The 72,089-nt window shown below is 35.9% G+C and overlaps 5 protein-coding genes across 7 annotated transcripts; all 5 read right to left on the minus strand.

The window, feature by feature from the left end:
- Positions 1-9,126: 9,126 nt before the first annotated feature.
- On the minus strand, positions 9,127-12,759 carry LOC147537193 (uncharacterized). The gene is made up of 3 exons (XM_086642667.1): positions 11,851-12,759; positions 10,853-11,040; positions 9,127-9,942 (listed from the first exon to the last, which is right to left on the minus strand). Exons 1-3 carry the CDS (start codon positions 12,413-12,415, stop codon positions 9,391-9,393), a joined length of 1,305 nt encoding a protein of 434 aa, XP_086498793.1. The 5' UTR covers positions 12,416-12,759; the 3' UTR covers positions 9,127-9,390.
- Positions 12,760-18,807: 6,048 nt separating this feature from the next.
- LOC147537194 (putative clathrin assembly protein At5g35200) lies at positions 18,808-24,096 on the minus strand. The gene is made up of 16 exons (XM_086641817.1): positions 23,897-24,096; positions 22,992-23,112; positions 22,840-22,909; positions 22,559-22,656; positions 22,268-22,409; positions 22,097-22,197; positions 21,893-21,976; positions 21,651-21,701; positions 21,492-21,557; positions 21,341-21,406; positions 20,846-20,926; positions 20,665-20,742; positions 20,293-20,448; positions 20,116-20,191; positions 19,521-19,636; positions 18,808-19,418 (listed from the first exon to the last, which is right to left on the minus strand). The coding sequence occupies exons 2-16, from the start codon at positions 23,088-23,090 to the stop codon at positions 19,068-19,070; spliced, it is 1,635 nt and encodes a 544-aa protein (XP_086497943.1). The 5' UTR covers positions 23,091-23,112; positions 23,897-24,096; the 3' UTR covers positions 18,808-19,067.
- A 4,049-nt stretch (positions 24,097-28,145) lies between these two features.
- On the minus strand, positions 28,146-34,384 carry MMH-1 (MUTM homolog-1). 3 transcript variants are annotated; one of them, XR_015225036.1, is made up of 11 exons: positions 34,060-34,384; positions 33,899-33,950; positions 32,481-32,538; positions 32,225-32,293; positions 32,012-32,137; positions 30,541-30,591; positions 29,857-29,934; positions 29,489-29,740; positions 28,923-28,957; positions 28,482-28,831; positions 28,146-28,372 (listed from the first exon to the last, which is right to left on the minus strand). XR_015225036.1 is itself a non-coding variant. In XM_086639785.1 (11 exons), coding segments are annotated over exons 1-11 (1,152 nt in total). In that variant the 5' UTR covers positions 34,289-34,384; the 3' UTR covers positions 28,146-28,371. The 3 variants fall into 3 exon arrangements, 2 of the variants coding, with proteins under 2 accessions (XP_086495911.1, XP_086495912.1); XM_086639785.1 differs by having other exon boundaries at positions 29,489-29,591; XM_086639786.1 differs by having other exon boundaries at positions 29,641-29,740.
- A 2,272-nt stretch (positions 34,385-36,656) lies between these two features.
- LOC147537196 (putative sucrose-phosphate synthase 1) lies at positions 36,657-44,502 on the minus strand. The gene is made up of 13 exons (XM_086643803.1): positions 43,796-44,502; positions 43,543-43,632; positions 42,155-42,396; positions 41,897-41,960; positions 41,082-41,780; positions 40,842-40,958; positions 40,549-40,680; positions 40,289-40,465; positions 39,476-39,529; positions 39,324-39,386; positions 38,255-39,205; positions 37,964-38,091; positions 36,657-37,125 (listed from the first exon to the last, which is right to left on the minus strand). The coding sequence occupies exons 1-13, from the start codon at positions 43,994-43,996 to the stop codon at positions 36,846-36,848; spliced, it is 3,198 nt and encodes a 1,065-aa protein (XP_086499929.1). The 5' UTR covers positions 43,997-44,502; the 3' UTR covers positions 36,657-36,845.
- A 22,061-nt stretch (positions 44,503-66,563) lies between these two features.
- Positions 66,564-67,555, minus strand: LOC147537197 (VQ motif-containing protein 11-like). The gene has a single exon (XM_086643806.1). The coding sequence runs from the start codon at positions 67,431-67,433 to the stop codon at positions 66,834-66,836; it is 600 nt and encodes a 199-aa protein (XP_086499932.1). The 5' UTR covers positions 67,434-67,555; the 3' UTR covers positions 66,564-66,833.
- Positions 67,556-72,089: the final 4,534 nt, after the last annotated feature.

Below are 72,089 nucleotides of genomic sequence, written 5' to 3' on the forward strand. Positions count from 1 at the left end.
ATCGAACATTGATGGACATGGTTCGATCGATGATGAACTTAGCCGATCTTCCTAACACTTTCTGGGGGTATGCTCTAGAAACGGCTGCTTTCACACTTAACCGAGCTCCGTCAAAAGCTGTAGAAAAGACGCCACATGAGATGTGGACTGGAAAGGTTCCAAAGTTGTCTTTTCTCAAAGTCTGGGGTTGCGATGTTTATGTAAAGCGTTTACAAGGAGATAAACTAGCACCAAGATCAGACAAGTGTCTCTTCGTCGGTTATCCGAAAGAGACAAAGGGGTATTACTTCTACAACCCGTCAGAGAACAAAGTGTTTGTTGCTCGTGATGGTGTCTTCCTTGAAAAGGAGTTCCTTTCCAAGAAGACAAGTGGGAGAAATATAGAGATCGAAGAGGTTCGATCTGAGCAACAAACTGACACCGTTGCACCGATGTCAGAAGTCGCGATTCCTAACTATTATGAGCCGATAGAAGAGGAAAGAGGGGATGAGATGGTAGATCTCGGAGATCCTCCCGCGCAGAGCGAATGTGATTCGCAGGAGAACCCTCAAGGAGTTGAGAGTGTCTCACCTGTTGTTCAAGCCCCGCGTAGGTCCGCAAGGCTGATTGAGTTGTCTCAACGACAAGAGTTGTTGTTGGTAGAGGATAACGAACCCAGCACCTACGAAGAAGCTATGACGAGCCCAGACTCCGAAAAATGGCTGGGAGCCATGAAATCCGAAATGGAATCCATGTCTGAGAATCAAGTTTGGAACTTGGTTGATTTGCCCGATGGAGTAAAACCCATAGGATGCAAATGGATTTTCAAGATGAAAACAGACAAGGATGGAAACGTGAGCGTTTTCAAAGCTAGACTGGTGGCAAAAGGTTACAGACAAGTCCAGGGTATAGACTACGAAGAAACCTTTTCCCCTGTCGCGATGCTTAAGTCCATTAGGATTATTCTAGCAATTGCAGCTCATTATGATTATGAGATTTGGCAAATGGATGTCAAAACCGCCTTCCTGAACGGTAAACTGGAAGAGGATGTGTACATGACACAGCCTGAGGGTTTTGAGGATTCCGGGAATGCTGGAAAGGTTTGCAAGCTTCAAAGGTCCATCTACGGGTTGAAGCAAGCAAGTCGGAGCTGGAATCTTCGATTCGACGAGAAAATCAAAGAGTTTGGTTTTCTGAAGAATGAAGAGGAATCTTGTGTATACAAGAAGGTTAGTGGGAGCAACCTAGTTTTCTTGGTCCTGTATGTGGATGACATACTGATCGTTGGAAATAACATTCCTATGCTTGACTCCGTGAAAGAGTGGCTTAGGAAGTGTTTTTCAATGAAAGACCTAGGAGATGCAGAATATATATTGGGCATCAAGATCTATAGAGATAGATCGAGGAGGATGATTGGACTTAGTCAAGAGACTTATATAGATAAGGTTCTTGGGAGGTTCAAGATGGAAGACTCTAAGAGAGGATTCCTACCCATGACACATGGTACGACGCTTAGCAAGACTCAGTGTCCCCGAGATCCTGATGAGCTAGCACACATGAAAAAGGTGCCTTATGCTTCGGCAATAGGATCTATCATGTACGCCATGGTCTGCACTCGCCCAGACGTCTCATATGCTTTGAGTATGTGTAGTCGTTACCAATCTAATCCAGGGGAGAAACACTGGACCGCAGCCAAAAATATCCTGAAGTACTTGAGAAGGACTAAGGATCACTTTTTGGTGTATGGCGGGAAAGAGGAACTAATCGTGGAAGGCCATGTGGATGCGAGCTTCCAAACAGACAGAGATGATTTCCGATCGCAGTCGGGATATGTCTTTTGTCTAAACGGAGGAGCAGTAAGCTGGAAGAGCTCAAAGCAGACTACTGTAGCAGACTCTACTACGGAAGCAGAATACCTTGCCGCTTCGGAAGCAGCGAAGGAAGGAGTTTGGATAAAGAAGTTTATCTCCGAACTTGGTGTAGTTCCTAGCATAGAGAATGGGGTTACTCTATATTGTGACAACAATGGAGCTATCGCCCAGGCTAAGGAACCAAGGGCACACCAGAAATCCAAACATATCCTAAGGAAGTACCACGTGATTAGGGAAATCACTGAGCGAAAGGATGTGGTCATTTGCAAAGTCGATACGGACGACAACGTTGCCGATCCGTTAACTAAACCACTGCCTCAGCCCAAGTATGAGAGTCATAGAAGGGGCATAGGTATAAAGCGCATCGATGAATGGCTTTAGGTTGTAATTGGATTAATGAAAAAGGGTTTTTCATGTAATCAATTAGCTACATTCAATAAAAAGAAATAAAGAGTTTATTTCTGTCGTTAAATAATGGTTTAGTGTTTAATGACGGTCCAAAATAATGAGGAATTCCAGGTGGGTTTATCAGATACGTGATCTGGTGAATGGAACCCCACTAAGTGAACGTGGAATAGATTCATTATTAAGTCCCTAGTCCAGGTCATTGCATGGACAACAATGACTTAAGAAGGCTAGCATGGGAATTGACTGATAGCGCAGTTCCATGGGCTATAGGAATATAGTATTTAAGTCAATTACATGGATGTAGATTGGGGAATCTACATTGGATTAACCCAAAGATGAGAGTTTTTCCAAGGAGTTGGAAAAGGCGTCACAAACTCTCATAGGCAAGATTGGAGAGATTCCGTAAACATGAGTGCTCCACTCATCTTATGTAAGGAATGTCGAGCTTTGGTACTGTCAAACGCCGCGCCGTAAAAGGAGGTTATAAAGGCAGCATACTGGGGGAGACAGGATAGACATGAAGTTAAGTGGGAGTACAAGACTGGATGATGTCCTCCTATTAAGTTAGGGATAAGTATCTCCGGGCCACTTGAGGAGAAGCAACTGGAAATGTGTGGCCACACTCAAATGGATTAAGAGTTAATCATTTGGTTTGACAGTTGTTCTCTGGATCAAGAAAGTCTGAAACGTGTGACGTATCAGATGGGATACTAAGCGACATGGGAATCGAGCATTGCACTTGTTCTAAGTACAAGTGGGAGACTGAAGGATTTATTCGTTCGGTCTGAAGGAGATGTCCTTCCGAAGGAGTGTCCTTCGACCAAGGTGGCAATGCGATCAATTTGTCAGTTAGGATAACGATGACCGCACGTAAAGATCATCCAGTCCGGTCCAATTAGGGGTCGTAATGCTTTGCTAGAAGCCAACTACGATCATCGGATCAAGGAGTTGATTCGAGGCTAACATAGACCGGATCCTACAACGGGTTACACATAAGAGTGGTAACTTGATCGGAGAGTATTGACTAGATGGGAACTGGCTTAAGTTGGATGGGATTCAACCGGGAAGGCCAAAAGGGTCCGAATGGAGATTCGGGACAAGATAGAAAGGAGGCTCTTTGGGCCGGCCATGAGATGGCCGACCAGAGTAAGTGGGCCGGCCATATAAGGCCCATAGTGGGCTGCCCTGGCCGGCCACACTTAAGGGGATTATCAAAATACCCCAAAAAGGGTATTTTGGTAATTATCTTTTCTGTGACCCAGAAAATAGAAAACCTAATCTGAATGAGATTCTAATTAGGGTTTGTCTATATATAGGGTCAGTTGAGAACAGAAAAGGGGTGGATTTTTCTCTAAGGAAAATTATACAGCTCTCTCTCTCTCTGAATATACAGCTATTGGAGAGAGAGGAATATAGAGAAAAAGTTCCCATTCTATCAATCTAGTCAAGAAGAAGAGTTCTTCTCAACCTTCTATTAAGTCCTAGCAGTCTGAAAGGAAGGGAGATCAAGTCTATTCACTCGGTGTCTCAAGTAGAGGAGCTACAGTTGGAGCTCTCGATCTTTGCATGCGATTGGAATGGTTCGAGGGAAAAACGCGTTAAGGTATTTATCCCTCTCTAGTTCATTGATTAGTTTATGCATATAGGTCCTGGGCAATCTAGTGTTAAACATGAGATGTTTGAGATTCCGCTTACAACACTAGGTAGTGTATGAGATACACAAAACCCTACACTTTGTATCTAGGGCAATTTTCAAACAACCTTAAGCTTAATTGCCCAAACTTTCTAAGTTCAGAGAAAAACGAGTGAAAGTGGGAGCTAGCCGAATTTTGTATTTAGGATTTCTATTGATTTTTGTCTATCAAATTAGTTTAGGTTTAGCTTTTTGAATCTCTTTATTTGGTGTTTGAAGTTGATTTTTATGGTTTTCAATTATTTTGGAAAAAATTCTAAAGAGAGAAAGTATAAATTGATCAATTATGGGACAATTTTGCTAGCGTTTATACATTGTTTTCTTCATAATTGGACTCATAGACAATAATGGAAAGAGAATCTGCTATTATTTAGATGTGTAATCATACTTCTTAGTTACTTATTTTGCTAGGGTTTATGTCGAGTTTGTGAAGCTTTGCAAACTGGTTTGCATTGCTTTCTATTCTTGTTTGCAATAAGGTTTGCAGAGGTTTGCAATCCCGTTTGCAGAGCTTTGTAGTCCCGTTTGCACTGCTTTGCAATCTGGTTTGCCTTGCAATGACTTTTTTTTAGCTTTGCAAATTGGAAACCTGGTTTGCCTTACAAAGCTTTGCTATCTGGTTTGCATAACTTTGCAACGCTTTGCAATCTGGTTTGCACTCCTTTGTAATGACTTTGCAATCTGGTTTGCACTGCTTTGGAATAAGGTCAGTTTTGTCTTTTCCTTATATTGCATAATATACATAAATGCCACAGGGAGCTGAAGCATATAAAAAGTTGATAAATCTTTTTTAACCAAAGACCAAATTTTTTAAGAAGTTTTGGCCAAAATTCCAGTGATGTAATGCAACCAAGAAAAACTAATAAAACTACAAAATAAGATAAAAACTTATTTTTATTAAAATAACATAAAATCTAAAAACTAATTAACTTACAAAAAATCTGAAACAAAAGAATCTAAAATAGCACAAAAATATATAAAACAACTTAAAGAAAATGAAAATACTTTGGAATTCAGTTAACTCACGGACGATGTTCATTAGTTTATTAGATATTAACCTTAACTAACACTCAGAGTTATCCCATGCTCCCATTTGCAAAATGATATTAAGTCGTGCTTCCAAACGAACACTTGATATACATTTGTGCCGCTAAGAAAGTAACCCTAAACGAAAACTATATTTTGGGAAATGAAGGTAAATATGTCAATACGTATATGGAACTAATGTTATAGCTAGGAATTATACTAAACAATAGATTTGTACTTGTGGCTTGTAGGTAGCTGTATTTTAGCTGATAAATTGACAATTCAAAATCAAGAGCACGAAAGTCCAGTCTTAAAATCACATATCTTGAACTCAAAAATGATACTGAGCTCCGCTTAATGTAGAGACCAATTTTCACTTTAAGAAGGTCTCAAGATATGCGAGATATGTGAAAAGGTAAAACCTCGATGAATAGAACAACACAAACTAAAATAAAGAACACAATGGTTTACGTGGTTCGGTCGGAGGATCACGACCTACATCCACGGAGAAAGTCATTCGTGGCTGATTTATATTATCTCCACAATCGTGGGATTGATTGGTTACAGACTCGAAGACTCAATGCAACTCAACTCAATATAAAATACATAGAGGTCACTTCTATTTATAGAGTGATTCGGGTATCTTCCTAGGACTCTATCTAGGATAAGTATAAATAATATCTTCGTATATCTTGGACGGTTGATACGGATATCTACGGATCTCAATTCATCTCGATTCATTTCGATCTTTATACTCTAACAAGATACGTACGTAACAATTCAAAATATTAAGCGTTCTTCGCCCGCTATTTGAGTTTGGACTCAATCATACATTTTGTAGTGTGGTTGAATGTGAATTGTTAACAATATAGAACTCGTGTTCTCTTATTCTTTATTCTTTAGCTCATTTGACGCCCCACCTACTTGATGTATACAAGCTTCTTTTTTCATCAAGGACCCAAGTTAGGTGAAGTTTCAATTTGAAAGAACTAGGACAAGACTAGAAGGGAAAAATACATACGTAAATTGATTGTATTGAGTAGCAAAGGGACCGTTTGAGAGACCCGCAATTGTAGTTCAATTGGTATTTACAACGAGGAAAATCCTATCTAGTTAATATTAATGAAATTAAGAATCCGATTAACGAACGCAATTAGAAAGAACGTTTAGGTACATTATGACTAATCCGTGATGCTTAAAAGTCAAACAACGCGTAAAATTTCAGTAATCATGAAAGATTAGAACTAGTGACCAGTAAACAATATCCTACATTAATTGAACTATTCATCAAAGTTAACTTAGGCAGTACTACTTGTAACAAAAATAGAAGATATGACTATTTGCTTTGTTGCTTTTCTCCATATGGGCTTTGACATGACTTGGATGATATTGTGACATTCTTGTCACCACTCACCACATGATTGGTTATAGGATTCTTTCTATATATCACATCAACTATTGGTCCTGTTTTTTCACTAATTCCTCTCACTGTTTTTATGTTGTTATGTTTTTATTCATGTTAAAATCCTCATAGAATTTTATTGAGATTCAGAAGGAACAACCAAGATATATCTTGTAATAGTTAGAGAGTTTTATCTTGTAAATAGTTTATTTCATGAGGGAGTAAGAATTCCATTTTGAATGAGACAAGATATTCGGTGGAAATCGACCGATATCTATATAATGTTTCATCTAGTTGGGACTTGGGAGTGTTACGTAAGTTATAATTTCCCCGAGTCTGTCTCAGTCTGAAAGAAGAAGATTTGAAAATAAAAACTAGGTGTTTATGTGAAAATGACGAAGCCGTTAGCAACAATCATTTATTGTTTCGTACTGCCAGAGCTCTTTAATTTCAAATTTAGTGTTTAGTTGCACATCAAATATAAAGATTAGGAAGATTCGATATCTGACTTGCACAGTTACAACCCATATATAGATGAAAATAGAAGGAAATATGTTACACTCGGGTGACCAGAAAAGTTCAGGTAGAGCTAGTCTGAGTGATACAGGGATCAAACATCCCATAACAAGATTGCAAGAGTAGTCTCTATAAGCTTTTCATAAATTACACGTTTTGAAGGTAGTTTTTCTCAGATTTTATATAGTGCGATAAATTTGTTAAGTTGTCATTGACGAATAATCAATGAAATGAGTGGTCCGTGTTATGACGAAGAACAAGCAATCAATAAAAGTAATAGAGAAAGTAAACAATCACACAAAATACAAAATATTTACGCGATTCGGTTTTTTAAACCTACTCCACGATGAACAACGGCACAACGACTATGAATGAAGAACAAGTTATAAAGATATCTCTACGGTTTCAGATCATATAGTTAACTGGAAACCCTAATTCTACTGCCTCTTCTTCTAATTCCGAAAGATACATGGATGCCCTTTATAAACACAAGTCTTGCCTTGCAGCCCTGTTTCGTCCGCCCTGAAGATCAGCCCCCGACCTATCTAAACGGTCTAAAACATTTCGTTTTCGTGGGTCGTAAATCTAGTTAGATATTGACCCATATTCAAGACACTTTATAGTTGAGAATCCACTCCTAATTAATCTGAAGATGGAGTTCTATGGTGGTGGTGAGGTGGTCTGTGATACGTGGTGTCTTGCCCATCATAGCAAGAAAAACCTAATTTAGTTTCGAGGTCATTCAATTGTTTCCAAGAAGGGAACATATAGAGACTACTGTGCTAGTAGGTTATATCCTGCATTTTAGCAAACAGCAGTAGAAAGTTGTATCTGGTACTGGATACAAATGCAAAATCAATGTGGTTTAAATTATCATAGAGATGACCGATTCTCGAATAGTTTTATAACCCATAAAGTTACGAAAGTAAACATGTACTAACATCAGACAATCAATCCGCTTTGTTACCCATAGAACTATCTTTGTATCTAATTTATTCTAGTATATAGTAACAGAAGATGTCGTTCTACTAAGGAAATCAGGTGTTGAATTTGAATTGCTCAAATTAGAGGCCATAAACGCATCTCTGCTACTGAGGATGTAAGAAAGATGGTCGATCGTCAAGTTTCTTCCGTAGGCTATTGGTTACTTCTATAGGTCTGGCAGATATGTAGTACGTTTTATTATCCGACCTAGTAGGAAGCCAATATTGGAGATGTCATACATTTTTATACAGGTAAAATGGTTGATTTTGATAGTTGTAGTAAGGACTAAGGACCAGATTGTTTGTTAAAGATATTGTCCGTGGAAAGAATTTTTTTTTTCTTAAAGATATACTTCGGTCTGAAAAACGTCAAACGCTCTCAACGTTCTCACAGGGTATCCCTTCTTGTTTTGTATAATTGTGGCTTGCTGTACTTGGCCTGTGAAATTCCGAATAAATCCAGTTTGGTCTTCTATAATAAGCCCCTTCTATGGGTACAACTTGCAGAATGTTAGCACTAGAGAAGGGGCTCCTGAATGTGAATTTGTCAATGGATCTTGATACTAAGTTGGAATCCATGTTATTGGTATGGGAAAATGGAGGCACATTGTCTCGGAATAGAACCTCAAGAAGTTGGCGCCTACAGGCTTCTAGATTAAGGCAATGGATCATTTGTAGGTAATGAGCGGAGCAATCTTTCGGTACCCTTTTCTCCTCACTGCCGCATCAATGCTCTTCATCTATTGAATGGTTAAAAACAAAGTCGCTGATAACGGGTTCTCTTCTGCTTTGGAATTAGACAAGTCAAAAGAATCATCGAATGCTAACTTGACAATGGGACCCTTCACAAACTACTGCTAATGAAGATGCAAAAGATATCAATGGAGTAAGTCTTAACATTATTTTACAGAGCTCTGTTTCTTCATTCAAAATGTGTCTACATAATCTAGAACAATATGGTTGAGCAGGCAGTTATAGCCGACTTTACGTATGTAGAGTCGAAACCAATTGAGTATGAGCATTAGTGGCTGCAAATTCTCTTCTGAGGATTCTGGAATGTTCTAGAGTATATGTCTTTGTAGCTCAGGTATATGCAGCTGCTAGTTGAAGGCTCTTTGCCACCTAAATCGACCAAAGGAAGCTTCCAAGCATTTATCTGTTGATATATCTGAAGAGCCGTTCTTGATGGTAAGGCCTCGTTGGCTCTTAGGTTCTATGTAAAAAGCACTTACAAGTGGAGGAAAATTATGCATAAAATAAAAATACTTTCCAGCAGACAATCATAAACATAGTTGATGAAGCATTTTCACCACCGTGGGCACAAACGATTATGACTTATGAGAGTTAATACGAAAATATATACAAGAAGATCTAGTCATATATATATATATAATCGAAGCATGAATGACGAGGTTGACTGGTCATGTAAACTCATCTGGATTTTTTTAACACAGATTTGGAACCCAAGGAGGAAGGCAGGAAAAAAGAAGTGTCATCAGAAATTGGAAAATATCAAGCATCAAAATCATCGATTTTAAGCCAGTCGTTAGATTCCTCACCTTCTGAATCTTTTTCCTTGGAAGTTGGCCGAACAGCAGTTTTACCGCTAGCTCCATTATCAGAATTTTCACTTAATTGAACCCATTCATTAGATTCGCTTCGTGAAGAAGAATCATCCCGTGTTTTCTGCAATTGACTTGACCTTGTTGCTGTAGTTGAGACATCTTTATCGTCGTCATCATCATCATCTTCAAGATCACTGAATGAAACATCCTCATCGTTTTCAAGCTGTTTCTGGGGTTGAAAAGAGGTTTTTGTTTCAACTTCTTCTTCCTCTAACCACTGATCAATATTCTCTTGTTCATCAACATTTTCTTGATTTGCTGAATCATTCCTATTCTCGGGCAAAAGTTCCTCGTGTTGAATATCCTTGTTCTCTTCTTCTCTGTTACTCAGATTCCGGCTTGATTCGGGCTCATCATCAACATTAGAGGTAGAGTTCTGCAATGTTGTATTATTCTTGTTTTGTAGGTTTTGCAATAGAACATTCCTTGCTTCGACAACCTGCAAATAATAAACTTCGTTTAGATTCACATTCTTTAGTTCATTACCCGTGAAACACTAAATGAGACAATAGTGTGTGCTTCAAAACTTAGAATATCAGAATATTCTCACTCTAAATATTGACATGCCTAAAACACTGACCTCCCAACGACCCAACCTCAAAGATACCCTGTAATTTTTGTGGAAAATAACTCCCCATACCAGTAAAATAACAATTATGTGTAAAAACAGCTTGACACTGGAGAACTCTTTTCTCGAATGCGAGTAGAAAACCCTCTCTTATCTCACCAAGAACACTTCAAGATTTTGGAGAAATTCCAAAAGCTCGAGTGCTCAACCAACTGCTGATAGAAGTGATATGTCCAACAAAACTCTCACAAACTTGGAACAGTAAAGGATACCCAAACCCTCGCCATCCAGAAACTACTAGGTGATGCATATGATATGGTTGATATTGAGTAAAAATCACGTATCTTAATGTTTCCGACGACTCGAACTGTCAGAGAAAACTATTAACTAAACATGTACGAGGATCTGTTGGCTTAAGAAGATTTAAGCTCACATATCTAACAACATTATACGTATATCGTACACCACAGTATAAATTTAGATGAAGTTGACAACTTTGTTTTGATGAATCAGAAAATCCCAAGAGCCTATGTAAATCATAGAGACATTATTTAGATGAAACTGGTTGCTATACTAGTATTCTTAACTAACTCACTCGATTCACAAATCTATGCACAGAAAGAAGGAAAAACATCGGCCACAATATAAATGAATAGAAGACCATCTTCATCTATTGACCTAGATAAACTCATATAAGCGGTATATGTTTTGGGTGAACATTGCCAGTGAACAAACTATGGAAACAGCAAAAGAGAATATCTAAATAATATAGGTTCCTTACTTCAGGAGTTGATAAAAGCTTTGCGTCATCCTCATTTAACCTTGGATGTAGCAGAATGAAATATATCATCCAATATCGACCTTCAGTCATGTGACTCGGACAAAGTTTAAATCGAAGATCAGCTAAACTTGGAATAAATTGTTCTATAGCTGAAGAATGCTCCTGTTGTGCATCGGACATATCAAAATCTGCAAAACCAAGTTCCAAAACTCACAACAGATATTGCGCATATGTTTCGACATGCTTAATAGTTCAAATCTGATGAAAAATCAAAACAACTTCGTGAACACCCTCCTATAGTCCTATTGGAAAATAAGATATGGAAATGGTGAAACATGTATGAGAAGTTTATTAGAGCAATTACAATGAATTTGCCGCATATTAACTGAAACAGTGAAACTAATATAGTATTTAACTGATGATTAGGCAATATTACTCATATGCTACAGGAATTAGACAATTAGTCTAAGAAATACAAATCTATATAGGATTTCTGAGGAAGAGTTTCAGAAACCTAACAATAGCCAACAGTTAATATAAAACCCTAATAACTAATAACCCCAATTTACTGTGAAATTCAGAATGTACATTCTGCACCAAGGAAGCTTCCAAGGTGCTGCACTTCCACTTCTTTGGGGCCGGCCAGGGACTTGCACGTACTGAGCTTCCCCAGCAGCTCGCACACCTTCGGGGATGCTTCCCCAAGTGCCGGGCATAGGCGGGGGAATTTTCGATTTTTTGGTCTGGGTCCCTCTTCGGGTTTCCCAGGTCGGGGGTGAGTTCGGCAACTCTTGGAAGCTTCCCATTCACCCCGGTGTCAAGCTTTGCCCTTGGGATGTCATATGTCTGTCTTATGTGCTTCAATTCACAGCTATGAAGATTTATAGTCATAACCCTAAACCTAAAAAAGTACCCAAATCATGAAATCAATAAAGGAATAGCAAAAAGTACTAATTGATTTTAATAGAGGGAAAGTTAAAAAAGAGAAATTGGATCACCATTAATATCCAGTGACAATGGGAAATTAAGCCAATATTCAGGTCGATTGGACATCTCAAGTACGAAATCAAGTATCTCTTCATTAACTCCAGCAATTCCTTCTGGAAATTCATCATCATCATCATATTCTTGTTCTTCTTCGTCTTCTTCAGGAAACTGAAGTAAATTGGTAGCTAACCTAGAGATCTTATCAACAGCTTTAGTGGTAGAAAGAATAGAAAGACCAGATTTAAAACTACCACTAATTTCAGCAAAATCTTTTCGAATACCAACTAGGGTTTGTGAAGATGAATCGGTGGAATCAACATCAATAGAATCAGTTGTAGATGAAGATGATGAAACATCAGGTGGTGGAGCTAAGAATGAAGCAACTCCCCATAGTTGACGACCAAATGATTTTCCAATCATTGATAAATTATCTTTTACACCGCCATGGGAGGAGGGACTAGTATCTTCTTGTTGATTTTGAAGATGATGTTTTTTTTCTTCTTCTTCTGAGAGATCTTCTTCTTCGTTATCTGATTCAGGTATGAAGGTTTTAGAGAGAGAAGAAAGCCAAGACATTTTTCTAGGGTTTTCTATGTGTTTAGAGAGAGAGTGACAAAGAGAGATCTTAACAAGAAGAAGAAAGAAGAAGATGGAGATTATGACGACTGATTTTAAGTGATGAGTTTGTTTCTGAGGAATACAGAATTGAAGGTATAGATATTTCCACCCAACTGAAAATAAACGATTGTTTTTTCCTGGGGGAAGTTCTAAAAACACTTCTATAAGTATCAAAAGCGCCTCCTTTAAAGCAAATCTGGGAGGAATTTGTGCTGGAAAGAGGCGCGTTTAATACTTATTAGGTGATTGATTGATGGGGAAAATCTTTCACTAAAAGAAAAAAAAGAAGCATTATTAGTGACAAGAGAATCTTCTTTAGGAACATCTTCACCCAGTTAAAGCAACTCCAATGTAGGGGGGGGAGTACAAGTAGCTACGGGGTTTGCTATGACTTTTTACTACCGTCCGACCGTTACCGAGGCTTTTGCCCCAGCCCCAACCCACATGCTCCAACCCGGGAGCCCCGGGGCTGGGAGCCCGGGCTGGGTGCTCCCTGGCTCCCAAATGGGAGCCCGGGCTGGGTGCTCCCTGGCTCCCAAATGGGAGCCCGGGCTGGGGGCTCCAGCCCCAATAATATTCCCGTTGGGAGCTCCCAACGGGAATATTGGGGTGGATCCCCTTTAAAAGGGGATCCACCCCAATTTAAGAAAAAGGGGATCCACCCCAATTTTTTTTTTAAATCTCATTCTCTCTCTTTCTCTCTCTCTCTCTCTTTTATCTCTCTCTCTCTATTTCATCTCCTCTCTCTATCAATTTCTCCTCCATCAATTTTTTTTTTCAATGGATCCAAATGCCAATTTGCATAATTTAGGCTATATGGAAATGTTGAACTCCGATTTCAATTATGTCGATGAAGTTAATTTATCCAATGATGGGATCGAAGAAAGGGTCGAAGAAAGTCTTGATTGTAATGAAACGCCAATGTCGTCGGTTTCTAGTAAGCGTTATACTAATGATGATGATATTGTGCTCGTTCATGCTTATTTGCATATTGCCACCGATGCGATTATTGGTAATGATCAAAGAGCGGGTACTTTTTGGAGCAAAATTGCCGAACACTTCAACGAACGTACAAATCAAAATCGTGTACCAAAAGGTCTTAAATGTCGTTGGGGCGAAATTAACAAGCAATGCGCAAAGTTTTGTGGGTATTTGGCATTGTTGCAAAGGAACCCAGAAAGCGGAGAAAATGATAATGATCGGGTAATTACTCTTATTACATTTTGACAACATTATGATTTATTTTTGACACATATTTGAAATTTTAAAATTTTATTTTTGTAGATAAAATCCGCAATGGCGATGTTTAAACAAAACGACAACAAAGAATTTAAGTTCGAACATTGTTATAAAATTTTGAAAGACCATCCCAAATGGTCATTAAATTTATCTCAATCTTCGTCACACAAAAGAAAAATTCTTTTGACCAAGACGAAGGATCTCCCTCAATAACCCAACAAAGACCACTTGGAAGAAAAGCAAGCAAGGAGGCTAGAGATAAATCCAAAGGTAGTGAAATTTCCGCGGTGCTTGAATTTTGGAAAGAGAAAATGGAGAAACAAGATAGTAGAGATAAACTTATCAATGGAAGTATGCTCCTTCAAGAGAAACAAATAGACTACAAACATAAAGAATTAGAGGTGGAAGCAAAAAAATTAGACGTGCAATTAGATAACAACAAGGTTGAACGGATGAAAATGGGGATAGACTTGGCGGGCAAAGATACTTCAAAAATGGATCCCGAACAACTTGCTATTCATAGGATATTGCTCTCAAATTGGCAAAAGGAAAATCTATGAATTTTAGTTGATTTGATTATGTATGACTTTTAGTTGTTTTGATTATGTATGAATTTTAGTTGTTTTGGTTATGTATGAATTTTAGTTGTTTTGATTATGTATGAATTTTAGTTGTTTTTGATTAAACCCGGAATTTATGTATTTTTTTTAAATAACACTTCATTGATTGAAAACCAAATACATAATAACTTCCTACAAACACATAATCGAAATACATAATAACTCCCTACAAACACATAATCGAAATACATAAAAACAAGTAAAATAACGGAAATAGTTCCGTTTAGTCGTTGCGATCTTTAGTATTCCACAAGTGTTGTACAAGATCTGCCCTTAATCGTGTATGCAAATCTTTGCTTGTAACTCGACCAAGACGATTGAACATTTCTTCATTTCCCCCAACAACCACTTCTTCTGGAATTCTTCCATCAAAATCATTAGTCGCATTAGGTCCTTCATCTTCGATTATCATGTTATGCAATATAATACATGCCTTCATGATATCACCTAGTGTTTCTACATCCCAAAGACGTACCGGTTCTCGGATGATAGCAAAACGAGCTTGCAATACACCAAAGGCTCGTTCAACATCTTTTCTTACCGATTCTTGACGTCTCGTAAAATATTGTTCTTGCGGAGTTAACGGATTTTTTATGCTTTTAACAAAACAACCCCATTGTGGATATATCCTATCAGCGGGATAATAACCCGTATCATGTTGGTTACCATTAATCTCAAAATTAACAGTTGGAGCCTTACCTGTGGCAATTGCATCGAACACCGGAGAACGCTCCAACACATTGATGTCATTCAATGATCCAGGCAACCCAAAAAATGCATGCCAAATCCAAAGATCCGACGATGCAACAACTTCTAGTATGACTGTTGGATTATGGCAATGGCCAGTATACTGTCCGTGCCATGAGGTCGGACAATTTTTTCACGCCCAATGCATACAATCTATACTACCGAGCATTCCAGGAAATCCTTGTTTTTCACCAAGTGTTAAAAGCCTACAAATATCAGATTCATTAGGAGACCTTAAGTAACGAGGGCCAAACACATTGACGATCGTTGATACAAATTCTCATAGTGAATCGATTGTAGTCGTCTTTCCAAGTCGAAGGTATTCGTCAATTGCATCTGCTGGTGTCGCATAAGCAAGCATTCTCAAAGCCGCAGTTATCTTTTGATGTGGCGATAAACCCATTCTGCCGAAGGCGTCTGGCTCTTGTGCAAAATAGTGATTATGAGCAACCAACGTATTTAGGATATGAAGAAATAAATCACGACTCATGCGATATCGATTTCGGAATGTAGCAGCATCATAAAGTGGATTCTCAACAAAATAGTCACGCATCAGTCGTTCATGACCCTCTTTTCTGTTACGATTTATCGTACGATGACCCGGAATAGAACCAACATGACGAGAACGTGGTCGTTGATCCCTTTCTTGTAACTCTTCTAGATAAAATCCAAATAAAAGTTCATCATCCTCCCTGTCTTCTAACTAATGTTGAATGATCAAATTTGCTAACTCATAACTATCATCCATTGAAGGGAGAGAGAAGATGGAAAGAATGTAGAAAGAAAATGTAGAGAATATAGAAACAAGATGTAGAAAACTTAATGGGTAAGTGGTTGTATTTATAGGTGAACAAAAAGTAAAAAAATTCGAAATTCAAATTCCCCCCAAAATTTTTGTAAAATTTGAAATTCAAATTCCCCCTAAATTTTGGTAAATTTTGAAATTCAAATTTCCCCCAAAATTTTGGTAAAATTTGAAATTTCAAATATTAGAGCCAAAATTTAATGGGTGAAAATTAAAACACAAACCTCACACACTTACACCACACATGTACAAAATTTAGATTTGGGAGCCCAACATTAGAGTTGCTCTAAGCCCCGTGGCTCCCAAAATTGGGAGCCCGAGCCCCACATTGGAGTTGCCCTTACTGGGTGGATTTCTTTTATGTGGTAATCATTTTTATTTGATTTTGGTTTGATTTGATCTGACCCAATTTTCACCCTCATGTTCTACTTGAAAACCAGTGGGTTTAATCTTTTGTTAAGTTTGCTTCACCAGTTCTATTTTTTTTTTTTGAAATACCGAAATCATATTTCATTCATATATAAGTGGTACAATCACAAATTTACATGGATAAAATGTTATTCCTCTCGGCCAGATACTTGAGAGTTACATAAGTAAGTTTGCAGAACTTCAACTAGTTACTATGATTTCTTCTTCTCCTTAGCTATCTTCCTATTTTTCTAGCATATGAATTTTAAATTCCATATGAAATGTGTATGAAATTATGAATTGTTTATCGATGTTAACTAATACTAATATCATTTCATCAAAAAAAAAAAACTAATACTAATATGTACACGAGAACAGTAGGATAGTTACAGAAAGGTAGGTACTCCAGCCTTATCGTGAGGTGTTAGCCTAGGCGAGGAGACAGGTCGGCGTCTCACCTCACCTCACGCCTTAAAAAACACAGACGAGAGAGTTCATTGTGTGATTTGGTTGATAAGTTAAAAGCAAGGACAATCCATTGGAAATCTATGGAAAAGATGGAGAATGAGTGGGATTATACTATTTTTATCAGATAACGAAAGCATTTTGTCTGAGTTTTTTGATTGACAATAATTTGTGTACTTGAGATTCGAAATCAATGAACTGGAATAATAAAAATAATGGTTGTGGTGTTACATTTTGGGTTATTTTTCAAATAGTCCACAACTTTGTGACCAGCTGCCTACCTAGCCCTTAACTTTATGAAAAATTTTCAGATGGCCTTTTTTTTCGGTTACCGTTAACCAGTCATCATTCTCTCTCCTACATCTCATCACCTCTCTCTGTCACCGTCGTCTTATCACCACACTCATCATCTTCACCGGCGAAGGTCCCCGGCCGACCTTCAAACACACAAAAAAAAATAAAATCTTTCTCTCTCTATAAATTCTTTTTTCCTCTCTCTCTAGAACAGATCTAGAGAGAGGAATCACGAACAGACCTTGTTCTGTTCGTGATTCCTCTATCTAGATCTGTTCTAGAGAGAGGAAAAAAAATTTAGAGAGAGAAAGAGGAGAGAGAGTTTTTTTTTTATGAAGGTTGCCGGTCGGGAAAATTGGCCGGTCGGCGACCTTCGCCGGTGAAGATGATGAGGTGCCAGAGAGAAGTGATGAGATGTAGGAGAGAGAATGATGACTGGTTAACGGTGTTTTAACGATAACTGAAAAAAATGACCATTTGTGAATTTTTCATAAAGTTAGGGGTAAAGCAGGAAGCTGGTCACAAAGTTAGGAGCGATAACCGTTACATTTTTCTTATGGAGTAATTGAGTTTTGTGTAAAGTTACACTAGTTAAATCTTCCTTTTACAACTAAGACATGAACCTAAAGTACATTTATGAAGGGAAGGTTCTCGAAGGTCTGACCACCAGGACCACCAATTTTAGGGGGGGAGATGCTAGAGAGCCCAAATTTTTTGGGCATTTTAATGCCCAGCTGATGTGGAATCACTAAAAGACAAGGTTTTTTCAAAGTTTGACTACGGTGGGGACCGCTTTTATTTCTAAATAAGGAAATATGTCACCCTCTAAGTACCAATTTCTAAGTCACTCTATCATTTCCCTTTTAGGGGCCTCCCATATGAAGAATTTCAATAAACAGAACTAGTTGGACGCCCACAAATATTTAAAGAATTGGGCCACGTAAATCAATGAACTGATTTCTTTATTCACTCTTTAGGTGCCCAAATTTTTTTTTTTTTTTTGAAGTTAGGTGACCAAATCTTATAATAAAAATTGGACCCCATATAAATGTCTCACAAGTCAACATTTCCATTCTCCTCTCGTCTTACACTCTCTCTCTTCCTTTTCCTATCTTCCCCCGTCTCTCTCATCCCTCTCTTTGTTCTAGCGAAAGGAAGATCCCTTCGCCAAATAGTTTAAGGATTTCCCTTAAACAAGCAGAAGAGAGAGGTAGAAAAGAGAGAACTAATTGTGGGGAGGGGTGATAGTGGTCGGAGGTCTGAGAAGGCGAGAAGAATATCTAAATTTCTTTTGAAGGGTCGCAGACGATGACAGTATGCCGACAACTCCTTGCAGATGTGACGATGAGAAATGGTGGTGGGAATTTGGAAAAACAAAAATTTTTCCAATCAAAATTTTGTACTCAAAGAAAACATCCTTTTCTCCAAAGTGGTAGACAAAATCAATTACACATTTCAAATTGAACCATTATTGTAGATACAAGCAATACACACCTCAAATACATATATGGTATATTTCTCATAAAAAGAAATACATATATGGTATATGGACCCATTTTCTTTATTCGCTTAGGACCACCAAAAAACCAGGACCGACCTGCTGACCACTCCGTTTGCAAGTGAAACAGTACAAACTATCCCGTCCCTCCGTGAGAATGACTCCAGAATGTGCAAACTCAAGGTTTTTGGTGACGTACAAGAGAGAGAGAGTGAGAGAGTGAGAGAGAGAGAGAGAGAGAGAGAGAGAGAGAGAGAGAGAGAGAGAGTGTGTGTGTGTGTAAATCTTTTGAACATTTATTAGGAAATATTGTTCACAAATAATCAAATAATACAGGAAATCTCTCTCTCTCAAATTTTTTGTTCACACATCAACCTAATCAACACTCTTTACAGTAAAAGCACACATAAGATATTATACACATTTTTCATGACCCAGACTTCCTTCAAAAATTCAAATTCCTACCTTAACTTGCTAAATTATAAACCATTTTCATGTCAAGTGATTCTTTTCTTTTTTCTTCCACCCTTATTGTCAAATGAGACCTGCATGTGGGTTGAAACCTGATCCATATGAATGAAGTCCTGGTCCGTTCGGTGATCCAAAAGGGTTTAGAGACTGGTGCTGTTGTTGTTGGCCCATCATCACCATCATTTGCTGTTGCTGGAACATGAAAGCTTGTTGCTGTTGAGCCATTGCTGTCATCTGTACAGAAGTAGCGCCAGCCATCATGTTTGATCCAGCAAATGGGTCTTGGGAAACCGGTTGGATTGCCCAACTAGCAACATGAACTGGCTCCCACGGGTTGTAGCTCACTTGTTGGGTAGTCTGTCGGAATGCATCTTCGTATAAGCTGTCCAATGTAAGCTTGTCTAGCCCACCCGCCTTTTTTCCCCAAAGGATTAAATAATTCAACAAAAAAGTTCAGCAAAAATATGTATGAAGTTTCATATATGATCAAAAATAATACAAGAAATAATAAATTACCAGCTTGCTTGTGGTTGTTGCCCTCTCGTTTGAGCTCGGGGTGGTCACGAGTGCCAACTCCCATCCTGTAGTTCCGTTTGCAAAGTTTGTAGCAGAAGGTTCGTTTGATGCATCAGCTGTAATCATCAACCAAATAACGATTATTTGCTTATTTATTTCTGAGAAAATTCATAATTTTCTCATTTCTACTTATGGTCACGAGTGAATTTCCCCTCGTTTCTGCTAAATGTCAAAATTATAGTCAACTAGATCAATGGAATAGTCAAGATCACTCTAGCCTCTTTTGCTTTACTTGAGAATTATAAGATTTGACATTCATATATGGACCTTCCCTTTTTCATATATACAATACCTTCTTAACATGATGTTTCCGTTACAATTATCCCACATCGATATTGGAAGGGGTAAAAGTGCGCAGTTCATAAATACGAGGAAAAGCCTCATTTTCAGGCTTTAGCTAATTTTTGGAGAAGAGAGGCCTACGCTCACCCAACACTGGTACCAGAGCCCCATGATAAAACTACTCTGAGCTCAATAGTGTACGAGTTAAGAACTGATGTGTTCTTAACCATATCGACAGTGAAGAACAACTTACCGGCAGGGACAATAGCCAGGGCAAGAGCAAATTCGTCCTCTAATTTTGATGCATCTGGAACAGTATCATCGAAATCCTGAACAACATTAACGAGGGGTATAATAAGCTTCATATATCAGCTAGAATGAAATTTTCAGTTCCAAATCAGTTACGTCTGATCGGTAATTGAGAAATTACCAACAAATCCGGTGGTTCAGAAATAGGAGCTTCCACTTTAACCGGTTCTGGTGAAGGAGTCGATTCCAAACGTTCCACCTCGACTTCGTTTTCTGGGATTTTCTTGTACTCAATGGCCAATGTTTCTTTAGGAGCAGCAATTTTCTCGGCGACAATCTGATTATTAGATGAAGTACATGAAACATATTTAGGATGACAGCTCCAGTTAGACTACATATTCTGCTAATGGTACACTCAGAAATCATAAAAGGTTTACCAAATCAAACCAGAATACGTGATTTTCTCGATAATGCTCATAACCTTAGAAACCGTCGAAGCTCTTAGAGCATCTCTTACAAATTCCATATGGATTTGAATCATTTAAACCCATACCTTGTCTTTCGAAACTGTCGAAGCTCTTGGAGCATCCCTTACAAAGTCCTCCATGGCTATTAAGAATGATGGTGGGGGCTGCATTATTAACAAGAAATATGATTCAAGAGGTTTTAAAGAAACCATTAGCCATATCGGAAGAAAGAAGAACATTTTATGTGGAATCAAAAGAAGCTAAAACCTGCTCAATCTTGATAAACTTTTCATCGCGCCCATGATCAAGGCTTTTACATATTTCGTAGAATTCCGACAACCTCACCCCCTGAAAGTATAATATTAATTAAGAAAAAATCGAAAAATAAAGACACTCCATAGTCCATACTTTGATTGGTCCACGGTGGGCAAATACAAGATTTTTGTGTCCTCTTCTTCTTTTTAGAGTTTATTTTTTCTCGATCCAATTTTCTGTTGGTCGTGGCTAAAAAGACATGGACATATTTCTTTTAGGCTTCTGCTCTCTCTGCAAACTTGTGCAAACATCACATACTGTTAACGGACCTTCGCAAACCTTACATAGGGAGCTGAAACCTAAAAAATGTTGACGGGTCCTTTTTTACCCAAAAAAAAATTGGTACATGGAGTCTTGTTCAATTTCCCTTTTTATTTCGTGAAAGATAGTTCGTACTAATTAGAACTAGAGTCGTAATAACAAGAATTGTCAATATAAGAAACCAACCTGTTTTCCTGCCCTCCTGTAAATATCAAGCGCCCTAATAGCATCGTGGCGTTTCATCTCAAAGAACTACAACAAGCCAAATATCTTAAGTACCATGAATGAGAGTTCGAAAATTAACCTCTATTCTTTGATCACTAAATGTTTAGTCTACCTTGTCAACCAAATTTACTGTACCATCGCTAATAGTATTATATATCTTAATGCTTTCCCTGGCTACCTGTTCGAAATGATAAGTATAAATAAGAATATAAAAACAATGTTATTTTTCGAATTGTTTAGTCTATAAGTAATCGCTACAAGTTTGACATACCATTGAAAGTGCAAATTGAATCACAAAATTACGAGCTGCTGCTCCTTGTGGCTGTAAAAGTACAACGTCGATATTCCGAGATGAAACATGTCAAAATAAATTTTTGCAATAATGCTAGTCTGACCTAATGAATCCGGAGACGAACCCTAGATTCATTAGCTCACAATAGATTTGTTAAGATATATAATGGAAATAACCAGATGTTGGGAATCCATGACAGATATAAATAATAAAATAAATACCTGACAACCAATAACACGAAAAAGAAGTTGTTGAAGAGCTGGTAATTGCTCAAGCAATTCAACAGTATCTTGATCCTTGGTTCTCTAAAGAAAAACCCAAAATTTACGCATAAAAAGGTGTTAAAAAACTACATTAAGATAAATCATATTTGTAAGTCTTAAGGTAATAATTGTGAAAATGAAGCAATAGAGTGAATTGCTTACTGGATGATCTCGCTCAATGTCGTATTTCAACACACGAAAGCATTCAAGCCTTTCCTCCAAAAACAACGCATATGTGCGGACCCAAGCCGAATAATCCCATGCTGGATATCAGATAAATAATTCAGAAACAAGCTTTACGGGTTATTCTATTAGCAAAAAGTTAGTGAGTACCGTTTGCGCTTGAATCATCTTTAAAGTGCGCCATATTGAGCATATGGGTTCTGCCTCTTCCATAGTTAATGAGTTCTTCACGGAATGACGGATCTACTTCCCTCAATGCCCGATGAATAACGATCAAAGTTTTTAATGCAACCTAAACATCAACAAGTAATGAGTTTATTTGCCTTCTGGCTCTTTGGATAAAATCTTGCCTTCTGATGAAAAGAAGACTTAATGTTTGAAATATTTCCACAGGCAATAGGACTAGACGAGTTCATTGTCTTCTTAATATGGTTAACTTACAGCCCAATTATGTGTCTTTGCCAGACGCCTACAGAGAGCGTGAATGCAGTACGCCACATCAGCCCTTGGCCTTCTTGCTGAAATAGCAGCAAAAATAGCTGAAACACAAGAACGAAAAGATGGAAAAAAGGAACTCGTCAATTCTCTATTCTGATTAGAACATACAAAGACAAAAGGGTACCAAAAACCAAATTGCTTTCGCAATATTATTTTACAAAGCAAAAAACCAACCAAGAACACAAAATGAGAAGAAGAAAAAAGAGCTCAAGGTACTCTCACACCTCGGATATGTTTTTCTTTTGTTGGACGTTCTACATGGTTCGTAGCTCTAACAACTGCAATATCCAACTCCTGACAAACCCAACTTTTAAGAAACCAAGAAACTTTAAATCTGCAAGAATCATTGTGGTGGCATGAACATTCAAATTCTAACCTTATAATCGCTATTAACTTTTGCTAACCCAACAGTGGTAGAGTCCTTGATGGCTCCCAAAGCTTTTCTCAAGCTCTTCTGTGTGCCTCCACTAGACATTTTCTCTCAATACGACAAACCTCTATACACAAAAAGAACGAATAATTGCAATTTGTAAAGTGAGCTTGCTTATATAACTAAAATTTAGTGCGCAATGAATAATATTTCACATTAATTAGCATCTCACTTAAAAATTGACATTTGGGTTAATAAAATATGTCGAAGCCAATCAAACTTACAACATATACAATTTCAAACTCTCGAGTAATAAATTTAACCGGAAAAATAACAAAAATGTTGGACAAACACCTAGAAAAGCGATAAATTGCTGCGATATCCATTTTATGCTCTGTGAATTTTGGATCTATATTTCCACTTTGTGTTATCCAATATATCAACGGGTCACGACGTGCCACTTAACAAATTCGGCACTTTGGTGTTGTTTACGAGTTCGTTCAGTATATATATATATATAACAATATGTTAAAAAAAATTCTCCCAACATTAAAATCCAAATAATCTAATTTCAGATAAAGGGTTCATATATATAAGAATTAGGTTCTAACTCCATGAATTTCAACCAGAGACCAGTAAGAATTTGATTAAATTACACAAAATTTAGTACTTGGAATAAAAAACAGGGGAATCATAGAAAACTTTGATAAGCAAAAGAAACCCATAATTTTTTCATATACAAATTGAGATGAAAATTGAAGATGAGGTTGAAATTCTAACTTTTTCAATCATGCATGAATGAAGTAATATAAGAGGGAAAACCTTTGTGTTTTAGAAGTAATTAGAATTCAAAATTGAAAGATAAGTAAATGAAATACAGATTAAAGAGATCAAAGGAACTAGAAACTCACCTGAATCTGAATTCTAGAACAGAGAGAGAGAGAGAGAGAGAAAGAGAGGAAATAATGAAATAAAGGGTGTCTGGTTTGGGAGAAAAGATTAAAAAGGAAGTAAGAGAAATGAGTGTGGGTTTGGTTTCAGTTCAGTCGTCGCCCTCCCTAAACAATAATTTCTCTCTCTCTCTTCTTTCTTGTATGCTTTTCTGGCGCCTAACTTAACCATGGTCAACTACAAACTCTTTCACCTATTCATCATTCCGGATGTATCTTAATTATATTACTTCCTAATTTTCCTCTCTTGATTTTAAGTTTTCTCGGTTTGAAATCTCGAGATTTTCATTCATAAAAGGAAAATGGTTTAAAATTCTCTTCACCAAATAATTTTCTTCACCCGAAAGGAATTCAATAGCATGTCTACCCCGGCTGAAAATTCAAATTTTCAACCAACCATTTCAGCCGACCCTTACTTTAGGGCCGGCTAAAGTCCCAAACATGACTGTTGGGAACATCCCAACAGTCACGTTGGGGATTACACCAAGTAGTTAGTTGTATGTGATGCAACGACCAGATCTAGCTGTTGGATCACATCTAACGGTCTGATTTTTGTTTTATTTTGTAAGAAATATATATTATTCTTAAATCTATTTAGTTTTTTTTTTTTGAAATCTAATAAGTTTTTTGTTTTTGATTTTTTAAAATCTAATTAGTTTTTGTTTTTTAAACAAAAAATATTTTGAAAATAGTTCAAACACTTTTCGCACACTTACAAAAAATTCACACATGCGTTTCCTACATGCACAAATTTTCGGCCTCAAGAGAAGTTGGGGTTAGAGTTGAATTTTTAAGGATGAGGTGATGCTGAAAATTTTGAGTGAAAAAGTAATTTTTTCGGCCTAAGAGAAACTGGGGTTGGAGTCGCTTTTAGTAGAGTTTGCGAGGGTTTCAAGAGGTTTACACAAATTTACAAGTATATTTTGCACGGATTTGCAGAGGTTTTGGTAGTATTGCAAAAACTTGCACTTAAAGTCCAAGCCAATGAATGTTAAGGGAGATCGGGCCAAAGCTGTCTCGCTGTTCCCAAAAAATAAATAAGTTGTAGGTGCACAAGTCAGAATTCTGGTACTAAAAAAAATGAAAATTTACAAAATTGAGATGTACATTAAACGATCTCACAGATTTGTCTTTGAAAAAAATCTCGTTCAGATCAGAAAAGTTACGTTCGGAGATTACATTTACGGGAATTACATATATCCACTAGAATAATGACACATGATTTTTTTTTTTCCTTGTTTCTCTTTCTCTCGACTTGAATGAACATTTTTTCTCTATCTCTAGAATCACATCTCTATCTAAAACCACGTCTCTAATCTCTCTTTTTGTCCAATTTGTACTTTACCTTTTAATTTCTCTTTCCAGTTTTTAATGGTTGCAGGTTTTGGACATCCAAAATATTCTCTGGGTCATAGACTTTGGTCAACTACTTTTTGGACTCAAAACACGACTTCCTTCTAAGTCAATAAGTGATGGATTCCACCTCTACCGTGAATAGAGTGTGACCCCAGAATTTTCGAGGTAGATGCACAAACAACTGACGAAACAAATTTTAGACATTAAAGAGAGGTGTAAACCAATTAAAAGTCATATGATGAATGATTTTCAAGATGGAAAGATAATTTAAAATATTATGGATTTTAGCTTTCTAAACTGTCCATTGGCCTTTAGAAAAGAAACTAATATGTATATATATTCGACAATTAATATATGTATTGGCAAAAAATAGCATTGGACTTTCCTTATGCGCCCACCCATCGCTTAACATGAGAGGAGTACCTTCAGTAGCCTTGATGTTCTAGCAAGGAAGCCCACCGAAAGCCCAACACACCTCGTAAGCCCAGAAGGTCTAAGCATGCTTGCTCAAGCCCACGCTTCTGGCATGCCAAGATATGGTCTGCCATGACAATCCCCCCACACTCCAGCTAGTTGCGCGTACACGTGGCCAAGTTGTTAGAGATTGAGTCAGTCCAATCCTAGAATTTTGCTACACGTTGGAGTCATGGTAGAAGACCGAGTCTTGCGGTACTTTAAAGGGGAAGTGGACCATTTTTACTGGCAACGAACAGACTGCGGTGTCATGCATCGTAGGGCTACACTTTCCTCTCAAGAGATGAACGGCTACGAAAACAGTCTAGTGGAAGCGGATCTAACAAGCATGCGGTTACTATCCTCTACACTCTATAAATAGAGGAAGCCTCGCCCTTGGAAAGGATGATCAGATTCTCACTCGAAATTACTTACTCCTTCGCTACTCAACATTCCAGAAGCTTTACTCCGATCACTTCATTCACCCTTTACTAAACTCCGGCTACAAATCACCTACTCCGACGACTCTGATCTAAGCTAGCCTAAGGCACCGGTTCTGGCTAGAAGCATTTACGAAACAACATCAGAACTTGCTAGAGGCTTCATGTTCCTCTCGTACCTTGCTACTCTACCCTTTCGTTAGTAGAAGTCTGTCCTTTCGTAAGCAGAAATCTACTCCTCCGTAACCATAGGTTTATTCTTCCATAACCAGGAGTCTTCTCTGCCGATCAAGTAGTACAGAAGCTACCCAAACTCACCACTCCATAGAACCGAGCTCCGACCACTCTACGAGTCGTGCCTTACCCCGACGCTACGCCGACACTTACATCATTAGTAACTTCAATTACGTTATATTCACTTTATTATAATGAACTAAGTTACTGACTTGATCGTCGGAGAGTCCTTGGCCGACACCATCCTCGGTACCCTTGGACTTCACGGTTTTGTATCTCTTGTGCAGGTCTACAGGTTGCTGGTACCCGTTTCCTACCCTGACGTTGGCCTATCAGTACCCGTTTCCTACACTGACGTTTGCCTACCTGTAGTTGTTTTCCGCTCTGACGTTTGCCTACCTATCTACCTGACTATCAGAACTAACCTTCTGCTCGTCAACCCGTTTATTTGTAAGCCCGAAACCTAATTGCTGGTGCCCACCTAACGATCTCTCTAACCGTGTGAATTTCTACCCGTCTACAATATACATAATCAAACAACTGTATTCGTACTAGAAATTATCTCCTCCAAAACTAGTCATGCAAATTGATTTTTAATATCTCATTCTTTTACTTTGTGGTCATCTCTAAAATTCTAGCTCCGTCCTTGATTTAATATATCTATAATACTCTATAATTAATATATTGGTGTTAATAATTTTTCTTTTGGTAATAAATGCGTTTGAAACGTTTTTTCGTTAGTATATTACATATAACATATGTAACTATTCGTGGTGTGATTTTCGTCAAATAAAATACTCCAGAACCAAATTCAAATGACTGTGTCTTTAGACTTTATACATACTCAATTTGTATTATCTGGTACCAAATTTTGTATGTTATGTTGATCCTTCTCAGAATGCACAAATAAACCAAAATATTAAATTATGAGATATTAGAGGCTGATTGGATTGATAGAGTGGCACATCATTCACAGACACAAACCCCACCCCCACTCGATTACCTAATTTTGCCCGTAAAGATACATATAATTGTGAGTTGTGTGGGCCATTGTACACCTCCAAAACCCTAGTTCTATTGTGCTTAATGAAGTGGTATATGAACCAACCATGGTTAGATACTTAGATGAAGTCCAACTTATAAAGTACAAAGAATGAGGACAGCCAAAAACTAAAGTAGATGAATAAAGAAGTATACACACTTTTTTTTTTTTAATGAAGTAGAGTGAGAAAGAAACTAAGAGGGTTGGTAGTGAAACCCTCATCATATACCAACTTCTGGCTACTTGTCTATTGTTGTTATTGATTAGCACTCTTACTTCATATCTACCTGCTCCCTACCTCCCTAAGATTAGTAAAATAGGTGGGTCAACCACAATTTTGTATTTCAGGATAATGTTAATCTACAATTATATTTTATAATTTTAAGAAGATTAGTTAAAAAATTAGCCAAAATCACCGAAAATAAGGATGTTCTTGTTAAAAAGAATTTGTATCGTTTTTCAGGTTTCAGCTCTTTATGTAAAATATGTACGGATTTGTACATATTAACATCTGCACATAATTTACAGAGTTCCGAATGTTAGCATATGTTGATACAGAGTTTTCATGGTTTGCACAAAGAGTCCAAGCCTAAAAAAATATCGGACTAAACTAGTCGAGCTAGGTCGGTTAACATCAAACCCAGACATTTTTGTTCATAATGATTAAGAAATTTATCAGTTCATCTTGACAAGTTCAATCTGCAAAAGCTTCCATTGATGGTCTCAAAATGAGAAGCAAGTTAACATAAGATTGATGAGTTTCAATTTAGTAAGTTAAACTGATCAAAACCTCTTCTACTGGATTTTTGAAGAGCTTTGCTGCTTTTTGGTTACTACTTAACCCCACCGACAAACAAAAAGAAGCTGCAAAACTTATAAACATGGTCTTCTCATGATTATGGAATGTCGAATCTTTTGTTGCTTCTTCTTCCAAAACTGTGGGGAGCTTCCCTGTTTGATTATCTGGTTCTAACATTAGCCGACGACACCAAAAAATGGTTATACCAAGACTATACAGTACTATGTTTTCTTCTTTGGCTGCTTTGCTTGGGTCGTTTTTGGCTTCTTTGATGTCTCAACCTTCATAATTGGCCCTTTACCCTTGGTCGCCTTCTTGACTTTCTTCTCTTCTCCTTCTCCATCTTCATATCTATTATCATCACTATCACTGCTGTTGGATTTTCTTTTTGGATTAGGCTTTTTAGCTTCCGCTCTTGGTTTTTTCTGGGTTGTCTTTGATTTTGTTTTTCTGTCTTCAACATCCTCTTCCTCGTCATCTTCGTTGAGAGACTGTTCTTTTGGTTCAGTTGACAGAGCCTTCTTCGCTTGTGCTCCAGTAAGCTTTTGTAATTCCGGTACATATGCAGTCGTCTGAGTCAAGAAACGGAAGCTCAATAGATTAGCACTTCAAATAAGAGCAAGCAAAAGTGCTCAACAACATTCAACATCCAGAAAGACATACCCTGCCACCAGCAGTTATGAATTCAATTTTCTTTCCTGCAAGTAGATTAAAAATATCCAAATTTGGAATTATAGGTAATCGGACACATTTAGAAATCAGACAGCTAAATTCGAATAGATTAATTGACATTGACATGCAAGTATTCATAACTCAGATATTCCACTAGATGTGAAAAATGTTTCAGCCCACTGACAGATAACTTCAATTAACGATGCATCCATATCCTGAACAGAAAGTGAATCGACAAATTGTACTTCGTAAATGCTGACTTAGAGTTTGACTTGCAGATATGAGAATTTTCCTTTAGAACATATACAATGTTCGTTCCAGATCGAATCAAAATGAATTTGAATTTACAATAAGAAAGAGTACCACATCATTAAGTTGAAGTCTAAGTATCAGTTTTGAAGTAGATTTACGCAAACAGAAATAAGTTCGGACTGCGATGCAATTATAAATTCCACAAGTGCTGAATAACAAGTTCCCAAGGGCATAGTAGTAGTTAAAATTAAATATATAAAATATATATCAGGCAATGACTGATATACTGAAGTCAAGAGCCAAACCATCAACAAATGCCTTGCCGGCTTTCTTTTCGCGAGAGTGGAAAATCCAATTATTAGGATACTGACTACTATCCGCTCCCACTTCAACTGCCCTTTCAATAACCTGTACAAAATTGGTTTATTTATCAAATTAGTGCTTAGAAATATCTTACCGTTCACTTTTCCAGGCTTTTTTCCCCAACGAAAATGAAACATCCATTCAGTTGGAAATTTGTTAGAGTCTGCATCAACTTCAACCGCATAATTTACAACCTACAAGTATATACTCTATATTTGCCATAAAGATCAAGTGGAAATGGGATGTTCCCTAAATAAATTTGACTTCGCCATCTAAGAAACAACAAATAAGAGCACAGGCACTAATTTACCTCTTTGATGCACTTGAGCAAAGATTCACAGTTTTCCTTGGACAATGTACCAGCAACTTGCAGGGGGTGAATTCTTTCCTGTAAAATTATGAAAATAAAGTTTATACCCGAAAGTCATTTACTTGACTAGCGGCTTGGTGGTGTAAGATCTTGTCTGGACTCTGGAGTACATGCTTTAAGTTAGTCGGAAAACAAGTACTTCTTACCCCAAATATTTTCAGGCTTTTGGAATTAATACGAGAAAACTTTTTATCCAGTAGCTACAAAAACTGGTATCTCAACTTGCTCTAGACTAGTATGACTGACTAAAGCATTCTGTACTGATTCGACACAAAAAGGTAAACCAGTGAATTCAACGAGATAATTTTTTTAATGAACAAAATACACAAGAAAGTTCTTAACGGTGGTGCATGCATTCAAAGTGGACACGTAAAGTGCGCCCTATACCCACACTTTTATATCTTGCTATCAGATTCGGGTGTTTCAAGAGAAAATTATTTTGAAAAGAAGAAAATTGTTTGGATGAGTAATGAGTCTGTACGAGACATGAACTCTGGATTCATGTGTAAGGACTAAGGGGAAAATCCATATATGAAAAACCAAACTAAAAAGCTACTGATAAAAGTACACTGAAATCATAGTTCGTAATGAAGGACATGATTTAGAGCAGAAGGGTGCACTGACTTGATAAAGCACTTCATCTGCTATCCAGTTGCCAATGCCTGCAACGAAACTCTGCATACCAAAGCAATTTAAGGGCCTCATATACATAAATATTTCAAGGAACTCTAAGTTATGAATAGAATAGGCAATATATGTTCTGTGTTGTTATTACTTATAAGGCTAAATATAGCTTTGCCAAGCACCCCTTGTATAATATATAGTATATAATTCCAAATACCCAGAACTATACAGTGATAAATGATAATATCCACAAATTCATGAATACAATATGATTAAGATGGACAAAATAAACAGTTCGTTTTAGAAATTCACGTCCTTCTCCACTATTGAACGAAAAAGGTAAATGAGGAATACTTCGAGGGTTCCTGAGTAACAAGAAAAAGAGTTCTTTCTTATCCTAGTTTCATGCCTTAAGCTTGTTGGAAGGATAGTTTAAAGAACTTCAGGGTTTTCTTCTTTCATGAAAGTCGCGCAAGTGCTTTAGCTAATTCCACATCCTGAACTTGTAGGACTCTACCAGTTCACATTTTCTGGGGGTCGATAAAGGAGGGGGTTACGCAAATGAGTTGATTTGTAAATGGATTCATATTCATAAATCTACTTTCAATGACTCTCTGCGACACTTCTAAAGATATTCTTACTGTGACACTTCGGGCAATACTTCGCTCAGAAGTTAAGTAGGCATTTCGCACGTCGCCTTAGCAATATTCTGGATACCAGTTTCAGCTGTGGTTTTGTGGGGACAGACAGCCATGCTTTCGCTACACTTTGGGCTCTAATGTCGCAAGCACAGTCGATGAATTTTATGAGTGCTTTCAACCGACATTATCTTTAAAAACTTCTGTTTTTTTTCATGAAAGCATCGCCAGAAATAGCTTCACAAAAAGTACATGTTAAAAGACTTGGTGAATGTCATGCAAAAATGCCGTGGTGTTGCCATATGCCCATAACCATTGATAAATCAGCTCAACTGTGTACTCCTATCATTTATAACTCCTTATCACCAAACAGCCCTTGGAACATATTCTAAAATCAACAAGCGGGTCGGTGGTTTGTCCCTGACATTGAAGGGTATATCTAAGTGTTCGAAAAAATTGCTCTTATTGATTGAGCATAACTTTTCCATGGCTATTGGAATTACTACTGAAAAGATTAATCCAGAGACAAAAGGTTTGAGTTGATGTACTCACTTCTTTTCTTTCGACATGTTCGAACCACAACCATTCACCTTCGATTGATATTACTCATTTTCACATGGATTAGAAAACAACATTTTCACATGGATTAGAAAACAACATTTTGTACATTTAGTTGAAATAGGCCAAGATCTCGAAAAGGTGCATACATAAAAAAAGAAGCTTTTATCGAGTAACGTAAATCAACTACTACGTCTAAAGAAGCTCAATGTAATAGATACTAATCAAGTGCACATTATATGTGATCTTTAATAGATTCTGAAAGTATTTCAAACCTGATCAAGCAATAGAGCCTTAATTGCAATCTTCTTTTTTCCTAATGATCGAACAAACTCATCTAGTGTCATAGGCTCCAGTAGTGCATCTGGACCAAGCTCAGATATGGGGGGCTTAGATGATGGCTGCAGCAAGTCACCAACAAAATTACCAAGGAACCTACCAATGTTTTGAAACACAAAAATAAACAACAAAGATTAGATTGACCTTACATTTTCGAGCAAGCGTACTTTGGCGAATCGTCTCTTGTCGGTAAACGAGAACTCTAAACCATCATCTAGCTGCATTAACATAAAGTGGCATTTTCTTAGGAACAAGTCAACAAACAATACGGCGTCAGTGCGGCAGTGCCTACGTGAATCATAACTCGTTACCAATATTCACAGAGTGTGTAAGGCAGCTTACTCTCTCCAATGTTTTCTCTCTCAGATGGAAATTAACGAGATGAAAAAAGAAAATTATTCTTACTTCTATGAGTAACTTGGAATATTTGGAAGGCCATTCATCAGTATCACTGACTGCAGATCTGTAAGCACCAATCATGCATTTAAAGAAAATAAGTTCTTCGCACAAAAAAATAAATATGGAAGGAAAAAACAATTATAGAAGCAAAAGACAATTTATGTTATAAATTCACTTAATATTTTATTAACATTTTCATGTTTTTGAAGATCCCTCTAGCTTTAAAGAAAAGTAATCGATCCCAACTATCAGTGAAGATGTCCATGTGGTTCAAAGATTTATAAAGCCTCTCTCCCTCCATTTATTAAAGCATATCCTATTCACCCAAACTAAACAAATTGAGGAAGAGACTTATAAAAGCAAAGCAATGACAAAAAGGCGGTCGTATAGTAGAATAGAATACAATTTTTCTCAAATTCCGATTTTATACTATTCCAAGAAAATCTAGTTTCATCTACGAAAATTTAGCTCTTAAGACTCTTGACCAGTGAGGAACTTTAATTAACTCTAATATATCTTTAAATCAACTAGAAATCCTAACTTTCGTAGTGCAATTATAAACTAGGTAAAAAAAATTCCCACAGATTTAGCATTTTTTGAAAATTCCGACCAATCTTCTATCTACCTATTTCATACACCGCACTGAGACATTATCCTCACACCTGCCAATACGGCCTTACATATGTTAATCACACTTCGCTCATCTCCTTACAGGTCCCACGGGATGGCTTAAACCTAGGGTCCCGTTAATTGAGGAAATGTGATCTGTAAGTTATTACATGCAGTTTTTCCAATTAGATCTATGGAACGGGACACAATTAAGGTAAGAAACCACATGCATAAGCAATAAATGCTCCCTCTCACGGCCACAAGGCGACAACAGAAATCCAATATGCGTGAAAAGATTATAAATAAATTCACAAGGACAAACACTTGTATAGCCGAATTTTCGTGTTTCTAACATTCTCGAACAAATAAGGACTTCCACATAGTCAATTTTGAAATGGAGTAGTATCCCCGGCCCCGAGTTGTAAACATTTACAGTGAAACTAATGGTATACAACATTGTATTTTGAGGAGAAAAAGAAACCCTAGAACAAAATAAAAGCATGAGATACCCACTTTTTATCAACACAACTGCAAAAAAAACTACTGGGATTTTGTGAAATTGTTACCCTTGGGTCCCTTGTGCTAAAATCTCAGTGAAATTAATATCAAAACATTGAAAGTTCGCAAATTTATAACATGAGAGCATAACTTGTTGAAGTCCTAAGTTACTGCCACAAGATAGTTCCTTTTTCCCATGGGATTTCTAACAAGAACACACTGAAATTAAATTAGTACATAGATTTTATCATGCATAACCATCTCTAGTACAAAAATGCAGAAAACCCACCAAATGAATCATCATAACTTTCTCTCACCTCTTATATTTAGTAACAGCAACTCCCTTAATGTATACAGCACCAGCCATTCCTGAAAACACCACAAAACAAAGCTTTCTTCACAGTTCAAACAATAACACCACTGAAATTTCAAAACCCTGAAAAGTTGAAAATATTAAAGGGTTTGAAGAAGTATATACCAAACTGGAAAGAAGGGAAAGGAGGAGAATCAAGTTCAATCCACATATTTTTCCCTTTCCTATGAGCAGCGATTATGGTTTTCCCTATGAGTGAGGATTGAAATTCTGATGGAGAGATACCGTCGATGACTTTTGAGTCATCGGCGACTATGGAACTTCTGATCTTCTTTCCGATGCAATGATCATGAATGGCTCTTCTTGCTGCTTCTACTTCCGGAAGCTCAGGCATGGTGGTGGTGATGAAATGACCAAGGTGATCTCTCTCTCTCTCTCTCTAACGAAGTCGAAACTCTCTCGCCAAGTCGAAATACTCTCCGGTTGAGTCAGTTTGGGTAAGATACGGATCCACTTTATGGAGGATACGGATCCAATTGGGTCGGACCCGAATGAGTCCAGTCTGTGCCCTTTGGGCTGTTCCTATAGGTATGACTAGGCCTGTAAACGGTAGCTTATCGGATCGGATATAGGCATATCGTATCCGATTCCGATAAGCTATCCGAATATCCGTATCCGATAATTATCCGACAGATATTATAAATCAATATCCGAGTACGATAATATTAACGAATATCCGATATCCGAAACTTTAACAAAATTTCAGATTTTTCTTTCACATTTTTAACCATTAGATCTAAATAATAAATATCAACCATACATTATATATATATATATGGTTATGAATAACATTTTTTTTTTTTTATATTACTTATCGGATACGGATATTTAATGAATCGAATATTAGTGTATCTGTATCCGATAAGCAGATATCCGATAAGGAATATCCGAATCCGTATCCGATATTTCGAATATTTTGTTAAAATACAGATGCGGATCGGATGTCGAATATTCGGATATCCATTGACCAAACCATTCTTCCAGCGAAGTGGTTTAATTTTAGCCTTCTTTGGCACCAAGACCCTTTCGAGATAGGGGCTGAGGCACAAGAGGATGTACGTATGACTCCTTCTCCTTGGCCCCTCGACACTAATGGGTCTCCACAATAATAAACCCTTGCATACTTATTATTTTTGTCAAAAAAAAAACTAATTTGATGAAATAACGATCTTGTAACTTTGTGAATTGGTTATCTTAACAAAAAAAATAAAATTTGTGAATTGGTTATCTTAACAAAAAATAATAATTTGTGAATTGGTTGCCTTGAATCTACAAGATAGTTTTATCCGCCATTGTTGTAAGTTTGTGATCTCTAACTCCAATCCAATTAGCAATGACGGGAAAGAACTTAAATACTACTCCACATTTTTAGTTACTATATCACAATTTTTCATGTGGGACTATTTTTACACACTCACTCACGTATGGTGTTCTTTGACCCTAACATTTATATACAAATGATGTTCTCCACAAAAACAAAAAAAAAGACCAAGAATTCAGTACTATATTGTATTAGCGTGTCCTACTGCTCCAAAGTGATAAAATACAAATATAATTACAAAAGTAACAAAATAAGTATCTTAAGTATAATTGTATTGATTTTGTTTTGTTTTCTAAAACTGCTACCTGTATTTATCTAATCTTGAAATTTATATTGGAGAGTACAAGACAGCAAGAAAATGAAATATATGTATATACTACTAAGAATGGATGTGTTCAACTCACAAGTTCTACATTTCTTCAAGGATGAAACCAGAAATACTGGTTCTACAACAGCAGGTTATAATGAACTTGGACCATGACCTACTTCCACTTTCTACTTATGACCGACTGACCTTCCTAATTCTTCATATAAACACTACTTCTGTTTAGCTTGAAATTCCCCATTCTCAAACTCTCTCCACCCACTTTTCTTCTTCAAAGTTCAAACCTCTCTTCCTCTCTCTCATGTCCAAAATGCATCAAGGAAAAGTTGTCTACTTCTTAGCAACAACAGTACTGATCATCACAGTGCTCCTGGTTGTTGAAGTAGAATCTCAAGCAACATCCAAACTACCCACAGTTTCATCACCTCCACAACCAACACCACCATCGCCTCGTCTGGAATTTTCTTCATATACTCCCTCTGGTAATGGTGGTGATCAAACTCCTCCAAATTCTATCTCGCCGCCACCCAACAGCAACGACAATAGTCGAGATCAAGCACCCACTAGTAAATCAATGAACACCACATACAAAATTGTTGGCAGTTTACTTGGCGCCTTGGTGATATTATCGTTACTGCTATTATTATCACTATTATGTATTCGTGGTTGTGTCTATCAAAGATTCCAGAGTGAAACCAAAGATGTTGTTTGTGCTTGTAGGATCAAGTGTTAGTTTGATGGTATTTTTAGTAGTCTTACCAGGAAATGGTTCATAGCCATACTAGTTAAAGTTATAGTCTTAATAGATTTGTTCTCCCTCACCAATACTACTCTCCTAGCTATGAACAGTCTGACCCTGTTGTTATTAACCACGATAAGCTTTTTATGCTCAGTGGTTCTCTCATTTTCAACCTATCAATCGTGTAGTATAAATTTGATATACTATTTGGTTCATGTCAAGATATAACCAAAAACTGCAGCTACTAAACGAGTTCATAGAATTCAAGTTGGATAAAACAAAGGGCAAGAAAGAAAATTAAAACAAAGAACGAAGTCTTAAAACAAAGAACGAAGTCTTAAAACAAAGAGAATGTTTAGATAGTTTCCTGGGTTCGACAACAATATCTGAAGGTATACTTTATGTGATATAAGTGCATGTAGTGAGAGAAGAGTTCTTACTTAGGGAAGGCGGTTTCAATATGTGGATGATATAAAGAAAGAAAAATTGGATTCTGAACTCTTTTTCTAGGGCTTCAAAACACCTAGTTTTTCAAGCGCTACACGAATGTCGCTGCTGCTGAAACCTTCATCAGTTTGAACAATGTTTGGACTGTCAAATGGCACGACGTCTTCAAGTGGATAAGTCCTGTTACTGTGAATTTGGGTTCGAGCACTTAAACAAACTCCCTTCAATATTACAGTCTTGTGACTCCCACCGAGCAATCCTTCATAATCTGTGTCGCCACATTCTCCAGCCAATACTACCATACTTGACAATTCTGTGCCCCATCTGATGTATAAGTACCTGAAAATAACAATTTATCTCTTTAAATACTTATACATATGTAGCAACGTTTGGGTTTCAAGAAAAAATTACAAAATCTTAAACCCTTTCTCATCTTTCCTTGATATCACACACACACACACACACACACACACACACACACACACACACACACACATATTTGTAGTATTAAGAATTTTGTCATATATTGGAAAACAGGATTGAAGACTAATTATATGCTATTGACCTTATTAGATGATCCAAGCCATCTAAGCTACATAAGTTTCATCAGATCTTTCGCTGAAGATTTTATGAGAATTCAAAAGCGATGGAGTTAAAGACTATGGTGGAACAAATAAACAGTTTAGGAAATGAAGCTCTAACATGTTTGAGAAATCTAGGCACAATGAAGTTTGAGGTAACCCGGCAAATTCTCTCCAAGACGATACTTATTACCCGTCTCTATGAGAATGAACTAAATAACAACCATGTCTCTCAACAATCACCATAAAAAAATTAATCGTACTTAATTTGAGTTGCTATTATACTGCAAGGTGAGGGTTGTGACGGACACAACATGACAAAAACCGCGCAAAGGTCACGTCTGACACCAAAGTATCTAGATGATTTGTAGCCTACATGTGCTTGTTAATTTTGAATAATACGGTTTCCAGTACCCAGTTATAACACGATGTAGCTTGTAAAGTTAAAAAAACTTTCTTTTTTCTTGACAAAAAGAAACAAAAATGAATTATACTCCATTACAACGGAGATAATGTGTAGCCTATAGGTCGTGTAATTTGTAAATATAAAATATGCACAAGGATTGGCATATATATAACACAAATAACAGACATACCTGAGGGCTTGGGCTCGAGATGCCAGTACTGGTACGACATGGAGCTTGGCACCATTATGGCAGTATACAACATTACAACGGAGAGCTTGGATCCTCATCAACTTGCGGAGCTCCTTAATGGGTGGAATCTGTGAAGGAAAACATTCATTTGAAAGAATGTCCAAATAACGATAAAATGGAAATGTCATTACCACTCTAATGAAAAACAGACCATTATAACAGTTCTAGTCACAGAACATAAAAGAACCCATACAAATTAAGATTTTCTTTTAAATGTAAAATTTGATTTACCGATGATGGGTTTTCCACTTTAAATGCATAGCAATGACCGGTTGATCTCTTCTCATCTTCAGATACGATTGTTGTTTCATTTTCTCCTTTCTTTTCATTAATAGAAGCTGCCCAACGAACTAAAGTCTTCCGCAGTCCCTCTCCACCCCAACGGTAATCAATATGTGAATGGTAATCTGAATCAAATTCGAAAGGGAACCCGGATATATTTTCTGCAATTAAGGATGGATAATACAGATCACCCCCACTGTTGCAGATAAAAGCATCAAAATCGGTCGGATTTAGTCCTCCAGTTACCAAGAGAGACTGTATCTCAGATATGGTCAATGCTGTTGACAAGATAAATCCTATTGAACCAGAAGTTCTCTCCTTCCTTGTAGCTTCAAAAGCATTTTGAATAGTTTGAAGGATATCCGAGACAGTATCATAGTCCACAGCAATTACAAACACATATTTCCTCCTTCTCAATGGAGGGACCTTACTGTTGCTATTATGATCTGCTTTCTCACTGGAATTCTTATTAGCATCTCTAATACCCTTTGACCAAGCAAAAACAGCATTCTCTAGCTTCGCACTGTTGTTATATGCAGATTTTTCTTCAGAATCTAAGCCTTTATCAAGATATCCACCCTCTTCTGTTTTCTCTCCATCCAGTGAAAGCCTCAAATTCAAGGATATATCGTGTATATCTCTCAAAGAATCACCAGGTGAATCCGATTCTGACTTATCATATGAATCATCACTCTTTTGCCATTGAGGTTGCCTTGGTTTGCAACTTGTTATGCGAGATAAATATGTCTTACAATGCTCTGGCCATGAAAAAAGGTGAATATTTTTCAATCCATTCTGACGACATCTAGTCCAAAGCTGCTTGTCAGCCACAAGCTTCAATAGAGCGTCAGCAATAGATTTCTGATCATGGGGATCAATAAGGAGACCATTATCAAGAACCTGCAACAAAAAGAATTGGTATCGAAAGCTAAGCACAACTTTAGTTTAAAGCAGACACAATCGAGAATAGGTTTCTCAGAAATTGAAATAACAAGGTGGAATCATTAGGTTGACTTACTCGAAGTATATCAACAGGACCTCCATTCTTTGTAGCGACCATAGGCAAACCATAAGCTGCAGCCTGTTTGTTATGATGGAAAATCTACGTCATGTCGATTTCTTTAATAGGTTAAGTTGTATAACATTGAGATTTTAAGGGTAATAAAGCACCTCTATTAAAGTTAGCCCAAATGGTTCGATGAAAGCTGGATTGATGAAGACTCCCTGCAAACACGTAGATTAGCCTTAAAACTTGAAAAGTGCATATAGTAGTTCAACATATATCTTACACTCATAAAATGGAAGGGAGAGGACTTAACAAGCAAAGTAAATTATCACTTGAGTACTTGACAGTAGTCAAGTTGTATGATTAATAGCTAGGCTAACACAACCCACATGTCTCAGTAACACAAAACCCATTTCAGGGGATTCAGGATAAATTTTCTTAGAAAGAGTCTAAAGTTTAGAATCTTTCTCATTTTCTTATTCCTTCATTTTATTAGGATTTTAGGTCTAACAAAATGTAATTGTGAGTATATAATTCTATGCAGTAGGTTAGCAGACATGAAATTGAAATGAATGCTGGAGTCTCCTTTCTAATACAATCAAAAGTACGACATTCTAGAAGACCCACTATAGACTTCACTAGTAACTAAGCCCATTCCGCAACAATAAACCCCATGTCGAGTAGAAGGACTTGTTACAGACTGGTGATTTCAGTGTCAAGCTCCCAGGTCAATACTTCTAGGACTGTATGAATAACTTCAATTTCGTGAGCTCTTACCTTATGAGAGCCCCAAAGTATACACACTGGCATTAATTATGAATGTGAACAGTGAACATATACACAAGCATTGGATGAGTAAAAAGTACTTGCAGGAAAAAGCAAATGTCAGAATAGCAACCAAACAATAATTAATGCATGTTACTTGACTAAATATCTGCTCAGATCTTATCATTATCTGATAAGCTAACCATAAGTACCTTAGTCTTTGCTGCAAGTCGATAAATATCAGGAACATCAGATTGCTTATGATGTTTTGGATATGCAACTTGACCGTACAAATCATATTTGTCTATTAGCTTAAGAATGGAGATAAGAAGAGATGAATTCGTGCTTGACATTTCATCAATGTTGTCTCGATTGCCCATTATTAATGTCTGCAACAACAGAAGATATAAGAATACTTTCCTGTAAAATATAAACTTGTGAAGAAAAGGTTTTCCATTTCTAACTGTCTTACAAGGTTAGCGAGCTCCCTTAATTGGCGGCATTCTCCAAATGCTTTGACCAAAGTTGTTATGTTCTTTTTAGGGTCTGGCCTAGCTAGGGCAAGGATCATTGGCTTGCGAGGATTTGTAAAGAAACGCATTATCTGCCAAATACAATAATGAGTTAGAAACAAATGATAACACACCAGGAAGTCCGACCTTAAAGTTTCTGGTGTAGATTACAAGCTCAAGTAGGTCTAATGAGTTCAAACTGACAGAACACCATCGATGATCAGAAAAAATGAGTCCAGAGAAATAGTACAACCTCGGACCAAATAGGTGGATCTGGAGTTGCAGCTGGGTTATCTTCATTGCCTTCTAACTCTCCATCCACATCATCGTGTGGAACAATATGATGAAACTCCATTCCAGGTGGAATAACCTGCAGTTTTAAAGAAAACCAACTCATTTTGTTGAATGTACTAACCTCCCATACCAAGCACACACGACTTAAACTAAGGACTGTGCTTAATAGACAAATTACAACCCAATATTTTGCACTTACAAGCATGCGAGGCATGAATCGACCGTGACAGTTGACATTGCGCTTGATTCTTGCTCGCAGTTTGCGCTCAAGTATAACATCAAAGCCATCATATAAGCTCCATTGCTGCTCTATTTCTTGCCTGGTGCTAGTTATAATTATTTCAGAGACATCAATACATCTTTCTTCAGCCTCGATTCTACGCATTATTTTGTATGTCGAATATATTTCTTCCCTTGATTGCCGTCCTTGTTTCATAAGTTGTTCCAGCTTATCGCGACCAAGAGAGTGGCCTGTGAAAAGCATCGGTACATTTAAAGCACCGGATAGAAGGGCAGCAGAGTTACCTGCATCTGCATAATGCCCGTGAATGGCAGTGGGCCAAACTGGTTCACCACCGTTAATCTGTTCTCCTAAAACTCTGGACATCTGTACTATATGGTTAAGTGCGCCATCAACGAATTCTGGAATGTGTGGCCACATGAGTTCCTTCTGGATATACTTATCTCTAGGCCCAAATGGTATACGAACAATATATGCACCGCTACTCTCTCCCATCTCATCCACGAAATCTTCAGAACCTCCTGGAGAAAGCATCTCTGTTGGTTCACCATAGCTCCAATCTACATCTGGTGCTGATACTTGTCTAGTCAGCAGATCAACCCGATAAACTCCTGGCATTGTGCCTAAAGCCCTCGCAAGTTCCACAACATATTTAACCTAATATAATAAAACACATTCAGGTTCTTTGGCGTGAATGCAAGGAGTGAACAGAACTTCCGAAAAGAGGTTCAGAGAAAACTAAACCTAGATTTGCGGAAGCGCATAATAGTTACCTGACCACCGGTATCAGAATCACGACCAAGCTCCATATTCTCACCACGTATGAGACCATGAAGACTGCACAAAACAACAAGTATGTCATTGGTTAGTAGGGTTCATAGAACAGGACACAAAGGCTCAGTCTAGCAATCATTAAGCTGGCATCTAAAGTCTAAACTAATGAACTGATATCTTGAAATATATCCAGAAGGCCATTATATACACTTCCACCTAAAAAAATTGAGAAGATAGATTTAAACTTCAGTTCATGCCTTATCAGCACAATGTATAACTTTTTCTCCTCCTGTTGACTAGCCCAGGCATCCATCACATCAACAGAACTGATTCGAGGCAATCTTCCTCTTGTGCTTTCACCATGAGCCGACATATCACTAACATGATCTCCTTTTTCTCCTTCAGATAAGTCTTCAGACATATCAGCAGTTGCCTCTCTGCGGCCTCTATCACGTTCAAGACGTTTTTTAGCCAAACGTTGGGCTTCCTCACCCTCAATCTGCATCAAGAAACAAAAGTTTAACTTTAAGAAGTCATGAAGTTTGTGGAATTACAACCAGAAATGAAACTCCCCTGTTTTATACGACAGTCTTATGGTCACACAATTTGAACATCTCAAATAGTTAGAACATATACAGAAATCGGCAAAAACTACTTCCACAACCTCATTATACTATGTTCACACAAATCACAACTATATATCTGCAAGTTATTCATTTAGGGCATGTTCGCTATTGAAGAATCCGTAAATAAATATTTTTCAATGTATGTAAAAGTCACAAGGAATTACTCATTCATTCAGAGTAAGCATCTTATATACAACTGACACTGTCATACTCTGATATTCAGTAAGCAATTTAATTAAAGAGTGTTTTAAATAAATGTTTATCTTTCGGTTCAATATTTGAGTACTTCCTCAATCTACTGTTTTAGGCATATTTATTACCCATTAGATCTTCAACGAGTCCTCAGTATGTGGCCGATGGGTATTTATATGATGATCCTGCTCTATATAGAGTTGATTGCATGGATATAATTTTATTGCCAGCCTCAAAATGTTAGCATAAGGAAAGATAAGAATGATGATTCACAGATAATAGATCGACGATCTGATTAATGGCTCGTCAAATTAAATCAATTCACCAAAGCAACTAAGATGGATGCCCCATCTTTTATTTTTCCTTCATTTGCGCTACTACAACCAACACGAAACCGAAATTCTTTAATCTCTTTATTTATTTGTAAGTCATTTTCAATTTCTTACTATTAAACGATTTCTTTTTCTTTTTTTCTTTTTGAAGAAGCTATTACTATAAAATGATCAACACGAAGCAAACTCAATTAAACAAACCAGATAAAATCAATACCAAGCAAACTAATAATCTTCACCAATAAACACACATGAAAAACAAAATGTAAGAAAATCAAAATGGGTTTTTCGATCACAAACTTCAACTTCAAATCTTCAATTAATTATAAAACCCAAACAAAAAAGAAAAACAAAAGGTAAGAGAATCGAAATTTGATTCCCGAGATTACAAACTTCAACTTCAATCAGTAAAACTTCACTCAAACATTTCTATCAAGAAAGAAAGATTTATACAGAAAAAAAAAAAAAACTATCAAAATCAAAATCAAAACAAACCTGTTTCTTCTTACGAGCCAAATTCCAAATTCTCCAACACATATTCTCCAATCTCGTATTCCTTTCTTGCGGACTTCTCGTAGCTGCCGCCTAAAAACAGTACCAAAATTGAAGATCAATATTCGATTTCTTTTTTCACCGATTCCTAATTAAACAGTTCAGATCCAACTAAAAAACACATAATCACAACTTAAAATGACAAAATAAATCAAAATTGAGAACGAAAGATAGTTAAAATTGATGTTTTAATTACCCGAACCCAAGAGCGATGAAGATCGGTTTCATCAAAACCAGTAATCACTTCTTCAACAAAATAAGTAGTAGGACTAAATCTTCCTCTTTCTCTAAGCAATAAAGATGATTTTGAGTCTGATTTTTTTGTTCCATCAATTGGAGGACCTCCAACATCAAGAATCGCTTCTAGGTAACTGTTAATCCAGTCGTTTCCCGCCATTGGAAACAACTTCTCGTCACTCCACACTTCTTTGGAGCTTCGATAGGTACAGATTTTTCAGAGATGAATCTAGAGAGAGAGAGAGAGAGAGAGATATTAGTGAGTGGGGGAGGCGAAAATGGTTGGTTCTCTGCGCTTATATATAGAAGACGGAGGAGTTCTTTTCGCGTAAAGGTCTTGGATTTTTTTATGAGTCCAAGTGGTAAAAGAGAGTTTACTACTTTCTCTCACTATGTCTATGACAAAATGTGGTGACTACACTATTCTACAAAAATAATAGAGGAGCTCCATTAAAATGTGGATCGAAAATTTATCAAAGTCAAAGTTCGAAACGTTACGCGATCGAACAAGTGAGGAAAGTGAAGCACATGCAGTTCTAAATGGAATTCTATGGGCAGTGGACCACCAGTACATGCAGATCGTCATTGAAAGTAATAATCTCAGCATCATCCAGCACTTGCAGAATCTGAGGCATTCTATCTAATGGCAATCGATGAATCACATACAAAAAACTAAGAAGTTATTACCATAGTTTCATAATATCCGATTTGCTTACGTTGCGAGAGAACAGAATTCCCCAGCCGATAAACTACCGAAATTGGTCCAGACGTACTAATAAAAATCAATTTTGGAAATACTTTCCCAATATAATATCTACTATGTATTGTTATAAGACTGTCGTGACTTAATACAATTATCTTTGGATCGAAATTCAACTAAATTTGGAAGTAGATCATCCTATTTCATTTAAACCCTCGCGATAGAAAATATAGAGGGAATTTCGGTCGAACATCTTGCATTTCAGATTGATTTTGTCCCAAGTTTTGAACTCTTTATCACTTTTTTGTTTTTTTGTATGTTAAGAATGTAATGTTTAATTTTTTTCATCCTGATTTTTATGATATTTTACGATCAAATCTTGTAATAATGTATCAGAGATATCCGTTGCATTGTAGAAACGAAGATTCCGTGCTATAACCATATATAGATTTTCCAAGTGGGTCTAAGTTTGGACTTTTGTTAAATTTTGGAATATTAAGTGATTTCGAGATTATTTAATTGTTCGTTTCCAACTGTTAGTATACGTAAGACATAGTTTAACAATCCCCCGGATTGACTCCCATATCTTAAGGATTGGAAGAGATGAGTGATGACCAACCGGAAACTTTAACTGTTTTTGTTTCAATTTGTAACGAACAATACAAATTCTATAAAATGTCGATAACGGGTGAAAGAAGATAGTAAATCAGACCATACCTAAATAAAAGATGATGAAAAAGTAATGATATTAATAATTTATGTCCAGAATGGAAATATTATCACTTTGGGGAATCCTAGCTAACTAACAAAAGAGTTGTTTTCCGGACAAGGTATCTCAAAATTGCAGTCAAAATCACAATTATATTTTTAACAAGTTTACATGGAGGAGAAGACAACAGAGGAATATTCTAGTATATCCTTAAAATTAATCATTAATCACTATTCCATATACTAAATAACACAATTAAATTTTGGTGAGTTATGAGATATGCATCCATTTCACCCCACTTTCCCTGTTCAAAATATAAAAAGATACTTATATCATTTTGATTTTGGAAATATTGTATTTTGTTATTTTTGTGACTATTTATTTCTCAAGGGTAGTGGCTTAAATTAGTTCAACAAAAAAAAAATTGTATTACTCACTCAAAGTCTTGATTAAATTATTACAGAATAATTATTTAATCTTATGTTATAAATAAGTTCAAAAAATAAACGCTGAAAGTACCCGACTACGCATTGTCATAGTAGTCAATAATTTTGTTCTTTCCACGCGTCCATCGTCAACTGAATAGACCATGGAAAAAGGTTTATGATTATTTTAAGAATCAATTATTCAATATTATTCCATCCAAATTATATATAACAGGTTGGTTTGGTGGAAGATTAGTTTTTGATATAATATTTAAGGATGTTACTATACGCAACTCCAATTTTACTAAAGACAACTGTTGGACAAAAATAACTAGATAAAACTAAGTTATATAGTGTCCTAAAGTGCTAACCAGCACCAAAAACAAAAATCAAATATAATCAAGTAAAAAAAATTATCAGACAAAAGTAACTAAATAAAACTACTCAAATATTGCCCTAAATTGCTAAACGGGTTATTTCCCATATAGCCCCCGACTTTGTGACCAACTTCCTGTCTGGCCCCTTATTTTAGCAATAATTTCCGTATGGCCCCTTTTTTCCGTTATCTTTAACTTTATGTTACTCTCTCTCTTCCATCTCATTTCCTCTCTCTGTCAAGTCACCTATCACGCCACATCATCATCTTCTCCGGCAGGGGTCGTCGGCCGACCAAATTTCTGGCCGGCGATCTTCGATTTTTTTTTTATTCTCTCTCTCTACAAAAAAGAAAAAATTATTTCCTCTCTCTTTCTCTAAACTCCGGCGAAGGGGGCTTCCCTTGGACTTTTATCTAATTGGGTGTTGTTGACAACAACTAAATGAATTTGATGCACTATTGATGTAGCGCCCAATCTTCTATTTAACTAGTAACCCATCTTTCAAGATCTTCCAATTATATGCAGGAGCAGACCAATGAGTAGACACCCAGTTTGGAATTTTCGAAGTTTGATGTAGAAATTGAACCGGCATACGTCAGTGGTTGGATCTTCACCTATGGCATTGGAGGTCATGGTTTCAAACCCATTTCTTTTATTTTTGCTCATTTTCTTCTTTGACCCAACTATGTTTTGTCCTTGGATTATGATTAATTTATAAAAATGATCCCTATATTTTGACCAACTTCTAAAGTAACCGTTAATATAATTTTTTTTTTTTATATTTTTTCTTCTTTTGATAGTGATCATATATTATTTTAATACCAAATTTACCTTAAATTTTTTGATATTATGAAAGATAAAGAGTTATTATGGGAGAACAATAGATTTTACTTTTTACCTCTCTTTCTCCTCATATCTAAGGTCGTTGTCTCTTCTTTTAATCTTCCTTTCGGAGAAGACAAATCTCTTTTGTAGAGAAGGATTAGTTCTTTGTTGGCGAGTCTCGTTCTCACTTTCTTTTTGTGAAGTTCGTACACATAAACATAATATTTATATGTTTGACTTAAAGTACTTTAAGCATGCCCCATCTAGCTAGAAATCCTGGTTCAACCCGTGGTTATATGTCTTAATATTTGGTAGGATAGCAATATTCTTTTGAAAAGAATTTCAATCCAACGTTTGATGTGGAGGCTCCATCAGTGTATCTTAACTTAGGGTTTGCTAAGCTCATTTTATATTGAAGGGACTTGGGATTGTGTTTCCAAATAAACTGATAACGGGTGCATCTTGTGGCAGGTGGATTTGAAGATTTGTTGAAGCTATCTAATCTTGGAAGCCCCCCCCCCCCCCCCCCCCTCCTCTAATGTATGGTTGTCGGATTGATCAAAACCTTAACATATGTTATGTGATTCGACTATCCTATTTGATTCGGCTATCCTATGTGATTCATTTCTCTTTTCCCTCATAGCGTACCTATTGATTCATTTGTCCTAGAGAAGTAATCATCTCTTTCTCTATCGCTATGTAACTTCCAGCAGACCAACTACCATAGATTTGTATCCATCTAATCCATTCATCGCTCTCTCTAACCACATATATGAATCCATTTAATTTCCCTCATCCATCTTTGGGAGATTTGCCGTTTGGACCCCTTTTGTATTATTGACTTGCTGTTTGGACTCCCTTTTTCCAGTGTTGCATTTTGGACTCCCTTTTTGATGAAAAATGTTAAATATAACAGTTTAAAAACAAATGACAGGAGAAATTATTATTTTACACTCTACTTGACCTAACCAAACCCAAGTAGTCAACTCCCTTTCTCCACCTTCTTCTTTCTCAAAATTAGGGTTTATGGATATTAAGGCTTTCTAGAAATTGGGTTTGAGGATTTGGGGATTTCTAGTTTTAGGGTTTTTTTAAATTGGAGGTTTGGAAACTTTAAGTTAATTTCCTTTTAACTGGATTCAATTACAACAGTGACAAATAAGTTGTCCTCTCTTATTACCCATACCTGTTATAAGAAGGGTAATCACTTCACCATCAAACCAATATCAAGTCTAATTACTTCACCATCTTGTTCCGTTTTGATGTCTGGCCGGTTATGGAAGGTTTACATGATTATACGATGCATACTACTACATCGAAAGAATACTCAAACTGTTTTATTCATTTCAGAATAGATAAACTTTCAATTCCTTTCAATAATTTAACTATGAAGTGGTTACTAGGTCAGGAATGTTTGCTTCTTAGTAGAGTTTAATTTATATTTCCAGGTTCTCTTTCATAGCCTCAGTTCTCATGCCAAGTGCTAGTTGTTCATATTTTGTTGTGAGAGGATTAGCCATCCTCTTGATTTTGTGCGATTGGGTGATTTTGAGTATTAGGGTTCTTGTGGTTTATGTTGTTAAATGGATGTAGAAGATGAGTTGAATAGAAGAAGATGGGTTGAGTTGGTCCAAACGAGTCTTATCAGTCAACAGTCATATGGACCAAATATATATTTTGACACGTAATTTCCGTACATGTGCAACCATCATCTTGTTGAGTTAAATAAACTGGGGAGTCCAAACTGCAATATTGGCGTATAAGGGTAAAGTAGGAATTTTTTAAAGTATAACTTTGGAAACGGAATATTCTTTGATTATTCCGTTAAAAGGGAGTCCAAAGTGCAACACTGGAAAAAAGGAGTCCAAACAGCAAGTCAATTATAGGAAAGGGGTCCAAACGACAAATCTCCCTCCATCTTTACCTTTCTTTCTGTTATGAAACAAGGGTGTAGATGTACTTCAACTAATTTAGGATGGCTTTAATCAAGACAAAAATTAAATATACTGGTAAATCCTTCATAAAACCTAATTCCCCCTTTATTCAGATTTGAATCCGTCTATTCTTTTCATTGATTGTCGTGAAATTTGTAATTTTTTATGTTTCCTTCTTCTTCTTCTTCTTAGGTGTATCCTGGTTACTTTAATTTGACTTATATATGGTGCTGATAAGAGAAAAATAACAAATAAATGATTGGTGGAAGAGAGAAATAAAATAAAATAACAAAAAATAATAATAAAAGAAAAACATATTTACATAAATGCTACAAGGGCAAAATAAAAAAGTTCGATAAAAATAGGGGTCAAAACGAACGGTCTGGCACAATTGAAGGTCAAAACGGACTCTTGGTTACAATTGAGGGCTCAATGGCCAATCGATCACAAATTAAGGGCTAAAATGAAATTAACTGAATATTTTAAGGCTAATGTTTTGGAGATCCAACATAAATACAAACTTTAGTCACTTAGATTTGATACCAACTGACTTAGAGGGAAACCGAATTTAAAATCCAAAAATGACATTTTGAATTAATATAAAAATAAAAATCAAACATTTAGAAGTGACATTTAGAATTAATATAAAAATAGAAACCAAACAAATGCCATAACACTTAGAAGTAATATCACTTACTAAGTGATATCACGTACTAAGTGATTAGTATGTGGTAGCACTTATAAGTGCTAAAAAATCAAACACCCACTTAGAATTTTGTTCTTTCTTTTTTTTTTTTTTTTTTTTTTTTGTTGAAAGAGAGTCTTAGAGATTTAATAGGAGGGTGCAAACCAGGCAACCGAAGGCCAATTTACACTTTTGATTATAAATTTATAATAGTATAGTTAGTATTCATTGTGATGTCAAAATGTGGTCAGGCATGACAATGTAGTGCTGCGTAGTCGCATAAAACTCTTTTTTTTTCTTTTTTTGAGTTTGTGGCATACAACACTTTGTTTGAATGTGACACTTTTCCTCTTTAAAATAATTTTAAATTCTGGCATCACTTTCAGTTCATTTAATTTTATTTTTTATTCATTCATTCATTCATCTTTGTTGGTTTAGTTGCTCTACAAATATTATTGTGCTCCTCCAGGTGGGCCTTATGGACACGTGATGGTCTACCTTTCGAAGTCGGTCACTTAATATACAAACAATAGAAAGTAAATATTTAGGTAAGATAAATAGAGATATTATAAATGTTTATTTAATGTAAAAATTCACTTATATATTTTTTCTTTGTTGAAGCAGGATAGTATTTAGGTAAAAAAAAACAATTAGAAAGTAAATATTTAGGTAAGATAATTAGAGATATTATAAATGTTTATTTAATGTAAAAATTCACTTATATATTTTTTCTTTGTTGAAGCAGGATAGTATTTGAGTTATGGAGACCTCCATCGACACTATTTCTAAAACTTAATGTTGACGCATCCTTTTCCAAGAGCACAGAACCAGCCGGCATCGGTTGTATCATTAGAGATGAACACTCCGCTTTTATTATCGCAGCGACAGACTCAGTACGATGTCAGAATGCGGAAGAATGTGAAAGCATCGCCATACTTCTCAGCATCAAATGGACTTTAGAACTGAATATTACCCATGCGCACATCAAAAGCGATAACCAAGCTCTCATCCAATTTATCAATGGTTAAAATGTTGGCCTTCATTGGCAATCCAAAAAGATTATGCACCAAGTTAAAGAGCTCAGAGACAAATTTGACGGTACAATATTCACATTTGTCAATCGGGAATGCAACACTCAGGCTGACGCTCTAGCTAAATGGGGTAGAAGAAATGGTCATAGGAAAGTATGGAATGTAATACCTTCTTTTGTTACGGATGTACGTTAAAACTTTGTATTTGCTTGTTTAGTTATGTTATGTTTACTTCATTAAAAAAAAAAAGGATAGTATTTGAGTTAAAATATTAGACATAACAAGTAATGATGCCGATGGCGCTTAAAGAAGGAGCCACAACGATTGCAATAGTTTGTAGAGACTCCAAGGAAAACTTTGTTGCAGCGTACACAGAGATTAGTACAGTTCCAAACGCATTAGTAGTTGAAGCAACGATGGCTAAAATAGTCATTGTTCGAGCGAAATCATTACATAGTTGGAACCGTATTACCGAAGGAGATGCATTGGTTGTGGCTAAAGCTTGCTCAAGATCAGATGAAGACCTTCCGTGGAGGATCAGAACTATAGTATCGGAGATCCAATCAGAAATTGCAATATTTGAGAACGTACAATTTAAATAATATCTGCGTAAGATTAATGAAGTTACTAATTTATTAGTTAAGTTCGTTCTTAATGAGAATGTAACTCAAATTTGGGAGGTTCCTGATACCCCAAACTTGCATTGTAAATCCATTAGCGACGAATGAAGGGAATATTTTGATTTAATAAATTATAGACATTAAAAATGCCAATGATTTTTTGAAATAACTAAAAATGACATTTTAATTGTGTAGTTATTAATACCGCCTGATTTTGGGCTCTAGACGAACGTATCAACAACGCCCCCTACATAACAGGTTAGTCTTTTTCTTTGTTATGATTTTGTCGTCTCTTTGTCTTTTAAAACTGTTAGTCAGGGTGTGTTTAGGCCCGTTTGGTTTCGCATAAAAAAAAGTTAAAAACCGGCTTTTAGCTTATTTTAAGCGCTTATTGAAAACTTTACCTGTTTGGTTCAAAAAAACTACAGCTTATTTTAAGCTACAAAAACCAATTTTCTATAAAAAGCAGAAGCCACGATTTTGTGGCTTTTCTATAACTGCTCTTAAAAAGCTAGGTTATGAAAAGAAACTAACATCAATAGACGTCCACCACTATCACAACCACGTCATCTGATGAGCCATGAAAATGTCTCATCTGAGTCTCTTAACTTGGGCTAGTTAGTCCAATTCGAGCCTTTACTCTGATGAATTGCTTGTTTCCCTTACTCAGGTGTCTTCTTAGGAATTGAGCACGAAAAACAGATAGAATCGAGAGAAAAACGAACAAAAGGGCAGTTTGGTCATTTAGGGATTCAGATAATTTGGTCAATATTGATGATCGGGTGAAAGTGCAGTTCATGACGAGCCCGTGGGTGAAAACGGAGGTCAGATCGGAGCCCGGATGAGAGAGTTAGGTCTTGGTCAAAATCAGGTCAACACGGAAGCTTCAAGAACACGTGGCAGACAATCTAACGTCGATGGAAGATATTTCGGTACAAAGGCGGTACGCCTAGGAAAAATTCGGACAACTACTAGAGAATGATCAAGTATTTACGCGAGATCAATCTTTAGTGATCCCGCACGATCCGGCAAACCAGAATGTGACACGCAGGCAAGCGAGGACATCTGACGGCCGAGGCACTTTAATTCGGTAAACCATGCTACACCTGATCTTCTACTCTCTTGACAGCTCACGTCTCCCCTAATCTCTCACGGGATCACCTTCCTTCTTTCTCTTATTCCATATCAAAATGAGAGAAACAGAGAGTTGTAGAAGGAAAGAGATTATCCGAAATTCATTCGAATTTGAGAGAGAAGAGGAGATTATTAGATTCGGTTTTGGCAAAGAGATATTAGAGAGAGATAGAGGTTTATCTCTTTACCATTTTCAGAGACATTCGATAGAGGTCGGCTGGAATTAGATATTTTCTAGAGCGAGACAGAGAGAGCTGGAGATGAAGAACTGATTTGGAATTCCTAGAAAGGATATGAAGAGATATAGAGGAAGATTTGTGGCACTAATGAGAGGAGATTGTTGGAGAGATTTGAATTTTTCTTTTCCTGCCATCTATATAACAGAGTAAAGAACACAGGGCATATCATCTCGGTTTGGAGCTGACGGCTAAAGAAGAAGAAAGAGGTTTAGAGAGAGAGAAGGCCTCCATTAACGATCAAACCCGAGGTTAGAGAGAGAGAGAATTCGAGTTTACTGTTTTCTGCTTCTTCTTCTTCTGATTCTTCTCTTTGAATTAGAGAGATAAGATCCGATTGAAAGAGTAGAGAGAGAGAAAGCTCCTGATTTGTAGAGAGAGAGAGATTGAATTAATTTGAAAACTACATTAAAATCATCTTTTCTTCTTCTTTTATTACTGTTACTGTTAGAGAGAGAAAGAGAGAGTATATTACTGTGTTATAGAGAGAGAGAGAGAGAGTGAGAGAGAGAGAAAGGTTAGAGTGAGAAAGAGAGAGAAAATAGTAGAGAGAGAAAAACCAGTTGAGGAAAATAATTTTTCCGCAGAGAAGTATTTTCCGAGAAGACGAGAAAACTATTTCCCCGAAGGGTCTGTTTGGCTGCACAGAGTGAAATTTCGTGAAAAAAGGTGTTTTCTTCTCCGATCTAGGGTTAGGATGAAACCTTAGTATCGCGTAAATGTCTGACTTTTTCAACTCATACCAAAGATCTTCCAAGTACCTTTAAATGAAAAATTGATTTCTCTCATTTAAATTCATGTTATTTCTTTCATTAACTATTTTGATGATTCATGTTTAGACTAAGTGTCTTTAATGTCTCATGCTTAGGATTTGATAGTTAATAGTTAGATTATCACTTGAATATTTATTTTTGAAATCAAAGCATTATATTTTGTTCTCAGAAAGTTGTATTTTCCGAGGATGATAGATTTGTCTCTCCTTGAGTTATAGAAGATCGAGTTGTCACTAATTAGGCAATAGTTTACGCATATTTAGGTGGATTCCGAAACCCTAGACTTTCTCCACATAAAACTTCTCTTTACACTTTATTTTCCCGTTATTTTGAATTATTTATTATTTTTCCTACCACAACATCTTACACCGAAGTAAATCCAAATTAGTTATAGGAGTCAGAATAGATTGACTTAGTTTCTGAGGAACGAATCGGACTTACCGAAATTATCACTTGACGCCCGTATACTTGCGGGTGGTGACCTATTTAGGAAACTTTCTAGGCCCATCATCACCATCTCCATCAAAACCACTCTACCACCTCCACCACCACAATCACTCCACTACCTCCGACCATCACCCCACCACCTCTGCCACCATTCCACCACCAGCACAAACACTTCACCACTTCCGTACCACCTCTGGTACAACTCCATTACCACCACTCCACCACTTTCACCACAACTCTGCCACCACCACAACTATTCTACAACCATAAAAAGAAAATTACAACCATTCCATAACCACTTCACCACCATCGCCACAAATCGACTACTCCACCACCACACTATACCACCTCCACCAACACCATTTCACCACAGTTGTTGAAATTTTACCCGCCTAACCACCAACACCCCGTCCATTTTATCACCACCATCACTACCACAACTCCGCCGCCATTAAGCACCACCACAACCACTACAACATGTCCACCACCACCACCTCCTCGTTAATTACCAACACAACATAATTCTTAGTATATCACTATCACCATCGATACTAAAACCACCATCACCACTAAATGAGGCTCAAATTTCTCAATTTTTGATCTTTATGAGTTTATTAATTTTTCATATTTTGTTTTAGTTTTTAATATTTATATTTTTTTTTATTAATATAATGATATAAGAATAATATTTTAATAACTACAATATGAAGATTCCATTTTTTTTACCAAATGTTACATTAGCTTTTTGAGATCTAAAAGTACTTCTTATATAACGTTCCAAATGACTCACATTACATTTTTTTTAAAGGTCTTAATATAAGCTATATGTGCCCAAACAAGGCCTCAACACTTCACCCCACACATATTAGTACGGTTAGAAATTGGAATTTGGATAGGCTTCGTTATTTCATGTCAACATTTGTTCTTTTAGTGTCCCTTTTAAAAGGAAATAAAAAAGTAATGTATGGAACCTTAGACCTTAGGTTCTCCAACTAGCTATTCTACCAACTCAGCCCACACGACCCTAATATGTTTGTGCATAAAAACACACATAGTAATACTATCTATATAAATGTTATATAAATTTTGGGGCCTCCTAAATTCGGGGGCTCTGGGCGCCTAGGCCTAAGACCGACCCTGGTAGTTATATTTATTGTGTAAAATAATATCTCTAATTATCATTAAAAAAAATTTGGTAAAATATCATTAAGGTCATTTTGGATCTTTATCATTTTAAAATAAGATTTTTGAGTTTAAGGTCCAAAAATAAGAGGGGTAATTAGTCATATATTCACTCCTAAATTAATAAATAGTAATATAAAACCAAAATAAACAGAAAATAGAAAATAAGTCCAAAAATTTACTATTTAGTCGGCCCCATGCATCAAGCCATTTATTTCCTCCCACCCCTTTCATAAATATATATTTAACCATTGGTAAACCAAAGTTTCTAATGGTTGAGTTAATACATTTATTCTTTCCATAAATTTTAAGAGAAATATTTATGGTGCATATTTATTGTCAATATTTATTTCCAAAATTTATATTTGTCTAAAGTAACCTACCAAAATAATCGTGATTAACCTAAAACAAGTTCCTCTCTCTCTCTCTCTCTTTCTCTAACTTTATATTCTTCGAACTTGAAGAAATTGTGAATTTGTGATTGGCGTTTTATCTATACCTCAATATTTCCATCTCTAAAACATATTTTTTCTTGGAAATCATTAAGAAAATTATATATATGTTGATTAAACTTAGAATCTTGTAAAAACTTATTTTATTATAACAACAAACTTAAAATATCCTTAAAAAAAAAAAACAAACTTAAAATGTAACACTTTTTCGTACACAGTGAATTTTGAAATCTTTATCACTATAATCTTGTTCTCATAAAAAAATATAAACTGAATTTGTTTTTGCTACATTTTCAGCATTTTATTTATTTTAAAAATTCAATAATATACTTACAAAAATAAAAGGCCGCGGCTTTGGGGAGTAAAGAAAAATCTCCGGGGAATAAATTCTCCGGGGAATCCATGTTTTTTTGTGAAATCTCTAGGGAATATTTTTTTATGGGGAACACAATTTTTTTTTTTATAACTTACACCTCTTTCTTCTTCCCCTCTTCTTTCTTCTTATCCGGAAAAAAAACTTATTCATCTCATCTTTTTTTCCTTTTCTATCACTTCTGTTACTTATCTTCTCCAAATCTCAAATACATACTAACCTTATTTCTCTAAAATCAATAACAAAGTTAGAGAGATAAAGAGGAAAAAACATTCTAAGCCCTAGAAATCATCAAACAAAATATTTTGAAGTCCTTAACACATCTTCCATGGGATGTCCAAAGCAAGTTTCTTCCTCCATTAATCCTCCCAAGATAAACACATTATAAATCCTAAAAATCAGTTAATTTTGAAATACTAAAACATATTCACTTCTAAACATATTAGGTTATTCTCCTATGTTTTTAGGGTTTAGTGATTAGAAGAAAACAAAGCTTTGAAAAATAAGATGAAGAAAAGAAGAAACTTGGAAAGAGTTTAGGGTTTAGAACCCTAAAAAGATTTTGCTTAAATTTATAAAAGTTCTTTCTAAATTCGTTTATAGGATCTTCTAAAAATTTAGTTTTGTTTAACTCTAAAATTGGGAGCCCTATAACAACAAATAGATATAAAAAAAAAAAAATCAATCTTGGTTGACCAATTTTGTAGAGAATTTTTATTCCCCAAAGCCCCGGCCAAATAAAAGGTTAGGATAGGTTAGGTAGTAATAAAAAAATCAAAAGTTAGACATGTAATTTACTCTAAGTGGATTTATTTTCTATTTCAGATTATCTTTAGGCTCTTGACCCATTGATCATTCAATTTTGGACTTAAAACACGTGCTCTTTTTAAAATATCCCTTCATAAATTAAATTAAGTTAGACTTCCTCAAGGACGGATCCAAGATTTTCACTTAGGAGGTGCGGATTTCTATACCTAAATAATTTCTTATTTTTTGCAAACATGGTAATTAAAAAAATATTATATTCATTACTTATATTAACACATCAACGATTACAAACGTAATTGACCTCTACGAGAGTTCATATTTTGAAATGTTCGCATTATCGGCTCATTGTCAATTTCACTAAAAATTTTTATTCAATAAAGACTTACCAATGTTGGAGTAGGTTCTGGTGTTTTAGTCAGTCCCGGTGTTGGAATGATAAGTAACGTTGGAGTCGAGGTCAGAACTTCCAATGTTTGAGTCGGTTTCGGTGTTGGAAGGAAAACACGGTTTTCAACACACAAAAAAAGAAAAAAAACGATATTCGTGAAAATAAGGTTTTCAGGAAATTTTGGTAATCGAAAAAAGCGGTTTTTGGAAACAATATGTTTTGTGGGAAAGAATGTGTTTTCGAAAAAATAATTTTTCATAAGAAAAAACGAGATTCGAAAAAAAGCAATTTTCGGGAAAAAAAGGAACAAGTTCTGAAAAAATTGGAAAAGCGGTTTTTGGAAAAAAAATTATGAAGATCTAACTTTCGAAGAAAACGATGTTTGAAAAAAAACCAGTTTTGATAAATGAATTTCGAGAAAAGGATTTCTTCAATTTTTTTTGAAAAACGTATAAGAACCTCTAATAATAATAAATCATAGAATTCTTATTAGTTATCAAACAAACCAAATAAATTTACTTGGACTCATGAATCCGTGGATTTATGATTCCGCCATTTAAACAAACTATAAGATTTGTTGAGTTAAACTACAAAAATACAAGTTAAATTATAACCTAAGAAGAAATTGTTTCTTACCTTCTTCTTTACCAGTTTACGACTTATCAAGATTGAACTAGATCAATACTTTTGGGTGTTGTTCCACTCCCTCTAGTATTAGAGTTTGTAAAACTGTTGGAAGAACATAGCTCAGAAAGAGATGCTGGAGGAAGGGAGAAAATAAATCTGGAGGGAAGTTGAGTTTTAGTCAACATTAATGGTATTGAGAATTTTAATCTGGGTCGCTTAATCTTGGACGGACAAATTTCAATAAAAGTTTCTTTCGCATACAGCTCAACAAGCTTTTTTATGTTGCAAAGACAATCGGCTTGATGAGTAACCTAAAAAGTACTCATAGCAGTTCCATTACAAAAAATAAGTTGAAAATGGAGTAGATATGCAACTTTCAAAGTGAGGAGGAGAAGAAATTAAATGTCGAATGGACCACCTTTTTAGTACAACCAAGAGAAATGTTGTAGTAATATTTCGAAATGTAAGTGACTCTTTTAGCTATTTTAACTTGAGTAATATTTTGTCTCTATTTCAAAAAATATATTTTGTCCTTATTTTTACACTAACTCTACAAATAAAATGTTCTTTAATTGATAATATCTTTACCCCTTGTTAAATGCAAGACTCTGATAATTCTTTTATGTAAATAAAAATAATTTTGTAAAATCTCAAATACAATTTAAATATGATGGTGTGTTTGGATGGCGGAATCATGAATTCGCGGATTCATGAGTCCTTCGGATTCATCATTTCAAGTAACATTTTTTGGTTTGTTTGGTAACTAATAAGAATCCTATGATTTAAGTATTTTTAAACGCTTCTTTAGAAAAATATTGAAAAAATTTTGTTCTCGAAACTCGTTTTTTTAAATATCGTTTCATTCGAGAACCTTCTGTTTTCTTAATAAGTTTTTTTCGAGAACCGTTTTTTCAAATTTTTCGTAAATAAATTTATTTTTTCAAAAATAATTTTCCCGAAAACCGTTTTTTCCTCGAAAACCCATTTTGCCGAAAAAAACTTTCCTCGAAATGATTTTTTTCGGTAACCTGGATTTCATGGAATTTTTTTTTTCACGAAATATGATTTTTTTTCCATAACTGTTTTTCCTTGAAAAAAATAATTCGCGGAAAGCGGTCTTGATAAAGTAAAAAAAATTTCAGGAAATTTCAGCTATCTAAAAAACGATTTTCGAGAAAAAAAAATCGGTAAATTGGAGAAAAAAAATTATCAAGGAAAAATATGTTTTCGGGAAAAAAAATTATTTGGAGAAGAATCGGTTTTCGGTGGAAAAAAACAGTTTTCGGAAAAATCGAGTTTTGGAAAAAACATGCTTTCCAAAAAAAAAAATTGAAAGAAAAAATAATTTTTGAAAAAATATTTTTTTTGTTGATTTTAAGTTTGAAATCTAGATTTATGAATCCAAATTTTGGAATTAGAAATCCTCAGGATTCAAGAGTCCTAGGATTCTTGGTAGCCAAATAGACCAAGGATTCTTGATCCTACCAAATCTCATTTTTGATAGGAATCCTGCAACCAAAAACACCATAAATTCATAACTTTTGGATTTCTAATATTTATAACCATCAATTCATAACCAGCTTACTTTTAATCATATTCTATCAAAGGGATCATATTTATAGGTGTCTAACTGATCTACTTTTTTTTTTTTTGTTGTTGTTGTTAAAGGGAAGACTGGTCTACTTGATTTGTGACAAATTTCAAATTTTTTTTTTGTTCTTAAAGACAATGTATGTATAATTTAATAGGTTCCATCTACTTTAAAAACATTAAATCATTGATTAGGTGTTCTTTTTCTATAATAAATCACTAATATTAGTTTATTATTTAAATAATATAATAAAATAATGTAATAAAAATTACTAAACAATCAGTTAAGCATCTTTCCAAGTTCCAAGTGCACGAATAATATCCGAATGTATTGGAAGAATCTCAAGAAAATACTATTAATTTTGAAAAAGTTACTGACAGTTGTTGCGAATGTGTTATCTTTTTAATTTTTTTATTTATGAAAACTCAACATCTTTACATTAAATAATAATTACTTTCATAGAAAGACATGTATCTAATTTTTAGTATAAGTGTTAAATTGTGCTTCATTTGGGTCATTTTAGCGTCTCCCCATTACTAACGTCAAATACGGTTCTTTAAAGCAAGCACCCTCACTTTTGTGTTTGACCTATAATAGGTGGCTTCGATTCACAAAATCATTTCAACCTTGCGGACTTTGAAGAAGTGCGAAATACTTTTATTTTCTTATCTTCAACTATTTAACTACACCGCGAGTTTGGAGAATAAAGAAAGAAATTTTTGAAAATAAATTCTCTAAGGAACTAATATTTTTTTGTAATATCTTTCTAAATTCACTGGAGAAAAACTTGTCAATCGCATCTCGTTCATAACTTCTAACCAAACTTTTTGTTTTTCCTTCTGCATCACTTCTCTTACTTATATATCTTCCCCAATATCCCTCTTTCTCTAAAATCAAAAATAAAGTTAGAGAGATAAAAAGGGAAAAAACATTCTAAATCCTAGAAATTAATCATCAAACAAAATCTCTTGAAGCTTTTATTACATATTTCATGGGGCGTCCAAAGCAAGGTTCTCATCCATTAATCATTCCCAAGAGATGTAAACACATTCTAAACCCTTGACATCAATTAATTTGAGTCCTAATATACATTTTTCATCACTTCTAAACATATTAGGTTTGTTCTACATGTTTTTCGAGTTTAGTGATTAGAAGAAAACAAAACTTAGGAGAACAAGATGAAGAAAAGAAGAAACACTCACGAAGGAGTTTAGGGGTTAGATCTATAGAAAGATTTTGTTTAAGTTTATAAAATTTCTTTGTAAATTCGTTTGTCGGATCTTCTAAAAGTTTAATTTCTTTTGAACTCCAAAATTGGAAGTCCTATAGCAACAAATAGAAATAAAAAAATTCAATCTCAATTGACCAATTTTGTGGAAAATTTTATTCTCCGGAATTTTTTCTTTATTTCTCAAAACCATTAATTAATTTTCCAAACGTAAAATAACAATTTTTCTCTGTTTTTAAATTTACCTCTCTATGTTGTAAATCTTTGAAGACTTTCTAGTTGAGATAATCTTTGTACCTCTCCTTGCTCATGAATCTCATCACTACGACTAGTATAAACGGTTAGGGCTAATATGATTTTCAATATTTATTTGTTCTTTTTTTCATTTTAAAACGATCAATTAGAGTTAAACGGTTAGCTTACATGGCTTTCGACTAAAGAATGGGTTCTACCCTTGCACCACTACCAAGATAATTGGAATCAATGGGCGCCAATAAAACGTGCCTTTAAGAGCACAGTGTACCATTAAGGTGTTGTTAAAATTTTATGGGTGCTCTAAAAGTGTTATTAGAGCTATATGGACACCACAGTTTGTACAACCGGGGTGAGTGAGGACATCCTCTCTCAAATGAAATTTTAAATGCACTCACCATTTTTGTTATATACACTCACATCTAAGGTAATCTTTGTTGAAGTCATAGGAGACGCGAGTGTGGTGGGTAGAAATGGTAAGTGAACATAACATTTCTCCTCTCCAAATTGATTATTTTCTCTCATGGAACTCATACGCACTACTCCTTAATTTGTCTTACAGAAGAATAGAGAAACAAGATGACTAATATATAGACAATCAAATATCTTATATGAACAACAATTTTATATTCGCAAATGAAAAAAATTAGGAATCTGGACAACAATGTTTAGAGGGACATTATTATAATATATTTCATTCATTTCCTCAAAAAACTAGAATTTTTAGTTTAATTGTCACAAATCCTAGGCAACAACTACTAAATTTCCATTGCTGATCCTAGGAAAAGTTTGGGGAGATTGTTGATCATGTGTAGACCAACAAAAAACAGATGAAAACTGCTTTAATGGCCTTAATGAAATGGAGGTTGAATGTTCCATACTTCCATTGGTGGAAGATATGCAAAAGATCAGGTTAAAATTCAAGTAGGAATACAGGAATTCCTCAACTAACCACTTGAATATTTAGAAGGTACTCTAATTCCTCGTATTTATTTTTTATTTTTTTGAAAATTGACTACGAAAGTCATTACAATGCATTGATATATCAAAGATGTGATAAGCACGATAACTGTCAAGTTTTAAATCCTTACTGGACTGGGCCTAAAGCTCAACTAAACTACGACCTAAAACCCAACTAAACTTCTTTATTTATACCTTTAATAACGCAAGTTCAATAAACCATGAATACCGCCTCCTCTACGAATCGAACCTGAGACCACCTGAGTTTTGGAGGTAATGTCAACACTCTTAACCACTTGAGCAACCAAATGTTTTTTATACAAGTCAATTAAATCAAGCATAGTTCATTGTACCGGATCCAAAAATTGTTGTCCACATAAGATATTTGATTGTTCGTATATTGGCACCAAAAACAACATGAAAATCTTCATCTCCACCAACACCATGAACTTTTCCATCTCTCTTACGGGTCTCTTACACACCTCTCTCTCTCTCCCTCTCATTTTACCAATAACGTGGCTAAAGTTTTAGAGCCTTGGTGTTAAACTCTAGTCGGAATTTTTATTTAATAATGAAGTCCACCACCATTTGACTTAGTGGGTGGACACTCGCTCTGTAACACGGAGATCCCAAGTTCGGTCCCCTACGAGTGCAAATCAAAATTTGTTGAGTTTGGATTTAATAAAGTTGTTAGTTGGGTTTTAGACCCCTTATGTTGGCCTTTGGGGTCTAAATTCGGCGGTTGTCGTGCTTATCACATCTTGATGATGTATCAATGTCTAGTAATGAACTAATGACTATCATAGTCCATATAAAAAAAATGTTACGACGAAAAAATTTACACTCAAAAGAATAAGTAACATTTGAAATAATCGTAGAAAACAATATCAAACACCGTTTTGGGAAAGAAGTTCGAGGTCCAAAACTAAGGGTCGAAATTTTGTTTGTCCATCGCAAAGAAGGGCAACTTAGATGCACGGTAAAATCGAATTAACAAGGCTTATGGTATTCGTTGGTCTTTTTTACTTATTGTGCTTCAAAAGTTTAATCTTCCAATGAAGTTCATCGATTGGAACCGGGCTTGTGTAACTACATCAACATTCTCTATTCTGGTTAATGGCGAAGTGCATGGATATTTTCAAGGAAAGCGAGGGTTATGCTAAGGGTGTCTGATTACCCCTTATCTATTCGTCATGATGATGGAGGTGTTCGCAGTCCTGTTACAACCACAGCGGGTAGTTTCTTACTACACCCAGCATGTCTCAACCCTAAGGTAACTCATTTATGTTCCACGGATGACTTAACGGTATTCTTTAAAGGTGAAAACGGTTCAGCCATGTCTCTTAAAACAGTGTTATTAGAATTTTATCGTGCCACGGGTCTTCAGGCCAATATACACAAAAGTATTATTTTTTGGGTTGGGTTATCTGACTCGATTCAAACAGACATTGGCGTTATTTTGGAGTTCGGGGCATGGGTACTACCGATTCGTTATCTGGGACTTCCGCTTATATCTACTTATCTTACCTATCGTGATTGCATACCATTACTTGATAAAATGAGAGGAAGGATACACGCATGGAAGAGTCGTTACTTATCTTTTGTGGGTCGAATTCTGCTAATTAAAGTAGTGGTGAATAGTATGCTAATATATATTGGGTTGCGTTTTTTACGTTATTGAAGAGAGTAACCAATCAAATAAATTCAGTATTTGATAAATTCCTATGGTTGTGGGTGTAGTGTCCGGCAGTTCGATTTGGCCGCAAAGGGCTAATTTTTTTTTATTTACTTTTTCCGGAACTACTCTTGAGGGCCGAAATGGAATTTCTTCCAACAAATTTTGAAAAGGATAAACGCCACCTCATCTCCCTATTTCTCATCTACTTCACCCCCTCTCTCCTCCATCTCATCTCCTCTTATCCACTCACATCTGGCAGAAAATCGTCGACAGGGGCGCCCCCAGAAATCCACGATTAATGGGCTTACACAGTGACCAAGCCCATGAATTAATGGGTAATAGGCCTGATTCGTTTTATCTTCGGCACCCCAAAGCAATGTTAAAATACGCAAGCACATCCAACCTTAGATAAAGAGGTCAGTCCTCACCCCCTCGGCAGACCTCATACTCCGTATATTCGTCGAGTGTACATTACAGTCATTCAAGATGACAGTTTCTCGAATATACCCGTTAAGGGGTTACGATATTCGTATTTACGGTGACAGCTTTATGCATTACCGCATTAAATAGACAACTCACCGCCAGGTGACAGCCGACTGAGACACTATAAAATGATCGAGCCGAGAATGATGCAGGCATCCACTTCCCTAACAACCAACTGATAACTTACTTTCTCTCTCATATAGTCTTGTTCTTTTATAGAGTTCCACTCTCTCATATAATCATGCTTTCCTTTTCTCATCCAAGTACTATTACGGTCTTACACCCAAATGTTGGGATTTACACCCTTCTACTAGTGTTTATAGCGGAAATAAGACATCTAATGTCTACACTAGTATTCTCAGGATCACATGCATAAGCCTATGATAATCATTAATTAAAACTAGAAAGATAAATACCTTATTCGCTAGTTTTCCCTCGAACCTTTCCAATTGCTTATGAGAAGACCAAGAGCTTCAAGCGTAGCTCCTCTACTTGGGACACGAGCAATCAATTTGATCTCCCACCTTGTTGTATAGCTAGCACACCAATGGTGGTTGGAAGAAGAACTCCTTTCTTCTTGACTAGATAGATAGTTAATGGGAATTAGCTCACTTTCTCCTCTCTACTTGATATGGTAGAGTAAGAAACCTTAGAGAGAAATTCCACACCTTATTCTATGCCCTAAGAGTTTTTATATAGAACCCTAATAAGAATCCACCTCCTTTTAGGTTTCCTAAAACACTCTTTAGAATAAGATTTAGGGAAATAGTCGAAAATAACAACTATTGATATTTTCTCAATTCCTTAATGAGGAAGTGTCCAAACACCACGAAATTTTGCATGAATACTACTGGATATGTCATAAATCTCCTCTCAAAATTTCATCCCAATCCGAGCCCTAGAAGTGCCCGAATTGGCTAAGGCCCCAAAACCCTGTTTTTGGTCCTTTTGTACTATCTTTGCCTAATTCCTTTTTAGGCCTATGAGATATGTTTATGGGGCATTCCCATTGTTATATCTCACTCCCACTAGTCATATCCTAGATCAATTTGACACTCTTATGTGTAACCCGTTGTAGGATCTGATCGAAGTTAGCCGTAAATTACTTCGTAATCGACGATCGTAGTTGGTCTCTAGCTACAACTCTACGATCCCTAAATCAATCGGACTTGATGATCTTCCACATCAATTGTCCTATCCGACAAATTGTTCGCATTGTCACCTTGGTCGAAGGACATCTCCTTCAACTCCTTCACAAAGTACATGAGATTATCAAATATTATTCAAATAGGATACAAGACCTTATCATTCACCGAGGAACATGATCTTACCGAGTTCAAGATTTCATCAAGTACAGGTCATTTTATCAAAAGACCTTTATACAAGGGTTCGCCTATTTTATTAACAAGGGGCTCATTTTATCGCTCCTAAAGGTCAGACATTTCCTACATCACCCACGTGATTATCTACAAGGTCAGACCCTTACAGCTTTCCACTTTATTTACGGTACACATCCCTGAACAAAGCAAACCTCACCAGGGATGCCTTATTCAAGGACATACCTCATAGGCTGTCATATTCTTTCCAAGCAAGTCAGTGTACTCGTAGAGATTGACCTCCGGCCACTCTACGAGTCATGTCATACTCTGACCATCCCCCTCGATCGGTAATATTTCAGGGATATCATTCACGTGTCTATTATTTCTCTTGCAAGCTTACTGACTTGACCGTTAGAGTTTATTTGGCAGGCACCATCCCGGTGTCCCCCAAAGACCTCACAGTCACGTGTATTTCGTTTCTTGTCACAAGGTAAGCCCAAAAACATCGTCGATGTCCATAAAAATATATGCCCGACTTCCGATCAACGGCTCGATCCTCTTGACTTCTTGACACGCGATTTCCGCCCTTCACACGACCTAACCCAAGAAAAATCTTCTTCTTCCTTTCTCTCTCTTGTTATTCTTCCTTTCTTTTTCTCTCCTCCTTCCTTTCTCTCTCTTGTTATTCTTCCGTTCTTTCTCTCTCTTCTTCTTCCCTCTCTCTTGTCTCTCTCTAAATAATTTGACGACCCTTCACCAAAGGTGTGGTTCGTCAGATCTGATCATACCTTTGAAGGTCCTAGAAGTCAAACGGCGCCGGACTTCATAACGCACACTAGGTTTGTTTCATGTTGTTAAAGTCAACTAATAAAATGGGTCACATTAAAATATTGTGTCTCCACCCCCTTTGAAGGTAAACATTTAAAACCCAATCAAACATTCAAACACCTGGTAAAAGTATTTGGATTGAGTAAGACTTTGACTTTTCAAATTAAAACAAAAACATCATTCACATTTTGAAGTCTTACAAGTCAAACGGTGACTTCTTCACACACACACTAGGTCTGGTGGTTCTTGAAGTTGAAGTCAACTAATAGAATGGGTCACATTAAAATATGTTGTCTTCACCCACATTGATGTGGGTTTACAACAAACCCTTGAGTCAACCAAGAAACATCTATCTACTTGAAATTTTTTGAAATTTTCAGATAGCAAGATACTCCTCTCTCTCTCTCTCTCTCCTCTCTCTCTCTCCCTCTCTACTTTCTCTCTCTAAAACAATGTCTCAATCAATACTGAGACAGAGAACCTGAGAAGGCATCTGACCATCTGTACCAAAAGAAAAAAGACATCTTTATCAGATGACGTAACGAGTCACACTTTTCTTTTTAAACTTGCAACTACAATCCAAACCGATTGATCAACTCAATAAACTATTTCATCATTGAATCTAACGGCTGATAATCGCCCACTGAATTCGTACCAAAACTTTACCATTTTCTGCAAAAAAGTAGAAATCAGCTGGACCAGTTTAGTACATAATGTATCCAACGTAGATATAGTAGTAATCTTACAACAAAAATTCAACACCGTTGGATTAAACAACTACATTTAGTAATCAAGATCCAACGGTTTATACTCATCTACTAAGATCAAACATCAAATTTCACAGATTTGATTGATGATCTATGAATCCAAATAAAACCCAAACGAGATAAAATTCTCATTAATTAGTTAATAATTAGATGTTAATAACATCATAAAAGATGAACAAAAACAGTGAAAATTGAAAGATTAGGGTTAAGAGGAAGAAGAAGAAGAATTTCTTGGGGAAGAAAGAGGAAATAATGGTAGAAGCTCAGGAGGTTGAGAATTTCTTGGAGATGGATGAAAATAAAACCCTTTTTCAGCAATAGCTTTATCTTCTTGTTGTTGAGGTGTTCGAGGTGTTCTAGGGCTTCCTCTGCTGAAATAATCAAGAGTAGAAACAGGGGAAACTAAAAACAAATTATTTTCATTTCCACCACCACCACCATTAAAGCTTCTAATAAATCTACCACCATTATTAACAATAGAAGTAAACCCAAACCCAGTATTTGTTAGGTTAATCTCAAGTTTTTTCATGGTTTGTCTTCTTTCATGAAGTTTAAAACCTGATTTTCGAGGACCCATTTCTAGGGTTTTAACAGATAATGATCTTGAAGATGATGGATGAGCTGAACTAGTAGTAGTTGTAGTTACAGGGAGTTTTTCAACTAATGGGTTTTCTGAAACTCCTGTTAATTTTTGAACAACAGCTCGAAATGTTGATGGGTCTGCTTGAACAAATGTTGTATTGTTGTCTATGGTTGAAGTTGTTGGATCTGATCCAGAAACAGAGTTGTTCCTGAGGGTAGCCATGAGAGATGGAAAAAAAACTAGCTGGTTAAATTCTAGAGAGAGAAACTTAAAATCTAGACATGGGATGATGGGTTTTTTGACAGAGGAAGGAGAGAGAGAGAGAGAGAGAGAGAGAGAGAGGAGTGTTTGAAATGTGTTGGTGTTGGTTCGGCTTTATTGTGCATCGTGCGGTGACCATGTCAGATACACAAGAGAGTTTTTTTTTTTAAATAATCTTCTAATTCTTTTTATCTCTTATACCCCTGCTTTTTTCTCCATAAATTTCGAATAGACCTAAATTTTGTAGAGGATTTAAGGTTTAGAGGAGAGGCCAACATATTATGATCATTTGTTTTTGGTCTTTTTTTTTTTTTTTTTGTTGAACTAGATTTGTTTTTGGTCTATGGCTCATGTTCATTTTTTTCACCATTAAAAATACCACCAAGCATAAACACCATCCGGTGTCCGCCACCATCTCTCTCGTTTGATTCGCTTGACGAGGGAGAATGAGAGAGATGGTTCCGGTGGGGATACGGATAGTGTTATCGGTGGTTATGACGGTGATGGTAAAAAGATAAGAATGAAAAATAGAGAACGGTGTTTTTGTGAAAATAAATGAGGAGATTTAAGAGAGAGGTCCCCAGCATTTGTTCCTTTAAAATTAATGGTCTATAGCGTACCTTATCGTAGCAGGCTAGCAGCAATAAGGATTTGACAAATTATATACAATCACCAGTTTTATCTGCCACTCTCTTTCAGGTTGACTTTGGTCAATTTATTTTAACTAAATCAAATTTCACCCACACTCAGCATTAAGTCAATATTGATCAAGCTCATTGACAAAGATTCTCAAAATCTTCATTCACTCTCAAAATCTAAGAATCTTAGCTCCTCCATTACACTCCCTACCCTACTGTTTGATGTTTTGTTTGTTGGTGAAAACATCTTGAAACTTATATACTTCTATTTCTCCAAGATTATTGAAGTTTTGGATTTGTACTTTTATGGTGAAAATCATGAGAAAGGGAGAAATTTTAAATTCTTATTTTGATCGAAACAAAATTATAAAGACATAAGAATCATTCACTAAATAGTACGGAAACATCTCATAAATCTTCGTTTTTATTTTTTTGAATGAAAGTGTTATTATTGAAAAACAAAAAACTTTATGAGGGCAACCTAGCAGAGGTACAAGTCCAATATGTTGCAGTATAGTCGACACGAAGCTACCAATATGTAGCGGTAGATATGGAAGCGCAAACACCAGTACGATGTGTAACCGGTCGATAGGGAATCATTGAGGCTATACCTTACGCACCGGTGACGTCTTTCCAACCTGTAGAGTACACTATCATACTCTTCTTATCGACGAAAAATATTTTAAGATTCTAAACAAATGATGCTCTCTATTATCTATCGGTTAGACATTTATCAAGGAAATATCGTTATACATCGTTGGTATCTTTCCAACTTTAGTGTACAATAGTGGTACTCATCGTACTGACGAAAAACTTATCAAAATTCTAAGCAACTGTTGATCTATGTTATCTGTCGATAGAGCTACCATCGAGATCATACGTTACAAATCGGTGTTCTTTCGACCTTTAAAGTATAACGTTGGTACCCATCTCACCAACGAAGTCTTTTTAAATAAATGTTATTCCTTCGAGTCCGTTAGAGGGGTGAGGGGTTATTACCCAGACTAAACTCTACACATTGATTGTATCTTTTTGACCCGTAAAGAGAAGGGAGAGGAAAGAGCGAGAGACATAGACAAGAAAAACTGCTCATAAACGAAGAGGTTTTTTGGGAAACAACCCTAAATGATTTAGAGCTCTGAAATAATTAAATGTAAAAATAAATAAATTAGGAAAATGAATGTCCATTAGGGATACAATATAATTGTTATCAATTTGGGTAGAAACTTCGTTGACCTAACAGTTTGCCAAAAATTAATCTAATCTTAAGCTTACCGATGACAATTTAAAAGAAGTACGTAACTCTCGTGTAGTTTCCAAAGAAACAAAAATTATCATTCATGTAACTTGTGATTGAATCACTTATAATTGAAATATGATTTCGCTTGGTTAAAAAAAAAAAGAGTAGGTTGCTACTCTGATGAGAAATTTTATTAATGTAGTCAAATTTTTTGGCATAGTTGAAACTTGAAAACAAATAGAGAACCTAGATTAATTGAAATGATCGTAGCAAAAGAAGTTTGAAAGGAGGACAACTCCTCCTCCCTCTATTGAATTTCATCTTTGGCAAACTCTTTAGTTCTCTCTTTTATTATAACTAAGGTTGACTTTTTGTTCACTTTCTTTTAAATTTAGAGGTGTTATATTATTATCATTATTATTATTATTGAATTGATCACTGTCTTATTTATTTGATCTATTAATTATTACATTGAGGCCATCAATTAAATTTGTCTCATCCTTGTTACAGATTTCTTAGCTTCTTTAATTAATGTGACCCTCTTTTGATTTACTTGTGTTTATGTGATTTACTTGTGTTTCTGTGGAGGAGATTCTAGGTTTTCGAATTCTATATGTTAGGTTTTCGAATTCTATATGTTTGTTCTGTATTTGTGAAATTGTATTCGTTGCCGTCCAATGGTGATCCGATTTCCTTTCAGTACATCGATGACTTTCTTCGAGTCTCCTTCCAGTATTACTTTGGCAATGTTTCTGTCCCCTGCTCATTGTAGTCTTTTAAGAGATGTCTTGGTTTCTCCTTCATCTATCGAGCGAACACGCATCACTTGAGCTTTCCCTGCAATGCATTTACCAGTGTCGTCATTTACCACGAAGTTAATTTATGCTGATTGTCGGACTTCGATAAATAGCAATTTATCTTGATACAAAAGATACATCACAATGTATCTTGATGGGCAGACTTCGATAAAAGACACATCACAATGTATCTTGATGGTCCGTCTTTGCTAGAAAAATACATCCAAACATAGTTCACTTTTTTCGAGGTCCTTGCACTTCATGAGTGCGGTCTTATGAAATTTTTGTTGTTGAGACCGTCACTATGTTTAGTTTCGTAGAAGTGTTGGTTAAATTTATCTTTAAACATAAAAGTTCTAGACTCATAAACATGTACAACTTCTTAAATTACATGGGGCATGACTTTATCCTTCGACTAAATATATATAATGATTTTAGGATTTAGTTCCCAAAGACTATAAACAATTGTCAACAAAAAAAAAGAGACTATAACAACTTCTTCAACTAAAAGAAAAGACTATAAACAACCCACACAAGTAAACTTGCTGGCATATACAACATTTTAGGTATAACTATGACTACAAACTTCAACAAGAAAAAAACTATGACTACAAAAAACTCTATAAACAAAACACCAACTATGACTGTAAATTATTCCCTTTGACTTCAACAAGTAAAAGTTGACAAATTGGTTAAAGAGCTAAAAAAGAGAATGATTCCCTTTGACTTCAAAATTGATGCTATTTATGATGTAAATTATTCTTGTTACAAATGAGAAACAAAACTAATGTTAGGTCAAAGTTTGGTTCTTGATGTTGATAGTCATAAACTTTGTTGTTTACATGAACTATTTTGGAAGTAACATTTCCAATCCCTTGGATCATATCCCCAAAGAAAAGTTATGTGGTATGACCTTTCTACTCAGTTAATTCTACTTCCTCTATTCATGTTCTGTAGTTGCGATGTGAGGCTTAACATCTCTAGAAAATAAAATTTAAATTTAGCGGAAAATCATTGAATCAAAGTTGGAGATAAGAGAGTCATAACCCACTATTTTTATACTTTTGGAGTTTTAACTAGAATTGGTATAATTTTTTTTGTTAAACGAGTTCGCTAACAAACTAAACAAATATAAATGTATATCTAATATTTGAATACTACTAGCCACTTTCTCTTAGAGGGTCCAAGATAAGCAATAAAATAAAAGAAAATGATTAACATATATAAGTCAACTAGTAGATGAAAGATCAATCAACCTATGGGATTGTTGAATCAAAGTTTGACATTTTTCAATTAATATGCCTTGGTCAAGATTAAGACTCCAACTTTCAAGAAAAAAAAATTAGAACTCCAAAAAATGGTGCACAGTGGTCAACTTCAATCTAAAAATTACCTAATAAATAAAAGCTTACTTGAAGGCACGACAATATATTTCTTTTAAAGAGAACGGTTCCATTGAACTAATGGAGAATGCAAACAAACACTCCATCAAGAAGGGCTAATACAAGTATGCCATTCTTGAGAACATTTCGAGATTCTAGAAGCCTTTGCAAGCTCGTCGGTTTTGTTATTGGCAAGTCTATTTACATGATTACAAGAGAACTTAACAAAAGAATATCGAAGTTGTCTAATGGATTCAATAGTTCTTCGACACGTCCAATGAACTGCTTTAGATTCGTCATTGATTGCTCCTACTATATTGTTGTAGTCTCCTTCTAGTATTAGATTAACAAAATTCAAGCTTTTGGCAAAGGTTGGAGCATTAAGAGCCGCCAAAGCTTCCCCTTCTTCTACTAATCGACACCTGATGATTGCTTTAATTCTTCGACAATATAGTTACTTTAGTTGACATATTTATTAAGTTTGTGGGCAACAGTCATCCAACTTAAAACTAATTGACAATAAGTGGAGATGCCTTAAACATTATAGAACACTCTTCTTT

The sequence above is a fragment of the Eschscholzia californica genome, unplaced genomic scaffold, assembly GCF_041429995.1.
Source record: "Eschscholzia californica isolate CP2 unplaced genomic scaffold, dmEscCali1.0.p SCAF_5, whole genome shotgun sequence".
In the NCBI taxonomy this organism is placed as follows: domain Eukaryota; kingdom Viridiplantae; phylum Streptophyta; class Magnoliopsida; order Ranunculales; family Papaveraceae; genus Eschscholzia; species Eschscholzia californica.

Coding starts and splice junctions, on each gene's coding strand:
- LOC147537197 (XM_086643806.1), bottom strand. CDS start 67,433: ATGGCTACCCTCAGGAACAACTCTGTTTCTGGATCAGATCCAACAACT.
- LOC147537196 (XM_086643803.1), bottom strand. CDS start 43,996: ATGGCGGGAAACGACTGGATTAACAGTTACCTAGAAGCGATTCTTGAT. Junction 39,530..40,288: donor GACTTGCAGCAAAGACTAAG/GTACTTATGGTT, acceptor ACGTGTTTGCAG/GGAGTCTTCATCAATCCAGC. Junction 39,206..39,323: donor GTCCTGTTGATATACTTCGA/GTAAGTCAACCT, acceptor TTTTTGTTGCAG/GTTCTTGATAATGGTCTCCT.
- LOC147537194 (XM_086641817.1), bottom strand. CDS start 23,090: ATGTCTAGTGGAGGCACACAGAAGAGCTTGAGAAAAGCTTTGGGAGCC. Junction 20,449..20,664: donor CGACAGTTTCGAAAGACAAG/GTATGGGTTTAA, acceptor TCTAATAATCAG/ATTGTCGCCGAGAAAATTGC. Junction 19,637..20,115: donor CCTGGCTATTGTCCCTGCCG/GTAAGTTGTTCT, acceptor TGATGATTACAG/CTGATGCATCAAACGAACCT.
- MMH-1 (XM_086639785.1), bottom strand. CDS start 34,288: ATGCCTGAGCTTCCGGAAGTAGAAGCAGCAAGAAGAGCCATTCATGAT. Junction 32,539..33,898: donor GCTGTTACTAAATATAAGAG/GTGAGAGAAAGT, acceptor TGGTGCTTACAG/ATCTGCAGTCAGTGATACTG. Junction 32,138..32,224: donor AAGTACGCTTGCTCGAAAAT/GTAAGGTCAATC, acceptor GACTTGCTGCAG/CCATCATCTAAGCCCCCCAT.
- LOC147537193 (XM_086642667.1), bottom strand. CDS start 12,415: ATGTCTTGGCTTTCTTCTCTCTCTAAAACCTTCATACCTGAATCAGAT. Junction 11,041..11,850: donor ATTGTCACTGGATATTAATG/GTGATCCAATTT, acceptor TTGGTTTTGCAG/ATTTTGATATGTCCGATGCA. Junction 9,943..10,852: donor AGCTTTTATCAACTCCTGAA/GTAAGGAACCTA, acceptor TATTATTTGCAG/GTTGTCGAAGCAAGGAATGT.